The 71,857-nt window shown below is 39.6% G+C and overlaps 1 protein-coding gene across 14 annotated transcripts; it reads left to right on the top strand.

The window, feature by feature from the left end:
- The first annotated feature begins 11,963 nt into the window (after nucleotides 1–11,963).
- PER2 (period circadian regulator 2) lies at nucleotides 11,964–60,855 on the top strand. 14 transcript variants are annotated; one of them, XM_051626091.1, is made up of 27 exons: nucleotides 12,330–12,377; nucleotides 20,644–20,700; nucleotides 21,689–21,742; nucleotides 22,460–22,541; nucleotides 23,823–23,983; nucleotides 31,652–32,119; nucleotides 32,651–32,719; nucleotides 35,800–35,954; nucleotides 36,517–36,638; nucleotides 38,142–38,343; nucleotides 39,825–39,876; nucleotides 41,179–41,321; nucleotides 41,648–41,726; nucleotides 43,731–43,837; nucleotides 44,402–44,555; nucleotides 44,971–45,079; nucleotides 45,487–45,618; nucleotides 47,086–47,182; nucleotides 47,919–48,069; nucleotides 48,152–48,279; nucleotides 50,734–50,907; nucleotides 51,153–51,413; nucleotides 52,483–53,330; nucleotides 54,764–54,950; nucleotides 55,471–55,663; nucleotides 57,286–57,436; nucleotides 58,497–60,855. In XM_051626091.1, exons 6-27 carry the CDS (start codon nucleotides 31,863–31,865, stop codon nucleotides 58,644–58,646), a joined length of 3,921 nt encoding a protein of 1,306 aa, XP_051482051.1. In that variant the 5' UTR covers nucleotides 12,330–12,377; nucleotides 20,644–20,700; nucleotides 21,689–21,742; nucleotides 22,460–22,541; nucleotides 23,823–23,983; nucleotides 31,652–31,862; the 3' UTR covers nucleotides 58,647–60,855. The 14 variants fall into 14 exon arrangements, with proteins under 14 accessions (XP_051482045.1, XP_051482051.1, XP_051482050.1 ...); XM_051626090.1 differs by having other exon boundaries at nucleotides 23,817–23,983; XM_051626084.1 differs by adding an exon at nucleotides 30,317–30,418 and having other exon boundaries at nucleotides 22,460–23,983.
- The last annotated feature ends 11,002 nt before the right edge of the window (nucleotides 60,856–71,857 follow it).

Genomic DNA, 71,857 nt, shown 5'->3' with positions numbered 1-71,857 from the left:
CTGTCTGGATTAGTTTTGCCATCCTACCAATTGTTTATCAGACAACATTTGATAACCACATGCATTCTTAATCTCTTCAGTCCTCAAGAAAGCTTGACCTGAACTTTATTCCTGAACTGGCTAGAAAATTCTTTCTAATGTCCTGGTTACAATCTGGGAGCAATGTATAGCTCTACTCTTTTGTTTGATATTTTTCTTCAGTTTGACTACATGTCCTCCTTAGTCATCCTGACAGTCCACAGATGCCAGTTCCATCACTTATGACCAGAGCAGCAATCTGTGCTCTGGCCCAAGACACACAAAATGCTGTGTGTAGTGGCACAAACATTTATTTGTCTATATTAAAGAAACCTGAAACATCCTATTACCATATTAGTATTTCTCACTACTGCATTCACCCTCCCACCCCCACAGCAGTCATGCTAATCATTCTATGTTACACCTGTTACTTTTAAAAAATCTTTTTTTCTTACCTCTACAGTTTAGAATCAAAATATTGTAATTGGTGAAACAAGAGTAAACACTATCCTTAAGGATTAATTTGATCGAAATTCTCCTACCTCTACCACCAAAACATCCTATTGATACCTCCAATGCCTCTCCAGATGATTACTAGGTGCCCTGAGACATTGCCTATGACAGGCAATCAACGAGTATTTTAATTTCAGTCTTTTGTTTCACTGAAAAGTCTCAAAGTTTGAGTGACTTTTTTTTTTCCAGAGTTTTTACTATACCAAAAGTAAAACTCTTGCACTCACCAGCTTAAGCATTTCTTGACTACTCAGACGTTTCTGGTCTCTTTGAACACAAATGTCTGTTGAAAATGCTGGTATTTTTGAGATGTCTAGCTAGATGGAAAAAATACAGTAGCAGTCTTTGTTGATGAGAAAAGGCATTTATGGGGGGCTTTAGGCAAAAGCAGTATCCTCAAGGCCTGTCTTTAATCTACCCACATGTTCTTCTGCAGCTGAGCCTACAACTTGAAGCCCTGTGGAGTGAGGGAGCCAAGCTGGCCGTGTAAGCAGCATTGCTGGATTTTCATGGTGCTGTACCCATTATGAGCTTCTCTTGGCTTTCACATAGGATATTGAAGTATCTTCTGATGCCATTAAGAAAATGCTGGTTTATAGGTATCCCTGTGTCTGGATTTTATCAAAAAACTGTCTTTTGACAGTTAGATCATTAATGCATGATTAAGTGCAGTGTGAACTCTTCTTCAGCCTTGTACAGCTGTATAACACATCATACTTGCATGATGCGTGTCTGAAAAAGCAACAGCAAAAAGACACATAATCATTAAAAGAGAGCCCTTCAGCATATAACCTTTCTGCTCCTATTTGATTCAGATATGAGGGAGGAATCAAACCTCAGTCCACCCACACTAGCAGCTTCCATTCCTGATTGTTTTCTCTTTGCAGACCACAGAAGAATCTGTGGGAGCTTCAGACAGATTTGCTGAATGGGTCTTTTCCTTAAAATGTGCTGATGAGAGTGGGCACACCTCAGTACCTGCAACACCAGAAAGCACGTTGTCTTCCAAACTTTGTTTTTCTTGAAATAAATATATGACCATTTTAAAAGATATCTTGCTTTTAAAATGGCCCCAATGGAGGTGGCAAAAAGAAAAAAAGAAAAACACCAGGTTTCCAGGTGTTAGCTGGCCAGCAATGCAGCCACCTGCCTGCTGCAGCACCCAGAATCAGGTGGCAGTGGTGACCCCCCATGCTGTACAGACTAGGCTGGCATTCATTTTAACATTTTTTCAGATCTCTTTTTTGTCTCCTGCACATCAGTTACTTCAGGACAGGCTTCAAATTTCTCAAGCATTTTCAAACTTAACATTTTTCTTTGTGGTTTTTGTAGTGTCTCATTCTCCCTCTCTGCTTCATCTGACCTGCTCTCTGTTTTGATGTGCTGAATGAAAGATTATTCTCCCTCTTGTATACAAGAGCTATTTCATTGAACTCTGACGTTCTTTACTTTCTCCATAGAAAAAAATAAATTGGAAGATTTCCGTCAAGCCACAATAGTTGCACAGTTTGACTACGCCATCAAGGTCTTTGTATTCTCCTGATGCTTCCAGGGCCACCTCTTACATGCTGGCATTCCCTGTTTTGGCATTGCTCAGGATGACTGATTAAGTTGTCTCATTTGTCCTTAAGAAACTTTCAATTCTTGTTTAAAAAAAGGCTGTAAGTTTCTCGTGTGTTTAGGTCTTCCCTCTACTCTTGCAAGCATCAGAAAACACCACGTCAATGTGGAGAAGTACCTGTTGATCATGGAACATCTCTTAAGTCAGGAGCCAATATGAAGCATGTTGTCTGCAGCTGTCTGTACAAAGGCTCCCTGTGTCATGCACTGCATGGGAATGACCTCACCAGTTGAACAGAGCTACTGAACCAGTTCTGGATGTAGTCTGATAGTCATAGAACAAACATGACTCATTTAAGAACATTCCATGCCTTCCCTTTTAATAATTGGTTTCACCAAAGTCAGTAAAGTAGAACTGAAGGGAGAACAAAGAGTTCTGCAGTCAGCTCTGCACAGTGCTCTAACATGCCACTTACTCCGCTACAGGAGTATGTTTGAAAAAACTGTCCTTCTGTAATTACATCTCCTCTGATGATGTCTGAGCTCTCACAATGTAGTCATCTCTAGGAACAGACAGTAACATGCCAATACTACCAATACTAATGAATGAACAGTTCTATGTCCTGGATTTAAAACTGAAAAACTTTAAAAATACAAAATATTGGAGTGCTGAGGAGAGATCATTATTCTTCATGATGAATACACATCCAAGAGTGCTCAATTTCACACTCAGTTTTCTTAACAAGGGGCTAAGAAGTAAATTCCTGCTATGCATTTGCTTTTCCACCTTGTGGTACATTAATAATCACTTTGAACATTTTTTTTGAGAAAGTAGATAATAGAAATTATAATATAATTATATATGTTAGGGTAAGCTTTGAAAATTTGACCTTTATTTGTGAAATAGTTTTGGTATTATAAAATCTCAACTCCACTGATAACAACAACAACAACAAAATATTATATAAGTGGAACTGACATTTCATCTCAGACTAAGCTATTACATCATGCAATTAGCAGCATAATTTTCTGAATGTGCAATACACTAGTCCTCATACCAGGTCTTCTGTTGTTTCAATTTGATTGTAGTGGACTGATCCTACATTATTAATTTGCAGTGGCATCTTGGCTTGGAAACAATGGAGCGTTTCACTAGTAATGGCTATGTCTAGGTGGGCACAGTGCAATTTTCAAGTATATTTTGTTAGTGGTCTCCCTACATAATTCATTGTACTGTAATACACCAGGTGGTTGGGAAAAGGGTTTGTTTAAATAGATTTGCCTTCTCTAACTGATATTTGCATTAACTCAGTGTGAATTACAAGATGCTCCATTTCAAATTTTGAGGCATGGTTACTTGTAACGGCTTTATAACATGTTCTGGGGTGTCATGTCTCTTGAGCACTGTTCTGTATTTCTGAGGGATATGAGACCAAGCTCTAAAGATCAAGTTTTCAGTGAGGTAGTGGCTTTTATATAGTGACACAATGCGCTTTTATTCCATTTTAGAGCTTGAGAAGAGGAGATGTTATCTCAGTAGATAGTGTATGACAAAAAAAAGTTGATTTAATTGGTTAGTAGGTTCTAGTAAAGTATAAAATCTGTAATTTAAAAACCTCTCCCTTTTTTAGTTTGCTTTTTGAAGTGCCTTGAGTAGCAAAAGCATCCTCTCTCATTAGGCCAAAACACCTCAAATTCTGCTGGTGTTCAGACCTATCTTGTTCCTTCTAGAGGTAAAGGCAAGGAAAGGCTTAAATTGACCTGATTTCTGCATTCTTTGACTTGCAGATAAGCACAAATTGATGGCTGAGTTTTAAAGTTATTCAATTTTTAGTGTTGGCAAAGTTGCTTAAATGCCACAGTAGGTAACATATATACACTATGGGAGGGAGGTGGGGGCGGAAGGAAGGTAGGGTGGTGTGTGGAATTCTGCTGAAACTAATTTGCCTTCCAGGCTGCAAGAAGAGATGCACATCAGATGACTAAGGTTAGAAGTGCACAGATGATGAAACTTAGCAATTCATTTTGGTTAACAGCTGAAGTGGCTGAGCCTGGTGTTTAAATATAAGCTGTTTAGACAAAACAGATGTCACTTTCTTCACTCTTCTTAACATCAGCTAGGTGACTCTTGCTAGTGAACCGCCAGGCAGGACCATATTCAAACTAATAAAGTACAGGTATAAATTTTTTCTTCAGAGGGACATTATCCTCTTTCTAGTATTCCCACAAGCAGGAGAACACACAAGGAAATATTTTGGCAAACTTATCAGGCACCACCATTCTGGAGGATATCAGCTGCAAGGACTGCAGTAGAGACCAGCCTGCCCAAACCTGCTTTGTAATAACCAGCTGGAGGAACGCTCCAGCAGAACAGGATAAATGCCTCAGCACTGACTGAGCTCCTTGGGTGGGCTTTGCATCTGCACTGAGCTCTGTAACTACCCAGGGAGTTTCCACTATTTTAAAGCTGGCTTGAATATGCCTTCATATGCCATCCCTATGATGTAGATTTACTCTAAGGCTGCTTCAAGTCATGGTTTTCCCTGCACTTTATTAATTTGAAAAAGAAAAATGGTATTACTGCATGAGGGGCATCAGTCTCCCTAACAGCTTTCTTCAGGGTTAAAATAAGCCAGCAAAAGCTACCAGCATTATTAACAATAGGTGGTTAGTAATACACTCTGAAAGAGCAGGGCTGAGGACACAAAATATTCACTGTAAATTACCCAGATGGATGAAAGGCTGAAAGGCAGCTAGATGTATGTTTTAGACCCACTAGAAAAAAAAGAAATCCTGATGTTTACCCAGTTTTCTACCCAGACACCAAGGAAACAATGAGGCCTCCAGCATTTCTGTAATTGCCTACAGGAGGCATATCCTATGGCTCTGGTTTTTTTGGCAAGGTAAGATTTATTTCAATCTTTTTGTTTTGCTCTAACTACCCCTTTTTTCTTAAATGTATGTTCTTAGCCTTCCTTTAGAACAGCACTTTAAGATGCAGTGATTGCTCCTTTAATGAGCAATAATTAGCTAGTATTATTTAGGATTGCTAATTCCTGCTTCCTTTCTCATTTAAGGAAAGAAAGGGTTTTGGTTTTTTTCTCTTTTGACTGGATTAAACTGATTTTTAATTTATTTTATTATGTAGTTACACAACGGAAGCATTACATTCCGAAGTTCTACCACTAACAGAGTATCACATGTTACAAGTGCATAGCGTATGTCTCTTTATGACAAGCACTGTATTTTAGTGGGTTTGTATATAAAGAAGGCTCACATGGTTACATTGATTCTGTCTGCTTGCTTGCATCTCCCCATTCACCTAACAGTTTTAAATGTGTAGGCTGGTGTCTACAATATGATGAAGAAGAAGAAATCCTAATGCTCTTTCAGCTACATCATTTAAAATACATTTTATACCAGGTAAACCAGGTAAATGAGGAAATTCTCCCTAGAACTGCATTAGGGTAAGGGTTGTAGTTAAAATCATACCAATTAAATGCCAGATAATCCACAAAGATGGCTTAGATTTCTGCACTCCGTTTCAGTTACAGTCTTCTTTAGAGCAAGTTCCTGCAGCTATTTAAATCAATGGGAATTATCCTAATAGAATTTGTATCAATCCTTCACTCCTTGGTGCTGTGGATCAATGACAGGGCACAAAGTGAGTTGTCCTTTTTCTTTTAATTTATTAAAATTAGAAGAATTTCTGATTGCCTATCAGAAATGTCTAACTTATTTATGGACACAATCTGTGAAACTTTAAATTACTGAAGTATCTTGAACTGACTTAGCCTACAAGGGACTTCTGCAGTGCCTGAAAGGCTTATTAAAATCCCTACTTTGTTTTCTAGTAGTGTGACCAGGTATGTCAGGCTTATCTTCCTGAAGCAAACTCAGCCAGTCAGTATATACCCTCTGCTGAAAACAAAACCAAGCTTCCACTGACTTCAGTAGCAGCAACACAGTTCAAAACAGCTCATGTGTGAACTGGAAAAAAACTCTACTGGAAACACTGGAAAAATAATTGAGGCAGAACAGTATCAGGAAACTCAATCTGAAAATGAAGTGTTTTTAATTAAGACACTCTTCAGAATTATACAGGAAGAGGCTCTTTCTTATTTAAAATTTGGCTCTTTCTTCCTCACCAACTATAAATCACTGATCTACAATTAGTATTCTTAATAGAAGGAATGTCTGATTGTCTGGCTTAAGTCAATGGCTGCAGTGAGGAGAGCTGTAGGTGTGTTGAAACAGATTCTAGCTAGTCTGATACTCATCATCCAATTTCTTACAAATGTTTCTGTTTTAATCTGTTAATATTATAATCTGTTCCTCAAAAATGAGAACAAATTAAGGAAGAAGTGTGCCTCTAGATTCTGGTAGCTGAGAGCAGCAGCATGGTTCCACAGCACAATGATTGGGAGCTTACCAGGAAACAAGAGTCCAGTCCCAAGTCTTTGCCAAGACCTAGTCCAACATTTTATTTAATGACTATTTAACAAAAGTTGCATAAATGTTTACGGGTGGGGAAGGCAGTACCCAGATCTTGTATCTCTTATCCTCTTTTTAAAGGAAGGTATGTCTCTCCTTCCATTTTTGTGAGAGACTGATAACACTTTAACAAAGTGAGTCCAAAAGGAGATCATCAATTTGATGGCGGTCAGTAAACTGATTCTGGTCAGTAAACACTGAGTTTAAAACAATTTTAAAAATTGGGTTTATGTAGTATTTAAACAAATACTAAAAGTGTGATAGGAATTGGTAGTTATGGGGAATCAAAGGATAGGACACACAGTGTTATAGGCCTAGCTGCTTTGTGTTGAGGAATCCAGGTATCTAAAGAACATTTGCTGTGTGTGGGCATGTTTAATCCAAAAAGTAGCTGGCCTCAGGAATCAAAAGCTGTGGAAATGTTATTCTGCTGTCTCACTGCCTTTAAAAGAGCTATTCCCTGTCCGTGCCATGCTCAGAAGCGTACTTTTTACCAAGGAATCAGATTCAGCAAATTAACTCAGAAAGCTTTCTGGCACATTAACAAATTGAACTGGCTCACTCAAGGGGCTCATTAAGTAGCAGAGTTGGCAAAAGAAAGGGTCAAGGAAGATCATATAACCATGAGGACATGGTAGGAATGTGGTATTCGTGGCAGGGATGGGGTGAAGAGCAGCATTGCCTCCCCTTAATGAAAGCAAAACATTAGATAAGCTCAGAAACCTCCTGTGAGCTGGCATCCAAGTCTGGCATGGCATCTGGAACCTCAGCCTGACACAGTCACTTTCAGAGCATGTTTAAATCCAACACGGCAAGCAAGAATCAGGATGCACTTCCCTGATTGGCATTTCTTACTAGCTCTCTTATGCCAGTCAAATAACAAGCACTTTTTTTTAATTGCCTAACTATAATTCTATGTACAATAGGTCCTAAACCCCCTGCTCCAACCCAAAACACGTTCTTCCATCCTGTTTTTGTTTTGGCTTTTGTGCTTCTGCAGGTGCAATGTGATCTGACCAAAAACTTATTTCATGGGATGTTTTCCTAATCTGGCTGACAGTACAGTTGCATAATCTCTAATTTTTAACTCAGTAGAGGTGGAAGGACTGTTCCTTTTGGTGGGTGTGTAGATCACCTTTGGTGACACTGAAATCGCAAACTAACACGCCGAGTAATACATGAAGCTTAAAAAAACATTTTCAGCACAGTGGATTCAATTTCAGGCTCTCTTCAGAAAATGAGTTGCTAATACACACTAAACGGCAGGATCCTGAAGCCAGAGTGCACAGAGCTGTATTTTGTTTCTGTTAATCATGTTAACGGACTTGGAAATCAGAAGATGTAGCTACAGTGATGAGACACACCCCTTCTGTTTTAACCTTCTGGTAATTTAAAAACAGAACAGTTCAGGGTTCCTTTATATGTCACTTTTCCAGATAACTGAAATTTAATTACACTGAAGTTAACGACAGAAACTTGACTTATAAATATTGCTAGAAAAGAGTAAGAATGGGGACAGAATTAAAAACTACATTCCTCAGAACTATTTAGAAAATATTTTCTGGCTGGGGACAGCCATACACCTCTGCAAAGAACTTCTGAGCTGTTGCACTTACCAGGAACTTGCTGCTTGAGTTGGTGTTCTTTACCATGTTCGTTATGTTCCTTTACATTTTAATCAACACATTTTCAAGACTGTATGGAAATTGCTATCTTTCTGCTTGTTAAGAGATTTTTTCCTACACTTTGTAACGCTTTCAGAATAGCCTGTCCATAAATTCCCCGGTAATGAATAAGGAAAGTGGAGTTTTTTCCTTCCCTCATCTTTTATGTACAGACAGTCCCAGTGACGCCTTTTGCTCATTAGCAAAAAAGCCTTTCCGGATCTTTGCAAGAATCAATGACTGCCAGCGTCACTGTAAATGATGGGTAATTGGACTTAGGAAATAAGGAGTTAGATGTGGGCTCCAGCTGCAAAATGTCTTAATTATTATTATGTTTTTAACAATATACAGTTCTATCAGTGCTGTGGTATAACTTCTAACAGGTAACTTCTGCAAGTGGGCAAAAGGATAAAGAAGCCTAGTTACTTGAAAAAGATGAGCCCTGTTTCCTTAACAGTAAGGAAAACCAAGCAACCAATCCTCAGGTAGCTTTGCAGGTCTCAAATATTCTTTTTCATTTTTTTTTTCACATTGAAAAACCTGATTTTTATTTTTTTTCCCCAAAATGATGATACTGTCAGTATGCTGCTGCTTACCTGAACTGAGTGAAATACTTTTGTTAAGCAAAAAATTCTGTTTTTTAAAATATGCTGGGAAAATGTTCAGCATTTTGTGTGAATGTGCATAAAGCCCTGATAACGCTGGAATGTGCAAGAAGCAGGGGAGGATTCATTAAAAATAGTTTTTCTAAATTACTTTTTTCCCCACGTAAAATCCATGTGGTTAGGGGAAAAAAAAGGCCTAGTTCTACCAATTCATCTTTTGTGATTTCAGAAAGATACTATGCTGGAAAAAAGCTAGGCAAGGAAGAGATTCAATAGCACGTGGAAACTACCTATTAACAGTGCAGTTAGAGAAATGCTAATTGTGCAGTGGAAAGAAAACAGCAAGGTTCAAACCTGCCTGCTTATGGCTGGACCCTGCTTAAGAAGGCCTGTTGTCTTCCATGACGTCTCATACAGACTGGCATTTGCCTTGCAAAAGCAAATTGGGCAGTTGGACAGTGCTCCACCCCGCCGAGCAAAAGCTGCTTTGGGTGAATGTTACTGAGATGTGGTGTGTTCTATGGTGAAAGAGATGTATATAAAGGACTATATATGAATGATTTGTTCTCACCATCCTCCAAGAATTACAAGTCAATTAAAAAAAATTAAAGCTGGGAAAAAACTCACAACCATTTAAATGTTTTTGTTAAGATCTTTGTGTTCCTTACAACTTTTTGTGTACAAACACACAAACGTATTTTATTCACGCTGCTATTAAAACATATATGCTATGGCTACTTGCTAGATAGTGACCTTCAAATCAAAACAATCAATTTTGTCCTGTGGTGTTTTGCAACCATTTCCTTTTGCTTTGTTTCTTAGCAAATGAGCCCTTGTGCTCAGGAGCCATGTGTCTGCCTTCTCACCATTTCTTATTGGCAGTGTCTGGAATAACTTCTATCTACATACAAGACTGCAACTTTAAGAAAATTAGCACAATAGGAAAATTTGGACTGAGCAGGTTCAAGAGACACAACCACATTTTGAGTAACACTTTTACCTGTTTTTTTTTGTAAATTAGAGAGCTACAAACACTAAAAAGTGGCAGGAATAGAACTGAAAAGAGATTCCTGTGAGCTTGATCAAAATAACTGCTTAGTATCCCTTTAAAATAAGCAGAAGCCAAGCAATGCCTCTGGTAGTTACTGGCATGGAAAAGGTACTGGCTTTTTCTGGTAGTGGTGATTACTGTTCGCCTGCTAGAACTGGTATGCACTACAGTGATGAATGTGTCTCCTATTCTGTTTTTTCTGGAAACTCATTCAGCTCTCAGGCAGTGCCACAGTTTGCCTCCAGCTTCTCATGCCTGCGCAGTGACAGGGCAGGCAGGGACCCCTCAGTTTTGCTTTTGTTACTTTGAATCTGTGGTAAGAGGTACGTACAGCCCTCAGCACATAGCCAGAGATGGGTATTTTTGGCACAGGACATGAAAGAGAAAATCACATGGAAGCCAAGAATGTAATTCTGTTTCCTTCCAACCAAACCAAGCCAAACAAACAGAAAAATGATGACATTTTGGAAGTCAAGTCCTAAAAACAACATTAAGTTTACCAAAATACACAGAGCATATCTAATTAGGATTAATATTAAAATTAGACTCCTCAGAGGAGTGCAAACTAAGAATGGGAACCTGGTAAGCTGTCTTGTGCATTGCAACAAATCCACTTGTAGAATCTGGTCCTAATGCTTCCGCTGCCCGCCCCCCTCTCCTCTCCAGGAGTTAAATACTCCACAGGACTACTCAAAGGCCGTTTCTGTAATAGTCATAGCTTAAATATCTATGTACCTAATGGACTTATCCCTAACACCACAGTGAGGCAGGGAAGCAGCATTAACCTCCTTTTGCAGATAAACAGTGGAGCCTTGATGGCTCTCTTATTACATTACATCCTATGGAACAAACGTACATAGGCAGGGAATATAAAAATGCTGTTACACCAGACTGCTGTATTCACACCAAGACTGACACAGCTTTGGCATGTCCTCTATTCCTTTTCTACATAGCTGTGTACAACTATCAAGATAAATGAGGTTTGGAATATGGCTAAGTTACCATTAATTTCTCAGCTACTGATTGCTCTGCACAGCCTTGGAAGATGTGGAGACTAAAACAGTGCCACTCAACATGCTGAACTATTGAACAGCTGGTAATCTTGCTCAAATCTCGAGTTCTCTCACACGATTTAGGATGATGCAGGAGCCTGAGCCAAAACCTGTGTGACCAATGTCACAATAACGTTTAAACTTTTTTTTTTTTTTTAACTGTAGGATGGGAAATGTCAATATTATCTGAATTAATGTTTTGCCTGAACCGATGGAATTAATATTTTGGAATAAACATGAAAAACTGGTTAATACGGTAGAGTATCAGGAACTACTTTTCCACAAGATAATAGCACATACCTTTAATGCCCTGGAAACTCTTTGTTTGTGTAGTTACTCAAACTGACGCTAACTGCATGATGCTGGAGAAAGGTGAAGCACTATGCTCGCCTGTCCTGCACTTTGTGACACGGGGTCAGTTTCGAAACTTCAGGGCGTGCACCCAGCACGGGTGGCAACACCAGGATACCAGCACTTCTCCCTTATGTAAGCGAACCGGGCCGCCGGGAGGCCATCGGCTTCGATCACCGAAGGCTGCAGCTGCTGCCTCCACGCTGCGAGCAGCTCCTCAACATCCTCTCACCGGGAGCGCGAGCTCCTCCCGGCTGGGCTGGCTTCCCCGAGCTCGGGGGCCCGCCAGGCCCTCAGCGGCGGCGCTCACGAGCCTCCTCCCGAGCGGCCTTTCCTCGCCGTCAGGGCGGGAGCGCTTCCCGGCCAGCTTCGGACCTGGCTGGGCGGGCGGCCCGGCCCCCCCGGCCCGGCCCTGTCCCCGCTCCCCTGGGGCGGCCGCTCCCCCGCGCTCGCGCCTCTCCCCTCAGCGCTGCCGAGCGCGCGCCGCGACCGTTGCGGGCCGGCCCGCCAGCCCTGCCCCAGCCGCCGAGCGCGCGGCCCGCCCGCCAACGGTCCCCCCGCGCGCCGTCCCAGCGGGCGGGCGCGCGCTGACGTCACGGGCCGCTCCGCGGGGCGGGGCGGAGCCGCCTCCCCCCGGCGTGATGTAACCTCTGCCCCGGGCCCGGCGCTCTGTGCGGAGCGGGCGCGGGAAGCGGAGCCACCGGCGCTGCGGCGAGAGGCACCGGGGCGCCCCGGCACCGGCGGTGAGCGCTGCAGGGGGCGGCGCGGGGACGCGTCCACAGCGGGGGAGGGCGAGGGGGGAGGGGCGGGCTGGCGGGGCAGGCTCGTAGGCGACGGTGGCTGCCGGTGGAAACATGGTGCCACACGTGAGGCTTATGTAAAGTGAGCGGCGGCCGCCGCGGCCAATGGGGCCGGCGCGCGCCCCGCCTCCGCCCGCGTCCCCCGCCGCCGTCACGCGCCCGCGGCCAATGGCGGGGCGGGCGGGGCGGGCTCTGCGGGCTCAGTCACGTTTCTGCCTGTATGAAGTCGGTGCCGGGCTGCGCCGGGCTGGGTGGGCGCGGAGTGCGAGGTGAGTTGGGCTGCGCCGGGCGCGCTCCCCGCGGCGGGCCGGGTCCGGGGGCCGGCGGGGGCCCGGGGGGGGGGGGGCGGCAGGGGCGGGGGGCGGCAGCGGGGGGGGCAGGGGGCTCTCCCGCCCGCCGGGCGGAGGTTACGTAACCTGCCGCGCGCCGGGGCTCTCCCGTTGCCGGGGAGACGGGACGGGGCCGGGGGTGCGGTGCAGCGGGGCTCCCTCAAACCGGGGAGGGGGCGGCCGTGACGCGCCTCCCTGTCTCCCGCTAGCGGGGGAGGGGGGCTTGGGCTGTGACCCCCTCCTCAGACCGGGCCGCGGGGCGGGGTGCTCCGGGGGTCAGTGTGGAGCGGCCTCGCGTATCCCAGACCCGGGGAGGGCGGCCGAGGTGGGGGCGTGCGCGCACCGCCCCTTCCCGCCCGGCCACCCTAACTCCGGCCGGGGCGAGAGCTGGGGGCTCCGAGGGGCAGCTGTGCCACGCCTCCTCCCGCCTGTGCAGGGCCGGGGCGCAGCGCCGAGGGGCGGCGGTGCCCCCCGTGCAGCGGGAACGGGGTGGCCGTGCCCCGCGCCCGGCCCGGGGCGGCGGCCTGACCGCGGTGCCAGAGGAGCGTGGCGGGGCGGCCGTGCCTTCCCCGCCCTGCGGCCGACTGGGGGGCCGGTCCCTGGGGCGCTGCTGCGGCCGCCTCTGTGCGGAAGGTCAGGGGTTTGGGGGGACCTAAAATAGCCGGGGGGTAGCACCTTTGGGGAACGCATGTGTCCCGGTGCGGTGAGCGTGGACCGCGGCCCCGTCCTCCGCTGCCCCCCCGGTGTCGGGACAGTGCTGCACGCCGCCGGCCGGGTGGCTTTTTTCACGTGCGGCGTTGTGTGGTAGTAGGGAACAGAACCGCAGCGCCGCTGAGGTGCGTGAGCCACAGGTAGAGCAGGCTACAGGTGCCGTGGATTTCCTTTTTGTGTTGTCTGTAGTTGGCAGGACACTTTGTTTCTTGAGACTGTGAGGCTGTGCTGCTGTTGACAGGAGTTGCAAGCTATTACAAAACAATTTATGTAAGTACAGTTTCATGCAAATGAGTGAGCAGTATGGTAACAGTCAAGCTGACACTTTACAACTGACCCTTTGTGATAGGCTTGGGTAGGGTACGGTGTTGCTTTGTCTACTACAGGAGATTAAAAACTCCCAAAGAGATCATTGTGAGGTTTCTGGTACCTGGACATTGAGGCACTTTGAAATGGTATTCCAGTGAAACAGAGACAGTGAAGACTTTGAAGAGCTGTGTTGTTTTATGTTTTGAGGCTGTGAGAAGTCTTCAGTTTTCCAGCTGTAAGACTCTGATGTTTACAGTCTTGTATCTCTGAGATGAATTAGCTACCACTTAATGTGGTAAAGGGGAAAAGGTGGAAATTGTGTAATAATTGTAATGGTAGGATTGTCTGATCAAGTCAAAAGTAGAGTCAAAACCTGATTTGGTATAGTGAGAAACTGTTTCATGTTGCCAATATTGCTTTAACCACAGAGTTTATTTGAAGATGGTTATTAGTGTTAGTTAACACTTGTCAAAACTGCAGCTGTCTTATGCTTATTGTCAAGGTACAATCTGAATTAGTCATCATGATGGCAGTGAGAAATATCTATGTGAATGCAAATGGCTAGTTTTGATAATGTAGGATTGTTGATAAAACTTAAGGATGTCAAGCTGACAGCTAAGGCCTTGATGGTGTGGCCCCATTCCATAAACAGACCCTATTGTATATTAGATGGTTTTATGGCATTATACTTGATGAAACTCAACTTTTCATACCTTCTAGGGTGTCTCAGTGTCTCTTTGTGTCCTTGATTTTCTCAGCTTTGGGCATGTTGCTGTTCACGCACTTTACACAGTGGCTCTTGAATACAAACTGTGGAAGCAGGGCCTAGAATTTGACTCACACTGGGGAGAGTGCCCGCATTGTTGTGCTGTAACAGCTGGTTCCTTCTTGCTTATACTTATGTGTATTTGCATTCTCGTGATATTTCTTTTTGCCCTTTCTTACTGAAACTTGCATTATTTCTGCAAAGTGAGAAAGTTTCACTGGGGAACTGGACCATGTCCTTGCTTCGTCCAAGGCTTGCTGTTAGCTTTGTGATCAGGGCACTGTTCTGAGGTGTGGAATCCTTGTTCTGGACGTTGCTTACCTCGCTGGTAAAACGTAATGGAAAATAGAGGGCCTTTGGCCTAGAATAGAAGAAAAAAGTAATATCTTTTGGTTTTCCTAAGTTTTTGGACACTTCAGTTGTTTATTTCAAGGTAGAACTCAGAATACTGTAGTTGGCATCAGTGTCCAACACTGCACGGTGAAAGAGCAAGGCCTGTCCTGTGCTGTGAAGAAGAAGTTTGGCTTCACGTGGGCCAGAAGGTGAAGGCACAGAAATCAGGATTTTTATTTTACTGTTTTCTTCGGATTCAGCAGTATTTCTGGTTTCATTTATAAACGAATGATTGCATGGTTTGCTGGACCTTTTGCTTATTTGCCCGTTGGTAGGACTTGTAGGCTTCCTATGTTTTAAGACATGAATGCTATTTATGAAAATTTAAGTAATTTTATTTTTGTAGTTTAGTTCCTTTTGGATTTCCACAGAGAGGCATTAAAGAGTCAGTGCATTGTGGCAGCTCTTGGTGTAATACCTTACTTTTCCACTTTTTTTCACCTCTGTCATAAGATTAAAATATATAGTGACAGCTTCTGAAAAAAATGTACTTAATGCTGTCTCTGGACAATACACTTTGATAGTAATAAATTTCTCTTGTGAAGAATTGCCTTTTTTGAATCAACTGAGATTTTTATGGAGTTTAGCCATAGTATAAGAATGGAGTGGAATGGGGAAGTTGGTTGGAAGAAGAGTTCAGGGTTTTTCTTCTACCTCACACTTTACTATGACCAGGAAGTGTTTGGTTACACTGAGACTGATAAACCGTTTTTCTTCTTCCTGGGTTCTTGCCACACCCTTATTTCTCTGACATCCTTACAATATAACAATAAACAATGCTTTACTGCAGAAAAGCTTTTTTTAACCCTTGAAAGTATAAGCACATGAGCAAGTTACTGTGGGATAGGGTATATTTGGTGTGCTTTAAAAGCAAGTTGATGACCACTAACCAGTAGAACAAGTAAATTATCACTAGTCTAGATCAACTGTAGTGTTTTATATAGGGTTGCTAAGGTTGGCTTATGTTAAGAGGGAACATCATGTTCTTACCAAGGTGTTCTGTAATACTTGGCATGAGCATGCTGTAGACAATGTATATACTCATAACATTACCACATCATAATTACTAGATAATCACGTGTTTCTGAAAAGGAATTTTTGTGTTCAGTTTTGGCTGGTTGCATGGCCTAGAATTCCTCTTATGGGTATGGTGGGTTGCAGAGATTTTTAACTGGCTTCTGCTGCGTTCATACTTTCCACATTCAGTTATATCCCTACTGTACAAATTTTAAACTGCTTGAATACTTGTTATGTTAACTTAGGTTATCAAGCACTGAACAGCAAATGGGTAAATTAATATCTGTATTATTATTTGTGATGAGGTTTTATTACTCTGAAGGGCTTTAACTTGCACTTTTTTGGGTAGGGATGAGGTTGGTTGCAGGAAATTGTGGTCTTGAAAGTAATGCCACTGATTATTTTTTTTTTGTACTGTGCAAAAGATGTCTGTCCCTCTCCTGCTTTAGCTGCTGCCTTAACCACTGCTGTTGTTGGGGGCAGGCTGGTAATGTTGCATGTACTGTTGGTAGTAAGACAAACTTTTTCCTTGCTAGTTGATGATTAGTAAAGAATGACTCCACCTGCTGACATATAGAGAGTTTGGGAGTTGTTTCTTTTTAGCTGCAGGTGAGTTCCTTCTGTGAAGTATAAGGACTTGGGAAAAGAGAAGGCAGCAGTCAAAAACACTTCATGGGCTGATGGTTTTGTGATCTTTCGCTGGGATTTCTTGTGGCTCCGGGCCACTTTTGTGAAATAAAATATGGCAGAGAAGACCAAAATGAGGAAAGGTCAGGCCTGAGTATGTCTATAAAGGCTGCGGAGAAGCTCTGAATCTACTCTTCAGAGCACGTTCTGTTCAGGCTGACAGTGAGCCAGCAACCACATGTCGTAGGAGGGCACTCGAACACATGGAAATCCACATGTCTGAGCATATGCAGTGATTTGGTACTCCAGTAAGTGGATTAGTAGCGCACCAGGCATGCTCGTGCAGCCTGCTTGTACTCTGCCTGCCAGCAGTGCTGGAACATATGCAGATGTCGTGGTTTAACCCCAGTCAGCAACTAAGCCCCACAGCTACTTGCTCACCCCTTCCTAGTGGGAAGGGGGAGAGAACCAGAAGAATAAAAGTAAGGAAACTTGTGGATTGAGGTACAGACAGTTTAATAAGTAAGGCAAAAGCTGCCCAAGCAAAGCAAAATGAGGAATTCATTCACTGCTCCCCATCAGCAGGCAGATGTCCAGCCATCCCCAGGACAGCAGGGCTCCATCATGTGTAATGGTCACTTGGAAAGACGAAAAGCATTACCCCAAACGTCCCCCCCTTCCGTAGTCTTCGACCCGCTTTACAGTCTGAGTGTGATGTTGTATGGTGTGGAAAATCCCTTTGGGTCACTTGGGTCAGTTGTCCCAGCTGTGTCCCCTCCCAGCATCTTGTGCGCTCCCAGCCTGCTTGCTGGTGAGGTAGGTAAGAAGCAGAAAGGCACTTGGCTCTGTGTCAGCCCTGCTCTGCAGTAGCTAAAACATCCTTGTGTTACCAACTCTGTGTCCTGCACAAATCCAAAACACAGCCCCTGCCAGCTACAATGGAAAACATTGGTTCTAGCCCAGCCAAAACCAGCACAGCAGGTCAGGCTTCTGTTTTGTATTTCTGAGGTTATCCTTTAAGTGTAGATAGTGTCTTTTATGTCTGAATGCCTGCACTGGACTCACACCGATCCAGTAGATTCCTCTTGTTGGTCCCCTCTCTCTCTTGAAGAGTTCTTCAGATGGACGGCAGTGGTATACTAAGTTTCATGCAAGTTCTGTGGTTCTGATGAGCATGTTTTCTCTATGTATCCACATATGCAAGTGAAGTGATGAGAATTTTGTGTGTGTGACAACTATTTTTAAGTCAAGAAAATTTTTATACAGATGTTTTCAGCTGCTGCTGACCTACTGCTGAAGTAGCATGTGGTAGTCCTAGAGGAGGTTTCTAATTTTTTTTTTCTGACATTTTTGGTAGTCTAATTTAGACAGCTTTGTTTGTAGGACACAATAAGAAGTAAGACTAAATTTACCTTCCTTGAGGTATGTAATAATGGAGTATGAATTTACTTTTTCCTTCATTTTCTCCCATGAGGAAGCCGAACTTGGTTGGAGGTGCTGACAGGGTAGAGATGCAACATGCTGCTTAAATGACAAGTGGACTGAATACACAGAGCATATATCTTGGGCAAGAGTATGAGGTTGTTCTGCAGGTTCTGTGAGTAGGCTGCAGAAGTTCAGTACAAACAGTACTGATGTTCATTCTGAAAAGATGTGATAGTGGGAATAAAGCTCATTGTATGTCGAAATGTCTTGGAAGGACTTTAGGTTTTTGGTTTTTTTTTTTACTGTGCTGTTGTAATTCTTAATGATTGTTTTTTCTTACAGATAAACCAGTTAGAGATTTTCCTGAATAGATGGTTTTCAAAAGTAGAATTGGCATTTTAAAGTAGAGCCAAAACTATGTTGCTTTTCAAACATCCTGTCCTAAAACAGGGGCACTTTTAAGTAACACCTGTAATGTTTTGTATTTGAAGCTTAGGGAGACAAGATGAAATGGTGACTATGTCCAGTACTTTTTTTTTGTTGGTTGTGCTTCCTATCCTCCTTATTAGTTGCAGCTTTTGTATCTTAGTGTGGTTTTTGTGTTTGACCTTATTACATGTACTTTTATATTTCTGCCACTTAATTTCTTTAATTGTACAAAGATCTTCAGTATATTAAGGACCTATTTTATTTAGTTACATCTCTACCATGGGTTCCTCTGTGACTCGACCTCTAATTTCTTGGTCCTCGTAGAGCCAATTCATAGGACAAGTACATCGTGTTTGTTAGGTTGCCATGCTTTGTGAAGTGTATTTCTGCTGCAGTGGGGGCTTTATTAGCAACAGTTAGAGAATTTATTTAGCACAGTCTTCCAGAATGGTACTTCAAGTCTCACTGAAATCTTTAACTGGGAATGAACTGCAGCAATGTCAAAAGAGCAGCATGGGAACTTCTATGATTGTAATTTTGTATTGATGTATTGATTGTATTGATGGTGAACTTCTGCGCCTTTTTTAAGGAAGGGGAGCAGTAGGCAATGCAAATACACTGCTCATTGGAGATGTCAGCAGATGTTGAAGCTGAAATATGGTGGCGTAGATACTTTAGGTCTAGCTTCACCTATAATAAAGGTGAAATACATTACTGCATGGTGGGTTCTGGTAATTTTTCCATGGTGTGACAATGCTAACTCAAATGTATCCGTTTTATTTCACTCATGCATATGTCAAGAGATAACATATGCAAACGTTAGAGTTCTGTCTACTGATACCTTGCTCAGTAATTTCTGTGGTTCCATGCAGGAAGAGAAAAATGTTTTCTGTTTACAAAGAAAATTGTCTTTTAAGATTCATACTTAATGCAGAGAATTTTGGTTGGCCTTTAAGAAGGTACCTATTGTAAGACTAGAATGATGGTTGTCTAGGAATTAGCATGGGGCAGGTGAAGGAGACTGTGTTTAGCTTCTTCACAAGATGTCTTGGCACAGGCTGCATTAATCTTGTCTCTCAGGGATGTATGTCTGTGCATACTTTGTTGCTTTGTTTTGTTTTTTTTTCTTTGTGGCAAATACCCAACCTATTGGCAATTAAACTTAGCTCTGGGCCATGACATATTATTCAAGGGGAAGGAATAAACTTGAGAAAGACAGTTTCTGTTGGCTTTTTGGGGTCATTAGTCCAGATCCACTGTTGGAGACTTGAGCACAGGTGGTGAGGCTTCAGAGGGTAAAATAAGCTTTGCTTCTGGTCAGGCAGGAAAGAGAACAATTCCTGCTAGATGGTGGAGTGGGTCTGGCTGCTTTTTAGAGGGTGAGGAGAAGGGGAGGTTACTGTGGTACTTGGCTTCTTATAGTTAAAGGAAAGTAAATGATCAATCATGAGCTGGCCTAGGTTGATCAGCACATAACAGGTGAGATGGACCCTCCATGAAGTAAACTTGATAAGTTCAACCATGTGTTGGTACGGTGCGATTCACAGTAAAAGTGGATTGATTTCGTTCTGTTACTTCAGGATAATTTTTTCTATTACTTACTCAGCAGTGAGAATAAGCAGCTTTAAAAAAACCCAAACCAATCTGAAACTGGAAGAAAATTAGATAATAGTGGTTCCATGAGGGCTTCAGGAATATAAGTGACTGGTGACATAAGTCCATTTAGCAGCCCTCACTTAAGGGATTTTTCCTCTTTGGCTTTCTGGGAACTAGCTAAGAAAGCTGCTTGTGTTCTTTGCTTGCAGGGTTTTTTTGGGTTTTATTTGTTGTTTTGTTTGTTTGTTTGTTTTGGGTTTTTTGGTTGTTTTTTTTTAACAGATAACAGTAAAAACTGTAGGTTTTAGTAGACTAGAACAGCTTTTGCTTTAAGAATTTGTACTTGTATTTTGGAATATGAAACTACTCTTGGTCATAAGGTCAATCTTTTTGCTCAGTTGAATTATCTCTCTGAAGAGTTTTTCATCTGCTAAGGGTAATTTGGATTTTTTATTTCTTTAGCGAAATGTTTTAAGATTATAATCTGTGGAATTAAAAACATAACTTGAATTCAAATATGTGGTCCCAAACTTTAAAGTAATTCTTTAGCTTGGATGCTCACACACGGGTGAATGATTGACTATGAAATACACTGTGTTGGTATCTGTATTGCCTAAACAAGGTCCTGACAATAAATGTAGATCACAGAGATGAAATTCTGGGGGGTTTAGTATGTTTATAAAGGGAACAGAATTCAGTAAATATTTGTTCTGTGCATTGCTCAACTATTTTAGAAGTTAGTTTACAGAAGTAGTGAATATTTTATCAGTAAAATTTCTTACATTTCCTCATTTTGTATCTGTAGTCTGTATAGCTGTTCTTCATCTGTGAAATATGTGTTTTACATGGCTAGATTTGTATTGCATTATTAAATGGATTTGATTTGTTTCATAAATATTTTTTATCTTATAAAACTTGTTCTTTTTTTAATAGGAGTATATTGATGACATGTTCAGATTTTGAAAGATCAAGATTACTACAGTCATTGAGGTGAGTGTATTATGCTGTCCCCAAGAAAGTAATTTATAATATCAGTTATTTTCTCAGCGAGTCTGAACTTGTTATTGTTGCTGTTTTCAATGCTTTGTTTGAGTTGTAATGTTAGAATGCTGAGAAGTAAAAGACATGCAGGGCATTAAGTTTTTCAAAACCTGTTGTATGAATCACAAAGCATGTAGAAATGGCGTGGCTTCTCTAAGTCTTAAGGAAGCTGAAATTTAGTGTAGAGTCCAGTATCAAGTGCTACAGCTGCATTGCTTGCAGTGTAGAAGTTTATTAATGATGTCCAGTTATTTAGTGCTCTTGCAGGTGTTTTATGAAATTTTAATGATGAGGAGAATTCAGGGGCCAGAAAACAAAATAATTAGTGTTACTCAGATAATCAGATCATTATCAGAGGAGAAAGGAAAATGTTACGCTTTTAAGCTTTGATTTTAGAAAGCAGGCCATAACTTCCAACGGTATATTTTTGTCAGTTGTGCTCTACTTTCTAAGAGGCTGATACTATTCTAATCTCTCTTTGAAAAGTTGAACACATGGCATCAGAGACAAGACTTACACATCTTTATGTTTGATATGTGAGAAGCTGATGACAAAAGCAGCTTATTACAACTCAGGTGGGATGTGTGGTGGATTAAGAATGTAGACTAGATGGTCAGAATTATGGAAATGTTTTGAAAGTAAAGAAAAGTTGATGCCTGTTGGAGGAAAAAAAAGGAAAACAGCTGAGAGGTTTTGTTATATGTAATCTGATGATAGGACAATATTGGGTCCAGATAGGGAAGGGAAGAATAGCAGTTCTAGATAATACTGTAATATTCCAATACAGATGAAATTGTAACTGAGACTTTGAGGATTAATACTACAGTGTCTAATTAGTCTAAATTATTTGGAAAAAAAAAAATTGTTTTCCATGGCTACAAAATGTGACCTGAATGGGTTTTTAAAGCTGACAATGTTCTCTTTTTCAATGCTGCAGGTGTGACTTCACTTCTCTTCAGAAAGTGTACTTGGTTGGGATGCTATAATACAGGTGTGTTCCTTAAAGCAGGTTGTTCATTCCTTTCTAATTTTTGAAGTCTTCTATGCTTAGAATGGGTATATCTCAATATTGAAGGAAATACTGTCATGAGTTCTATATTCTTTCTTGCTAATCTGATTTGGTTCTGTGGAAAAGACCTTCCTGAGATGCCAAACATGGAGGAACTCTTTTAGTTCTTTGGGATTTAGGCCTACTCGGTCATCTCTACATTTCCTGTGATAAAAGAAGACTAGATTAGATCTGACAGCCTCTAATTCTGCTGAAACTGATAAAATGCCTGGTTTGGATGACTTGTATTTAGTTTCACCTAAAAATCCTTTTGGCTTAAATCTGTCTTAGCTTTCAGTTAAATTGTAGAAAGGCTTATAATGAGAATTTGAAGTAGTTTACAAGGACTGTTTGTTTTTAAATGTCTTCCTAAATTCATTAAGTAGATGAAGCCAATATTATACCCCGTTAAAGTGGTACATGCTGCAACTGCGAATGTCATCTTCAAACCTAGACTTTGTTAAAACATCTTTTATTTTTTTTATTGATAAAAATGTCACGATGGAAGTCATTGAACCAGCAAAGTGTTTGTCACTTCATAAATAGACAGAAAAGACCTTGTGGCTAATTTCTTGTAGATCTTGATTAGTGAAGGTAGAAATTAACTCCATTAAGGAAATACAGATTGCAAGGAGATGAGTTCATGTTTTTTTAAACCAGGATTTAACTAGTGCTGAAGGACATTCCACATTTTCAGTGGCCAAGACAAAAATTGCAAAATCTGCAAGTAGCTCCAGATAAGGTAATACCTAACACTTCTCATGGGCAGAGATAAAGTTTATAATTTAAATCCTGTTTTATGAATTTACGATAAAGACAGAAGTAATACATTTAAAGAACCAGTGTACACAATTTTGTATCATAAACCAAGACTTGTAGAACATGTATTGGCCTTGCAACATTTTGCAGAATGGAATGTTGTGAATAAATTCTTCCTTAAGTCTGGCCAACACAAATGTACTTTTAACAGTTGGTAGACGTGCAGCATTTTAAATTAAGGCATGTTAACGTGGGCTGTTTTCCAAAATGGTTATCCTGGGATCTGAGCACTGTTCCAAATTTTTGTTCCAAACATTCCTCCTGCATATTCAAATGAAATACTTAGTGATGTAATTGTTTGCCACACAAATGTTAATCTTCTGAAATTCTGATTTTTATTCTAGTATTTCTTTGTGTTACATGGTCGTGGCATGTACCACGAGACTTAGTTTCCTAGCTTTAATAGAAGAGTTTTCAGATTTTCTTTTTCCTGTTAAAATTCCCAGTGTTTTTCTTAGGAAGAATAATAGCGTGGATGGACTCTGTTAGTACAGACTTCTGAACGTAAGGAAACACTTCTTTTTTCTTGTGAGGGTGAGTTAGTACTGGTATAGGTTTCCCAGAGAGGCTGTGTAATCTCCATCCTTGGAGATACTCAAATACAATCTGGAGGTGGGCCTGGGCAGCCTGCTGTAGGTGACTATGACTGAACAGGGGGTTGGACAAGATGACCTCCAGAGGTCCCTTTTGACTTCAGCCGATCTGTCATTTTGTGAGTTGCAATTTTGTAACTGCCTAGTAAACTCTTTAAAGCTCATACCAAGCCTACAATGATATGAGTTTAGATCAGGTGTTAGAATGGTATTCCAGCCCAATTTCTTAAGCTCTTGGAGCTCCTGTTGACTATATCAGGCATTTTACTCTGGTATCTATTGGAGAGGTTGACTCTTCTTTCTTAGTGGCTATGTCAGCCTATGCACTGTGTACATTCTGTGCACGTACATAGTATGGTTCCATGCTAATGGGAAAGGTTATTTTATCTAGTGTAGAAGATTTTGTAACTTTAAAGCTCTGTAAGACCTTATGTTAAACCAGAAGTGTTTAAAATGCAAATCTGTGTCTGATTCCTCTGCTGGATGAGTTTCATGTTTAACCAACATTTATCTGCATAGGCATGGCATAGCTGTGAGCATCTCTCTGGTATCTGTTTGAAGAGGACACTGTTGGGGGGCCCAGGTATTTCTTTTATATTTTATAGTTGTAGAGGTGTCCGGACTCTGTAATGGTCAAAGATTTCCAGTAGAAGAGGATGAGACAAGAATTAAATGCATGTGGCAGACTCCGGACCTAGGCACTTCATGCTTTTGATGCTAGCTGGAAGGGAGCTTGATAAACACTTTTACCAACTTGTCATAGAAAAAACAGGTAAGAAATATGCCTAATTATTATAATTCATGTTAGTAGAGAGATGCTTTCCTCCTGCCCCCCTAGAGATAATGCAGAGAATATGTTTTCCTGTGTTTGTTTTATCTAAGAACTGTGATTTCAGTCATATATATATGCACACTCATTCAGAAATATTTTTTGGATATAAACTGGGAGCTACCTTATTTGAAGCCAGAACTTTTTACCCTAAAACCATACTTATTCTTAAATTCAGGTTTGAGTTTATTCACTGAGGAAACAGGGTGGTTGGAAGCTTTCTTTCTGTGGATGCAAGGGCCCTGACCTGGTCCTTTTGCTGACTTCTTGCTGTGTAGGTACTGCCATAAATTCAGGGTGGCACTTGGATTGCTCTGTACCAGTCCTATGTCTTGATCGGTTCCTCTGTTTTAAAGTGGCAGCTGCAGGCAATGGTTAATTAGGATCACCTTTATAGAGATATTACTAACTTTTATTTAAACATCAGCCTGTGTTCAGGATTTTCTTGAGCTGAAAGGTGAATTGTTATCAACTAATTGTGAAAGTAGTACTGTGCAATTCAGATTGTTACGGAAGCACCTGATTCTAGATATTGTTCATCATTTTATTGCCATAAATAGAAAATTCTGACTTGCACCTCATTCCTCACGAAAAAGAGCAAAAATTGTTTGTTGGCTTGCAGTGTGATGAGGAATCAATTAAATTAAAGTTTCATTTGTTCAGGAAGTCTTGCAGGAAATTCTTAAGCATCTTTTGTTACTTTTTCTTACAATTAAGTCCAAGGATACTGCCATGTTGGGTTCCCCCCCCGCCCCGCCCCTTCCTAGAAAGCGTCCTAGTGAAGATACTATTTGTTCTGTCTCTTGTTACAAAAAATGAAGCTCTCAGTATTATTGCTGGTGAAGTTCTGCAGTTAGACAAGTCACTTCTTGGATTATTGTTTGTTTTTCACGCTTTTTTTCTTAACATTTTGCTACTGCCAAGCATTTAATTATTGTTTAATTGCACAGAGAGATTGCACATCATTGTAGATGTTAATTTTCAGTTTTCTCTAAAATTGCCTGACATGATTAAATCCTTGCTAGTTATTTGTCTTACAAATGAGAAATTTTACCATTTTGCAAAACAATCATCCAGACGACAAGTGGAAACTCTTCTTGTTGATAACATCTTCAGTAAAACTGAATCCTGACCATTAGGAATGTCTCCTATTGGTGCTAGTACGCGGGTCCCCAGATATTCATGTCTAAAGTATAGTCATAAATTGTGGTGTCTCTTGCTTCATTTGTTCATTGTTAAGTTCATATTATCTGCTAATGTAGACTCAGGTCTTCAGATATTCTCGTCTTACTCAGCTCTTGAGTTAGATAATTTTATCATAGAATCATTAAGGTTGGAAGGAACCTTAAAGATCACCAAGTTCCAACACCCCTGCTGTGAGCAGGGCCCCCTACCACTAGATCAGGTTGCACAAAGCCTCATCCAACCTGGCCTTAAAAACCTCCAGGGATGGGGCATCAGTAACCTCCCTGGGCAACCCATTCCTGTTCCTCACCACCCTTAGAGGGAAGAATCTCTTCCTAATATCTAACCTAAATCTCCCCTCTCTCAGTTAAAAACCATTCCCCCTTGTCCTATCACTATCTTTTCTGATGAAAAGCCCCTCCCCAGCTTTCCTGTAGGCCCCTTTCAAGTACTGGAAGGTGCTAGAAGGTCTCCTGGGAGCCTTCTCCTCTCTATGCTGAACAGCCCCAACTCTCTCAGCCTGTCTCCAGAGCAGAGCTGCTCCAAGCCTTTGATCATCTTGGTGGCCCTTCTCTGGACCCTCTCCAAAAGGTCTATATCTTTCCTGTGCTGAGGGCACCAGAACTGTATGCCGTACTCCAGGTGGGATCTCACCAGAGCAGAGTAGAGGGGCAGAATCACCTCCCTGACCCTACTAGCCACACTTCTTTTGGTGCAGCCCAGGATGCAGTTGCTCTCTGGGCTCCAGCACACACTGGCAGCTCATGTCGAGCTTCTCTTCAACTACCACCCCCAAGTCCTTCTCCTCAGGACTGCTCTCCAGCCATTCTTCTCCCAGCCTGTATTTGTGCCTGGGGTTGCACCGACCCAGGACTTGGGACAACCAGGTTGTACATGACCTTGCACTTGGCCTTGTTGAACTTCATGAGGTTGGCATTGGCCCACCTCTCCAGCCTGTCAAGGTCCCTCTTGGGTGTCAACCACACCACACAGCTTGGTATTGTCAGCAAACTTGCTGAGGATACACTCAATCCCACTGTCCATGTCTCCAGCAAAGACGTTAAACAGCACTTGTACCAATACTGACCCCTGAGGGACACCACTCCTCACCTGCCTCCATTTGGATGTTGAGCCATTGACCACAACTCTCTGGGTGTGGCCATCCAGCCAATCTTTTATCCACCAAGAGGTCCATCTGTCAAACTGGATTTTTCGTTCTTTAAATGCCAGTAGTAGACATGATATTTGTGTGTAAAGAAATCTGGAAAAAAAATCTTCTCTAAATGTAACTAGATCTTTGCTGAAACAAGACTTTTGAGTTTAAATGTCACAGTTTAAGAATAAATTTGCCTCCTTGATGTTCTACAGTAGGAGTTTTTCAGAAGCACAACACCATTATTTGTGGGTGTTGGCCTCTTCCCCCAAGTACCAAGAAACAGAACAAGAGGAAGGGGCCTCAATTTGTGCCAGTGGAGGTTTAGATTGGATATTGGGAAAAATTTCTTCACTGTATGGGTTGTCAGGCACTAGAACAGGCTGCCCAGAGAAGCAGTGGAGTCGCCATCCCTTGAGGTATTTGAGAAACATGTAGATGTAGTGCTTAGGGACATGCTTTAGTGGTGGACCTGGTAATGCTGGATTAATGGTTGGACTTGATGATTTTGCCAGTCTTTTCCAACCAAAATGATTCTATTATTATTCTTCAAGCATTTATCCATACATATTTTGATGTTTTCCTGGGACACTATCAAAGTTCAGGCTCTTTCCATTGTCTTACTGCAGGATAAAGGAGCTTCTGTAACAAATGAATAACCAGAAGACATATCCTGCATATCTAACCCGGTGTATTAATATCTACATTTGTCCTTAGTGCTTGGTGGAAGTCTTTTGCCTATTTCATGGACTGCATTAAGACTTTAAAGAGTTCTAATTTTTGCCAGAGTGACTTTGGGAGTTTTGCTCTGTCCAGAAGAGTAGAATGTTTTTGTGAGGCAGTTGTCTCAAAATCAAGCTTAACTGGTGCCAATTTAAGACTGAAAAGTTTTATTTACAGAATCAAAACAGACAACCTCCCTTAAAAGTTCAGAAAGATATAGCAGAAAATAAAGAACAAACTGGCTTAATGTACATCTCTCAGTCTGAAGAGATCTTACTCTGTTCCCACATAACTGTCTGCACTTGCTTAATTAATTTGGTATGAGATGAAATTACTGTCCTCAAACTATGGTAGCAGCAGGCTGGCAAAGCATGTTAGCTTTTACCTTTTTGTTCTTATTTGGTTATTGATTGGAAATTTATTCAAGCATTTAAGTGGGATGAGGATGTGCAATTTATTACGGCATTTTGACTGAGATTAGTTTCAATGTTAATTATCTCTCTGGGATGACTGACCTTCTGTGCTCCTGAAGCATTTGCATGGTGCTTGCACATGCATACAGATGTTCCACTTAAGGTCTTCCTCTGTTTGAGAGTAAAGTCTAGCTCAATGCATTAGTTCTTATCTAAAATTATAGGCACAGAGAAGGGTAGTTTCCAGACTGCCTTCCCCCCCCCAATTATTCCAGTCTCGTTGTAGAAAAATCTATCCAAACTTGTGGCACAGATTAACATTGCTACCTTCGGGTATCTTGTCTTTATTGTTTGTTACACAAACTCTTGTTACAGAAACACTCCTCTTCCATCTGTGCCCAGAAGCTCGTGGAACTCTATAATGTTTTTCTTGTTCTTCCTATTCTTCCTGTATTCCTCACTCTGGTTATGTGCCTTTGGCTTTTGAGATTTTGAAACAGAAGAAATTTTGTGTAAGACTGATTTTCAGTGACATTAATATTCCAGTTCTACCTAAGAATACTGTTCTACCTCAAGGACTTGAGCCAGTTCTCAAAAGATCTCTTTAAAAAAAAGGTCAAACTGGTATCTCCTCTGTTACTGGGACAATGATTTTTGTTTCTGGCACCATTGTCTTTGGTTTCCAAACTGTAACCACTGTCATGTAGTTATGAGGAACTGTGTAGTTACTTACTGTGGACCAAGCTGCAGAAGCTCTGGCATTTTGCTAGTTAGAGGTGGAAGTAACACAACTTAGAGTTTCCTGACATAAGTTGCTGCCAGGTATCAAGAGGGAGGAAATTCATGTGCTATCTCCTATAGGGCAGTACCTATTTTTTTTTTCTGTTGGTGACTTTCTTAATTTGAACTCATAGCTTAAAAATAATTTAAAAATCCATAAAGTCTTACCTGTCATTGTATTAGTCAACTTTTGTTCAAGGAGGCATAGGAAATTCCTCAAAACTTACTGGACAGCTTATATGTGTATTTTGGGAGTGATTCTCTCCCACCTAAAGAAGCACTGTTGTTTCCTACAGATACCTGGCAGAAGCTAGCCTAGGTGTCAGGGAAATAAGAGAGGAGATGAAAAAATAGATGATATTTAGAGGTGGAAAAAAAAACTCATTAGTGGTTTAACAGCTCATAATTTCCAACTGTAAGACTCTACCTGCTAGCTGTGACACAATTTCATTGACTCTTGAAACTTTCAGAGATTACAGAAAAGGTTTTGGGGAAATAGTTTTCCAAGGAAGGGTTTTCCCAAAAAAAATACTTGTGGACATCTCTTAGGGCTGAAAATCCTGGGATGTATGTAATAAGTCTTTGGCTTCAGAATTCAGAAGAGGTTTCTCAGGCTTACAGACTGAAATACAAAATATTTGCATTCAGGGTAGGAAAGGTGTGGTACAATCGTTGCCCTTCCCATAAATAACACAATTTTCCTGATACGTGTTACTGTAACATTGGACTAATGACATTTAGTCAATGTAGGGCTATGTTAAGACTCTTCTGGTGGTTAATGCTTATGAACCTATCAATAGTGATTTTCATAGTTTTTCTAAGGGGATTTAAGTATGGCAGCCCACAGTTGCTTTTCTTTTCTCAGAGTTTTTTTCCTCTATCTCTAGAGAAATCATGTAACATAGTTTGCTGGCAGATAGTGTTGTTTTGATTACAGCAGTATGTTTTTATCTTGTATCTGAAGCTTTTTCTACATAGCATTTGGTCAGAAAAATAGGAGGAAAACCCTACCTTGGGCACAGAATATCGTATGAATCGTGTTCAGTCTTGCCTTAAATTCCTACATGTCAGATCTCCAGCTGAGTAGTTTGCTGGAGTACCTTTACTCACTGAAACCTCTATGGAACTTCACAGCCTCAGTGCCCTCTGAGAAACAATAGCACAGATGACACAAGAAAACTAGCTTCTTGAGACTGGGTCCACTAAGCCAGACAGATGCTCTTACTTGTGCAATACTTGAAATAGTGGTAAGAACATTTCCTGGGTGATAATGGATTAACATGTATAAAATGCTGCTCAGCTTTACCATAACAGTTTGTCTTGTGAGCTGTCCAAATCACTATTTTCAGTGCCATCTTCTATATTCACTCTCTTGAGCCCTTTGTTTCCAGTCACTCAGCCAAAATGAGTCCTGGCCAGCCCTGCTTTAAGCCCTGGCCATCATAGTGCAGGTAGTGGCATGGGTACCACTAAGCACTCATTAGGAGCATGTGTGGTGAGAGTGGACTATATTCAGGGACATAACTTCATTTAAGTGTCTATCTAAGAGAGGCAAGTGTGAGCTCTGTCTACCAGAGAGATTAAATCAGAGAGAAATGGTATGATCTAACTAATCACTGGCCACCAGAGTATGTGTCATTGTGAAATAATAGTAGAGTTTCATCTAAGAGTAAATAGTCTTTTATTGCATGTTCCAGTTACGTAGTTTTAAAAGACAGAAGTGGCTTACCTTGCCCAGAAGACAGAGCTACTGAAGTGTAATTTCCTGCCTGTATACTACTGTTCAATACAGTGGCATAACAGGTTCTCTGTTTAGTCTAGAGTACCTGAAGTAAATACCTGCAGAAGTGAAGTGTCAAGTCTATTTTACTCTACCCAAAAAGGTTTTTATGTCATTGCTTATAGCGAAGTACTAGTGAATAATCTTGTAAAGCCAAAAAAATTTAATTTATTCTTGTATACCATTGCTGATAGCTTAAATGAATGTCCTTAAACTACACTTCTTCTTTCAAATGAAAACAGATATCTTGCATATTACTTTGGCCAATCAAGGAGACAAGTAGTATTTTCTTCTGAAAAACTCAAAGTAAATGTAAAATGTCTGGAAAAACAGCAATTAGGAGGGTAAGAAAACAGTTTCAATGTTTTCTGGGGGGAGAGGGGAGTTAAATCATAGTGTGTTTTAAATTAATATTAAGTTCATGTTTTCTGCTGCAGGCTTTCTAAATATATATATAATTATGTGTAAAAGGAAGCTGCTGGTGTTAATAGCAAAACTGAGTTGCTGATATTGTTCACTGGCTTTATTCCAGTCAGAGATTTATTAGTAAAAAATAGTAATATTGAATATATTAAAGGAACAAACAGTTATTTTGTTTTGAAAATTAACTTTTTTTCCCCCTGATGATGAATTACATTGTTCAGAGAATTTTAGTTCATGGTTTTGCAGTATTGTTGTCTCTGTGGGTTGCTGAAATAGACAAGGAAACGAGTCAGATTAAGTATCTTCGATTATTTGATTGAACTGCTCTCTAGTACTTCTCCTTTGATGGCTTTTCAGCAATAGTGTGTTCTTAATTCATTTCTGCATACACTCTGATTTTGAGCCTGGTGCGTTAGAAACAAGGGTTTGTTTTGTTTTAGGCTTGCTGCTCTAAACAATGCAGAATTCTCCTCCTCTTTCCCCCTCTCGAATTAGTGGTAATCAGTAGATAAAATTATCCTTAGGCTTATTTGTGTCTTAGAATTTTTGTTGTTGATAAATAGGTGAGTTTGTTTACTTAGTTTCCCAGTTCCTACTATATGTTTGTTCTACCTATCTATGTGGCTTTTATATTAAAATAAATAAATAAAAAATTGGTCAAAATGGCAGAACTGATCTTAAAAGAAAAAAAAAAAAGACTATGTATATTAAAAAAATAACTCATCCACAATCAACCTCCAAACAAAGTAAGGAATCCTCTGATGTCTGAATGTGGTATTTTTGTTTTTCAAGGGAAACTGGAAGCCAAGGGAATGGTTTCACTGAAAATAGTAATAGCTATTGCCCAATCTAGGCAGTAAAAGTTGTCAAGTATTAAGTAGGAGAGTAGAAAATAAGTGCAAAGTAGAAAATAATTTTTAGGAGTTTTTAATGTTTTTTCCATTTTTTTTTTTGGTGTGGGTTTTCACTAAAAAAATACCTTTTCCCACAATAAAATGTTGTGTTTGCAATTATATTTAACTTAAACTTTTCACTGTTCAAATGCTGCGTGTATTAACCCTGAATATCACTTTTATTTTCATCTGTGAGAATTCCAGATTTTCGGCAAAGACAAACAAGAAAATAATGTTTTTCTTCCTTCCCTTCCTCCTCAGATTTGTGGGTGTGTACTTTCAAACAGAATTTGTACAGAGAGAGAATTCTGAATATGGCTTGATTTGCTCTTGATCTTGGCAGTGTTTCTAATGACTGTCCCATGGACTCTATCGAGGGTTCTACTCTAGCACTGAGAAGCAGAACCCTGAGCAGCAGCCTAGTACCTGTGAAAACATTTCTTCATCATTCTGTTTAAAAGAGGAAAAGAAAATGAGTGATTATTCAGGACTTGCAAATAACCATAGCCAGATGATTGCTGAAGATTCAGAAATTCAGACAAAGCCTGAACACTCTCATGAAGTTCTTCAGGAAGACATTGAAATGAGCAGTGGATCCAGTGGAAATGACTTCAGTGGAAATGACACAAATGAAAACTACTCAAGTGGGCAGGATTCTCATGGCCATGAATCTGATGAAAATGGCAAAGATTCAGCAATGCTCATGGAATCTTCAGACTGTCAGAAAAGGTAATAGTGAATATTAAATATATTTCATTTCTATTTTTGTCACTAAAGGGTCTTTCCATCTGAATAAAATTTCTGAATAATAACTACAGTATAAAGTGTCACTTCACAGTGAAGCTGAGTGTTTTGTCCACTCGTTAAATTATAATATAAATTGTGTAATATAACTCATAAAGATGTTTCTTGTGTTTCATGGGACCATCTTAATTTGATTATTTGTTCTCATCATTGTGTGTTTAATTTGCCTTAGTATTTTCTTGTAAACCCACTTCTATAATTATACATCAAAAAGAATCAGTCTGTTTTTATGCAACTGTGCTATTTTAATCTTGTAAATAATAGCTCAGTGTACAGAGCAAAGGTACAGTACAAATAACCTTCTTAGACAAATGTGTAACATCTATATACAAGATAGAGCTTTTACAGGTCTCTTTCCTAGAGATCTAGTCATTAATAAGAAAATATAGAGCTAGAATGAACTAGAAGTTGTTTAAGTTTCTAATACTAACCTCTTTCTATCTTTCCTTATTCTAGTTCAAGCTCAAATGCATTTAGTCTGATAATTGCAAACTCTGAACACAATCAATCTAGCAGTGGATGCAGGTAAATTAATGTACATATATCTTGAGTTATTTGCATGTATGTGATGCTAAGTGCTGAAAACTAAGTAGTGTTGTGTTTTGGTTTCTGTTTTGTTTTGCCTTAACCTGGAGGAGGATACAAGAAATGCTGTCATTGATTTTCTCCCTGTCCATAATCAGCAGCATGTACTATTAACTGCTTGCCTAAATTACAGCTTTTTGCTGCTGTTTCATGCAAGTTGTGCCATAACCTGTAATCTTACTTTGTTTTGATTTGGTAGCTTAATTCTGTCATTTTTGTGGTTCAGCTCTAGTGGGTTTTTTGCAGCTTTTCTTTAAGTTTCCTGCTCTTTCAGAATTTAGTCTGAAGCCCTTGCCTCGGGACAACCCAGTAGTATTTTAACATCAGAATTCACCCATTGAGTTGAGTGTGTTTTGATGTCCATCTGCCTCTCCTGTGTTCCATTCACCAGGATTGAAGCCTCCAACATCAGCTGCAGGAATTCTTCTGTATGAACTTTGCTTCTGACTCTTGATAGCCTTGAGAAACCTGGTAGCATTGAGGGCTTAGATCTGGACACTTCAGAGTGCTCTAGCATACTTGTTAGGCTTTTTTAAGTCAGTTTCTGATCAGGAGACCAAAACCTGATACTGAGCAGACCAAGGATACCTAGCTACAGCATACTGATGTTAAGACCCAATCTGTAAATATCCACCTGAAATTGTTTACACCTGATGCGGTTACTAAAGAAGTGGTAAAATAAAATTACTCCTTTGCACCATTTGGTGCTTAATGATCTTACTGTCTGTGTCTGTCTTGCAGGCACCTGGAGATCTTGTTCCATGCTGTATTTTCAAGTGAAAATAGTGTTTGTGTAGTTCATGTTGCTTGGTATCAAAGACAGAGTAAACCAAAGGCATTTCTTAATCTTCCTTTCCCATTGATTCTATTTTCTTCATTGCAAGATTTGCAGGGGTTACTTGCTATACTTTTTCTCATAACACTTGATTTTAAATGTCATTAATAACTCTGCTGAGAAGTAAATAGGAATGCAATGGGACAATGTTTTCCCCAGCTGTTAGGCACAGTGCTAGAAGGTTCAAGATCAGAATCTGATTGTTTTCTGGGAATGGGAGACTGAGGATATCTAGAGGATATTAAAGAGAAGGATTAAAGAGAAGGGTAAAATAGGCTGATAAACTGTACATTTTATATTCTATTCAAAGACTACAGAGCTTTGGATTCGATGTTGGCACTAACCACATACTTAGTGTAGTATCTGTAGGTACACTTCCAGCACTGTCCACATAAAGTACAATTCAAAGCTCCTGTCTTTATAGAAGTTGCTTGTTCTGTCATCTGAAGGCCAAGCCTTCCCTGTGGCTGGCTACTGTGCCTGATGGCACTGATCTTTGGAAAAACATTTTCAAGTTGTATAACTTACTTTCTGTGGAGTCCCGTCTTCTGTATTTGCTGCTGCTTTAGGCTAATTTGGAAAGGTTAATTGTCTTGCAAGAGTCTGGACACTCTCATGAAGAATACTTAAGAGTACAAAACCAGCAGTATGCTCAGTTGTTTCATAATCTTATCCCCCTCTTCTTCCCTTTTGCCAGTGTAGAGAGTTCTTCTATTAACAAGGTCCTGTTTGATTGCATCAGTCCAAACTGTCAAGCCATGTTGTAGATGTGATTTTAGTATACAGCATGAACATAATGTTTTCCAAGGGAGTACTGTACTCTTTTGTTTTATCCCTTGCTATTATTTCTCAGCACAAAATGACCACTGATTAAGTGAATGCTGTGTTTCTTATAATACGTTGTGCTATAAGCAAGAACAATGTGTATTCTCCAGTACAAGCCAGCTTTGTAATTTCTCAGACATTTTTGCTGAAATAAATCCAACACCTGTCAGATGACTGATCTACTTGATGAACTTTTCAGACTTCACGGAAAAATCATCTTGACAATTACCTGAAAGCTGAAGCCACTTCACTGGACACTTCAGGCAGGGCAGTGCCATTGCCAAGGCCATTGTTTCTACAGTGGTTCTTAGGATAACTTTTTAGAAACTACCAGCCATGACAACTAGGTTGTAAGAGAAGACTTTCCTTTTGATAGGAAAGAGTTTATTTTCAGGAAGGTTTAAGAAAAGCTGTAGAATCTTCTTGATTGTTGTGAGTGATTAGCTTTCAAAATCTACTCCAATGAGAGAGATGAGGTGATACTGGATGTGGTGTTGGTGTATATGGTTTAGGGGAGAACTTTGGCCTCAATGATCCCAAGGGTCTTTTCCAACCAGAATACTCCTATGGTTCTATGAATTCATTTTAACAGTTTCCTACCCACCTGACACCCATCTTTGTCATCCTCCCCTCCCTTCCCTTACCTCTGTTTCTCTTCCTTTTTGATTTTGTCAGCACCTTTTAATAGTGGGGAGAGACATCAGGAACTGCAAAGGAAAGTGATAATTTTGATGTTGGCACTAATAATGTAGTTTGAACTTTTACACTGAAACAGCGCTTCTGAACATGCGCCTTAGAAGTGTGAATGCAGCTTCTTTCTCCAGCCTCCTCTGATTCTTTACACATTTAGTCAAGTCTTCTTATCTTATGTATTGCCATGTTTAACAGGGATATGTTGTTCCAAGGATTTCTTAATTTGTTTTGTTAACTTGATGCTCTCCCACTGCCATTCCCTTTTCAGGGACCTTTCTTATGAGAACCTGCTCGAACAGGAGGTGAAGAGCTGAATGGACCTCCTGCTTCTCTCCTTTGAAGTCCATGAACATTTCTAGGAGTTTGAATATGAAAGGAACTAAGGAAAATACCACTAAAAAGGGAGAAGGGAGACTGTGGCAAAAAAATTAAAACATTATCTGGTGCTTGGGTATATGTACTGTTGCACATACAAAGTACATTTTATAATAAGACTTCAGCTGGTGGTAGATTATTCATTTTGAAGGATTCTAGCTAATTTAAGAATTGCTTTAAGTTCTCAATGTTGATAATAAGTACTGGAAGAGTTATAGTTGGGCTTCTATGAGGATGCTGTGTCACTTCAAGTATTCAAGTGACATTATATTTTTTGTCTTTAATCTTGCAGTAGTGAGCAGTCCACTAAAGCCAAAACACAAAAGGAATTGCTGAAAACGTTACAAGAGCTGAAAGCTCACCTTCCTTCTGAAAAGAGAATTAAAGGCAAATCTAGTGTCCTAACAACGTTGAAATATGCCCTTAAAAGCATTAAGCAAGTTAAAGGTAATCAAGTATGATACTGCCTAGGTAATGCCAACCTGGGTAAAATTAAACATTTAAAATAGAAATGTAAATGTGGTTGTCTGTTTGTTTTTTTTTTTATATTGTTATTATGTTTATTATGTTGTTATTATGCTTGAAAATCTTTCTAAACAAATGTTTTCATGGTGTTCCCATTTATTGGCTGTGCTAACTTGTGTTGCTTTGGAAGCTAAAGCAGCTCCCTAAATGCTTGATATTTTACAGTTCTGTTTTTGTGGTTTTTTTAGTTAGAAAATTAACTTGAAAATAACTTAAGATTTCGTATTATTTGAACTGTTAAGTGGACCAAAAGGTATGATCACTCGCATATGGCTGTATTAAGATGGGTGAATTTGTTAGGTTTATATTGGGTTACTGATGAGGAGGCTCTACTGAGGAAAAACTAATTTGGACTAGTACCTAGAGTTCCCAGCTGCCTAGCCTGTGCTTATGCCAAGAAAGATTTTGGCCACTGCTTCTAGGCTGGATGCTCATTGATGAGATTTTGAATTCTGAATATAAATCGTTTCATGTTCCTGTGTAGCTAATGAAGAATATTACCAATTGTTGATGATTAATGAATCCCAGCCTGCTGGACTCAATGTGTCATCTTACACGGTGGAAGAAGTTGAGACTATAACCTCAGAACACATCATGAAAAATGCAGTGAGTATGGTGACCAAGTCTACCGTGTGTATTGGACATGTTTTTTAGAACTGGAATCTTCAGGCATACTTCCCTTTTTTATAAATTAAGAGTTGGTAGCTAGGGCAATCCACTGAAACCAGCTGGTTTTTCCTTTCCAGGGGATGTTGAGTAGAAACTCTGAGCCTTTTCAGACTTTGCCAACAGCACCTTGATCTAAGTTGGTTTTGTTTTCTGTCAGGGGAGAAATAAGTAATCTAGACTTGTGGTCCTCTGAACTGTACCTTATGCTTAAAAATGATTCTGTAACATAAATCAACATCTCTGTGATATTATGCACTGAGACATAATTAGTTTCCATTTTAGGACACCAGCTGAAGTTGGAGAGTAACTCGTTACAAAAATTTAGTCAAGTTCTTTGTCTTAGTGTGACTTAAAAAGTGATAGAAGTGTTAGAATCACTGTGTGTTGTGTCCTGTTCTGTGGTATTTGTCTAGTCCTCGCAGCTGGTACAGATTCAGTGTGTGATCCAGTGATACTGTGTGTTCTCATCTAGATAAAAACAGCTATGACCAACAATGTAGTTTTTAGCAGGAAAATTATTGTCAGAGTTATTTTTTTATTACTGTTTTCCACATTTCCAGTGTTTTAGGGATATATTATGGAGTCTTCAAAAAAAGAATTACATGTAAACTTATTAGACTACCTTCCACTATTTTTTTCCTGAAGCCACTGCTTGAATATATGGTGTTCTGAAATCAATAAAATAATGGCATGATGGGGGATGTTCCCTAGCTTGAAGTAGGTGGGTTTTGTTGTATCTATGAAAGGGTTGTCCACAAGGTAAATAAATAGGAATATAAATACAACGGAAAACAAGAGCCAGATATCATAAACATTGTTCAATTGATCTGAAGCTCCTGAGCTTGTGTTCTGACGACAGCTCTTAAGTTTGTGTATAGTTTTAGTGGATAGAGCAGCACTGGCTATGACGCAGGAAGCTTTTCCATGCTAAGAAGAAAACCAACATAAAATGATACAAATGAAGTGCATGCATGGTTGTGGTGGACTTTTTCTTTTCTTCTGTCTGTCATTATTTTAACGAGCGGTTTAGAGCACTTTTTTTCATTTTGCAGTGGGTGAACAAGCTAACATAAGCAGCCTTTCGCAAAATGGTTGAATTTCATAAATGTAAAACATGCCTGTAAAAAGCATGAGGAAAATGTGAGGTTTTATAGCTGGAATCTCTTCTTATTTTATAAATTCATTCTGCATCGTAAAATTTTAGGCAATGATATTTAGGGCTTGTAGCTGATTGCATCATTCAAAAAGTGTACTGGCTGTGTCTACTTCATAAGCAGATTAATTTTATTGTTCCCTAAACAGAAGCGATTTAAAGCTATTTCCTTACTTTTTATTTTGAATTTATCAATGCTTTTATATCTGAAGTGTTTTTCCAATAAATACATACTAGATTGAAGAATGTTTTAAACTGTCTAAATAATTGGAAATTTTTTGTTTTAGGATATGTTTGCTGTTGCTGTTTCCTTGATTACTGGGAAAATTTTGTACATCTCTGATCAAGCTGCTTCTATTCTCCGCTGTAAGAGGGGTTGTTTTAAAAATGCCAAATTTGTGGAATTCTTGGCACCTCAGGATGTCAGTGTGTTCTACACTTCTACTACCCCGTACAGATTACCCTCATGGAATATTTGCAACAGAGCTGGTGAGTGGTCTCAACAGCAGATACTTCTCTGACCCTCTTGCAGTCATGCAAATACTTAAACTGATTTTTAAAGTCTTTTTATCCTTCTCCACCGATTTTTGAGGTTATAACACAGATGTATTATTAGAACATCTCTGGATAATACTAGATGTATATCACACTTGTATAAATCAGCAAGGCTTATCCGTGGGCTCAAAGTCTTCTGAATGTCATTGTTTATTGGCCCCTTTCATCCAAATGATGAATGAAAACAAAGTAGGTGTTAATGCTGAATAGCAGGTTTGCCTTCCACTTTCACTAGCAATCAAATAGCTACGTATTTTCTTTACCCTCCTTGTATCTGAATAAAAGATTAATATTTTGTCTCCTTCCTTTTAAAGTAGTTAGGATTTGAATATTGAACACCTTGATTACAGTGTTGAAAGGTGTATTTCAGCTACCATCACTGTGCATTCACCGAGTGTAATCATATCTGTTCTTTCAGCCTTGGAAAAATGTTGTTAGGCATGCTAATGGTGTTAGGTGAAGGATCAGATGTCCTGCAGCACTAGATATTTGCTTGTGGGTGGGTTGTTTTACTAGTGTAGCTACAGCTGTTAGGAACTGAGAAATCGCTGCCAAATACTTTAACCAAACAGTTGAAATTCAAGGTCTACTCTAAATATTTGAAATTCCAATTCATTTGTATGTTATGTCTATTAAGTAAAGTCAGATTGTGAATCATATTCCATCTAAAAAAGCAATTAATGATAAATATGTACTAAGTAATACATACATAAAGCAGGTCAGAAGGGACTTTGTGAGGTCTCTAGGCCAACCTCTGGCTCAAAACAGGGTCACCAGTGAATTCTGATCATGTGATCCTAATTACTGGTATTATTCAGTTATACATATTTTTCCTGAAGCATTTTATATATATAGATATTTCTTTTTTATGCTTGTGTATACCTTCAAATTTGAAAAATAGAATAAGTGGAACTAGGCATACTAGCCCATGTATCAGCTGCCATAGAATATAATATCCAAAACTACCACACACTGAGGCCTTTGAAAGACCACATCTTGCCTTGAAAATTACTTTGGGGCTACTTTATAAAAGGAGGGCAATAGGCTTAATAGGTGAGAGGAAGCCATAATGAAAAACAATTTTTTTTTTTGAGAGGGAGGAGGAGTTGAGGGCAGTTGGTAAAGAGGTACTAGGACGGCTAGATCATCTAACCTTTCTAAGAAAAAGGTCCAATTTTAGGGTCCCAGATAATAAAACATAAGCAAACAGCTGTGATTCACATGCCAGGCTCAGAATCTGAATGGTATTCCGATGTAGTTGCTTATGAAGTACATTGTTTAGCAAATACATACTTCAAGGAACATCAATTTTTTAAATAATTTGACTTCTATCACATAAGGAAAAAGTCTTGTTTTAAATATCATAATCTTGTAGTAATTTTTAACTTGGTATGAAATTTGTTTAACATTTCTAGAGTCTTCCACCCAGGATTGCATGGAAGAGAAGTCTTTTTTCTGTCGCATCAGGTAAGACAACAAATACTACAAAGCTCAGTGTTATATTATGAAACCATGCGTTAGAAAAGTATTTGACTTTTATGTGAACCACATGGTATGTAAGTTTCTTGCTTTTCCATAATGTGAACATAAGGCAAAACGTATGCAAGTTGTCTGGTTGATTAACTTGTAGAAACTACAGAGAAAACTGCTAAGTGAGTTCAGGAACCTGAATCTTAGAAGTTAATCAGTATGACTATTGACCTTTGCACCCTAAGGGAAGCTAATCTGGTATCTCCTACTGCTATGGCAAGTCTTCAGGAAAACTGAAGTTCTATTCAGCACCTGCTACAGAGTCTGTCATTTTAGAAGACTAGCATCTGATGTTAAATTTAGCTCAGGTGTCCTGTAGAGCAAGATACATGAGAGTAACTCAACTTGTTTGTTTTGCGGTTACTAGATGACAGTTCCTTTGACTTTTATTTCTTCCTTTCCTGCCCCCACTCCCTTTAGTTGCTTTTATTTATGAAATGCTGGCAAATTACTCCATGTTCTTTCTTATGTATTTTGATTTCTTGCTGCTGGTTGCCTCTATGGGAGTTTTTTGGAAAAGAACAACTGTAGTTCCTATTACTTAGTTACTTCTGGAGTAAATAAATACCCTTAAGTAAACTTTACAAAATTTAGAGACAATGCACTGCTCTAGAGTGTCAGATTGGATGTACTGTAAAGGTACTGCTGATGTTATTGTAGACTTTTTTGTCCAAATAGCATTGGTTGCAGAAGTTACAGTATTAAGAAGCTATGCCATTTGTAAACTTATTGCAGCTGAAAATTTTTTTGGTCACTGTGTAAATGGTTGTTGTCTTTATTACTATGCTATGAATTGTTTTAAGTAAACACCTGTTATAGGTAAGAACTGAGTCTTCATTCTTTTAAAATCTGGATAAACGTTAAGTAAAAGAAGGTCTTAACTGGGGGGATATAGCAATTTTAAAATACAACTGTACATTCCTTTGAAAGGTATGATGTCACAGATTAAGATTATTGGATCAACACAATAACTTTATCATAAGAGGTGCATCTTTTTCCATCAAATTTCCATTTAAAGCAGTTTTTTTCAGGCAGTAGAGAGAACCATGCCTTCTTTATTGCAGGTGGTAGGCAAAGGATGCCATCAGAATTAGGTTCTCTTCTACCAAAGAAAAGAATTCAGAAAGTTAAATTCTTGGGTGCAGTCCTTGCATCATGAGGAAATGGCAATAGAGAAATTAGAATGTTGTTTAGCATAAGGTGAATCTGTTGAAACAATTTACTCTGCTTCATTATTAGTGCGGGGAAGGAACGTGAAAATGAGATTTGCTATCTCCCATTTCGGATGACTCCTTACCTGATCAAAGTGCAAGACCCGGAAATAGCAGAGGACCAGCTGTGCTGTGTGTTGCTCGCAGAAAAAGTACATTCTGGTTATGAAGGTAATTCTTTGAATGCACAAAGTCTAGTTTGGTTTCCCCAAAGTATGAACTGTTCTATGTTCTGCTACAGAAATTCCTGTGCAAGTGTAGCCCAACTGAATTTCAGCCAAAGAAAGCCCATTGTATGACTTACTGTCATCATCTCGGGCTTTATTAAAGTGAAAGATAATTGGTTCTGTTCTCTGCCCTTGCCCTAGCAAGCTGCCTTCCTACATCCTCTTAGACTTCTAGGTTTTACTCGGTATTTAAATAGAAATGTGTATCTTTAAGTATTTTATGTATGAAAAAAAACCCATGTGTTAATCTGTTCTTATTTTTCCTCTCAGCACCCAGAATTCCTCCTGACAAAAGAATTTTTACAACTACTCACACACCAACCTGTTTGTTTCAGGATGTAGATGAAAGGTACATTTTAAAAAATGATGTTTTTCAATGTGCTGATAAAAAAGTTATCCAGTATCTTTATGGGTGTGCTTAGGATTTAATTGTCTGTGGAGTTAAAAAATTATGTGACTACTGAAGAGTGTTTAGCTAAAGAAAAGTACATCCCTCAATTTTTGTTAAGCATGAAGGCACATTACACTGTGGTATTTAAATGGAAAGTTATTTGCCTGCTAGCAGCTTGTTCTTTCATTTTCCTTCTGTCTGGGGCAAATCCAGACAAAAATTCAATGGAAGAAAGCCATACTCGGGAAAATTCCTGTGCTAGCTGTCATTACCTGTGTGAAACTTATACAAAATCACGCAATGGTAGAGATTGGAAGGGACCTCTGGAGATCATATAGTCTGATGCCACCGCCCTAAAGCAGGTTCACCTACAGGAGGTGGCATTGGATCATGTCCTGGTGAGTTTTGAATGACTCCAGAGAAGGAAAGTCCACAACCTCTGGGCAGCCTGTTCCAGTGCTCTGTCACACTCAACGTCAGGATGATTTTCCTCATGTTTAAGTAGAACCTCTTTTGTTCCAGTTTGTGTCCATTGCTCCTTATCCTGTCTGGACTCCACTGAAAAGGTTGGCTCCATCCTCCTGTCACCCACCCTGCAGATTATTATAAGCATTAATAAAATTCCCCCTCAGTCTTCTCCAGGCTAAGCAGACCCAGATGTCTTAGCCTTTCTTCATAAAAGAGGTGTTCCAGTCCCCCACTCATCTTTGTAGCCCTCCACTGGACTATCTCCAGTAGGTTTTTTGTCTGTCTTGTACTGGGGAGCCCAGAACTGCATACAGCACTCCAGATGAAGCCTTACCAGGGCAGAGTAGAGGGAAAGGATAACCTTGACCTGCTGGGCATACTCTTCTTGATGCACCCCTGGATGCCATTGGCCTTCTTGGCCACAAGGGCAAATTGCTGGCTCATGGTTAACTTGTCCACTAGGACTCAAAGGTCCTTCTCCCCAGAGCTGCTTTTCAGCAGGTCAATCCCTAACCCGTTCTGGTGTGTGTCCCATAATGCATTTCAATTCCAGGGCATCACAAATCCTGTGTCTTTGGCATCTTACAGCCAGGTTCTTCATTAAAGCTTCTCAGATACCTGATTATCTTTCTACCCCTGAGCCTTTGTTAGTGAGTGGGGCTGGGGGGAAGGTACATGGTGCTTTGAGTTTACAAGATGACTTGTTGGCATCTGGCAGCTTCTAAAACATTACTGAGTAGTATTGAATTAATGCTGCTTTTTTTTTTTCCCAAACCATACTTTTGGCAGTTAGTTTTCAGGGTAAGGTACAAGCTGACATTTGTGAACTCTCGCTCTGTTTCCTTAATAGGAATGCTTTTAGTGATCAGTGAAAATTATTTCCTCAATAAATTAGTGAGTCATTGTCAGGAGTGCTCATTGACAATGTGCAGGAATTTGGTAACTTTACTTTTACTTTTCTCTTCAAATCAAGAAACTTGCTTGCTTCCTTGCAGCTCCTGTATGAGTTGAACTCTTGACCTGCCTGGGAGAAAGTTTCCTTGAGTCCTAGTCAACTACCCTGTTGCTAGTTTAGCTGTAGTAATCCTGTGATCCTTAGCCTTGGCTTGCAGCCCACAGATTTAGGTACTATTTACCTTCATGAGAGTTTTACAAGATTAAACTTTATTAATACTCTTTTAAAATTAGGGTAAGTATTTATCCTCTAGAGCAAGGCAGCATAGAAAAGACAGAACTGCTGCAGCAGACTTCTCAGTTTGGTCTGATCAGGTTGTTTTACTTAGAGTTACCAAAGTACCCCACAAACAAAACCCCTGTGTTCAAAGACTATTACACCTTTTAAGTTTGCACTGCTATTTCCACAAGTTTAAACTTAAAATAATTTATTTTCTTTATGGGAAAAAGAGCAAATGAAACTTAAAATTGAAGCATTTTGAAGATGAAATATACATTTATTTCACTTAACACTTTTTTTCTTTGTTTTTCTCTTCCCAGAGCAGTACCTCTGTTGGGATACCTACCTCAGGACTTAATAGGAACACCAGTCTTGGTGCATCTTCACCCAAATGACAGACCCTTAATGCTAGCAATTCACAAAAAAAGTATGTAATCTCTCACTGTGGCAGAATTTTTTTTATTTTTTTTTTCTAAAATTGATTAATGATGACTACAAAGATCTCAAAGTAGTGAATTTTTCTGCAGGTAAATACTGGATCCTTTACAACTTGATCCTTAATGCAAATAGATGAAAATTAGAATACAATTTCATGTTTTATATGAAGCACATGTCTGCTGTAAACAAACTGTAAATTAATATTTCATACATAGAGAAAACGTGTGATAATGCAATTATTTAAGTCATGCTTTAAACTGAAGTCTTTCTTATTTAATAGAGAAATTACAGTAATCTTTAATTTATAAAATTGCAAAGCATAAAGCTGATACCATATTTAGCTTATGTTTTAAAACTTATTTTCTTGACATGGTCCAGTAAATGATGGTCTGCTTCTTCTGGCAGCCCAGCATTTCTAAATATATAGACATGTCTGGTATTTTTTCCTTCAAATATCATCTCCGTCTTTTGCAGTTCATTGTAAAATCCTGAATCATTAAGCAAAATCGTGCCAATATTAATCTGAAATTTCTTTCTGAATCACTCATTACAGTACTCCAGTACGGAGGGCAGCCTTTTGACTATTCACCAATCAGGTTTTGCACTAGGAATGGAGATTATATCACCATGGACACTAGCTGGTCCAGTTTCATCAACCCCTGGAGTCGGAAAGTTTCATTTATTATAGGACGACACAAAGTTAGGACGTAAGTCAATAAACTGTTGTGGCTTTAAAATATATATAGTTGTTGGTTTTTTTTAATTCCACTCCCATGGTGTTTACACAGTGATCCTTAAGAAAGATGTAAGGGATTTTCAGGATGGGGGCGAAAAAAATCTCACATACAAATTGCTTCCTTTTTAAATTTAGATTTTGTGATGTATTAACTGCTTAAAAATAAATTTGAAGTTTTTTTGATTTCTGCCAGTACTTGTTTCAGAAGAGGGAAGTCATGCTCAAAGTGAGTAAGGGAATGTATTTCATCAGACTCAGAGGTTGTAGATTTAAGAGAATAAACATCAGATTCTGTTGACTACCTATAGATGGTAAATCGAAGTTATGGTCTCTTTAATTGAAAAACTTGCATTTGTGATGAGCTGAGATATGTTTTGTTTATGTAGGGGTCCCTTAAATGAAGATGTCTTTGCTGCTCCCAGCTATACAGAGGATAGAATCCTTCATCCCAGTGTTCAGGAAATCACTGAGCAAATATACCGGCTATTATTGCAGGTACAGCATGTGCTTCCATGTTACCTCTTTCATTTCCCACTGACAAAAGGGCATTTTATTTTTTTTGTGATGTTGTGTTTAGCTGTCTACTACTGTACTGGAATTTTTGGCTACAGTTGTGGAAATTATTTACACTGATAATTACCAGACAAGATTTAATAAATTATGTTAAAGCTCCAGTTGATATTTTAAGGACTTCAGGCAGCTATGGAGTCCTCACAAAAAAATGAAACAAAACACAACCAACCAACCAAAAAAACAAACAGCAAACCAAAACACAACCCCAAACCTAAAATAAATCCTTTTTTCCCTCACATGCAATTACTGGTAATAATTTCAGTTTTGTTTGAAGCTGCTGTGCTGAGAAATGTGTGTGTGTGTACATATATATATTTTATTATTAACAGCCTGTACACAACAGTGGATCCAGTGGCTATGGAAGTCTTGGCAGCAATGGTTCCCATGAGCACTTAATGAGTGTGGCATCTTCCAGTGACAGCACAGGAAATAATAATGAAGACACTCATAAGGACAAACCAGTAGGTTTGGTTTTTCATACTCAAGGATGGGGCACAAAACAAACTAGTAAAAATGGGTTAGTTTTTTTTACTTAACTCTTTCAGATTACAGGTGGAAGAAAGTATTAAGGAAAAAAGTAATATCTTTGTTTAACATGGAAAAAACCTTTCTGTCTAAGGGGAATAAACATTTCTGGTGTATATCAAGTCTCATAGTACTGAAGAACAGTTATAGGCCTGAAAGTCAACACATATAAATAATTTAAACTTGCACAGTGTGTTAATTTAGTCTAGTATCTGTTATATATTATATGCTGTGTTTCTGGGAAAAGCAGCTGAGTGTATAAAAGCTGTTTCTCTTGGGAGGGGAAAGTCTGTAATCCTTGTTTTCCCAAATGAAACTAAGAAACTAAAAATGCAGTAATACCTGCATAACCGAGTGATAGCTTGACGTTGATCAATTTTTCTGTTGCAAAATATACTATATAATATCAAATGAAACAAATGGAATGGAATAAAATACACATTTTTTTTAATCTTAAGATGTAACTGTACTGTAGGTTGGGCCATTGTTGCATCCACTTGATAGGGAGGTGGAACTTTTGAAGTTTCATCAGTCTGAACAAAACAGGTGTCAAATTTGTGCCTGTGTTTAAGACAACTATTCCATAGGTAAAGTAGATCAGACAGACAGCAATGTACTGCAAAGTGGATGCAGTTGAAGGAACTGCACTTTTTAACACCTCTAGTAATTTTGGCTTTCCTGCTGTTCTTCCCAAATTTGTTTTAGCTTACTGAGTTGTGTTTCAATCTGAAAGCCAAAGTATTCCTTTCTTTAGTTACATTGCTCCCAAATCTGATTTCTGTTTCTGGGATGAGGCATGGCAGGCTGCTGCTCTTGCCAAGGTAGTCACTTTCCTGGCCTTCAGTCCTTAAACTGCTGGCATAAGCAGATCAAATCTCTGGATTTTTATGTTTATCAGATAACTTACTACACTTCAGAGGTATACAAAAGAGTACTGTTTAAGGGGATCTTGTTTGTGAGGAAAATGGATACCTGTCTTTCCATCACTATTTCCCCAGATGATGCAGACTGTTATAGTATATTTCTATAGTATCCTGTCAGTTAAGCTGCTGGCACAAAAAGAGCTGTCTTAGCATCAGTATTTTGTTTACCAAGTGATACTGTTTTTATCCCCTGAAGTTTTCTTTGTAATGCATCATTATATATTCCTATCCAAGTCATTCAGCTATATGAAACAAAATACAGTAATTGTGTACAAAAAACACACTTCAAATTTCTCCTTTCTAATTTGCAAAATTCTGCTGCTGAACAATAAAACTCTATACATCAGGATTTCTCCCATGATCACACTAATTGTAAGACAAGAGATTAACTAAGGTTAGATTTAGTTTACTGAGGAATCACTGTGCATGATGCTTTGTCAAAATTTTGTAATAACTCTTTTTAAAATGACCTGCTTTCAGGAGGTTAGACAAGATGCCCGTAAGGTCAAAAATAAAGGACAGCGTATTTTCACTGACAATAAAGCAAAACTGGAATGCAAGAGAGAGTCTTTTGCAGGTAAGACATTAACAAGTTAATTAAGTATTAGTCTATTGTGTCTGCCTTGTATAATAATGACGGTAGGATTTTTTTTCTATTTGAGTTTTAATCAACATATAAAGACAGCGTTTTTATCAATTAAAATTATATTGCCCTGTGTCTCCCCACTGTGTTCAGGAAGATGTTGTGTTCAGTTTTGACTGAATTTATAATGGTGTAATACACAGATAAGGCATGCCCTAAAACTGTTGTTTTGAAGTACCTTAACTGTAGCTCATGTTTTCATGCAAGTCAAACATTTTCTGTTAGGTGGAGGAAAGTGTTACAGATGTTGTCTTTCCTGTTTGTGTTGTAACCTCAGGAATTTTTAAGTTGATAAATTAAAATCTTATGGATGAGTTTTAATTTCTGCATATATTAATAGGTTATTCTTGTAATAATTTGCTGTAACTTACGGGTGTGAGAGTTGTCCTCATACTGAGTGTGTTTCACTTCTAATAGTATGTATTTTCATGCAGGTATAATATCTGTTACCTTTGGATTCATATGCATCAACCTACCTAAACTTCACACCTCCAAGAATCCATAAGGACAGGAAAATATTTACAAAATTTTTAATCTGTTAGTGTGCAAACCTCTTACTTGCTTTACAGTGGTTCATTTGTGACGTGCGTGAATGAAAACTTTTGCTTTTAGGGGAATTTGTGAGGATTTAAGGCCATAATTACATAACAGCATTATCTCCTTTTCATAGGAAAACAAAATGGTGGTCAGATGAAAGATGCAGTTGGAAAGGATACTGCACTAACAGCTGCTCCTAAAAATGTGACTACAGAAGAGTTAGCTTGGAAAGAACAAACTGTATATTCATATCAACAGATTAGCTGTTTGGATAGTGTCATCAGGTAAGCAAACACTGTGTAAATTACTCTTGATCTCTAGACTTTAGACTTGCCTATCTCATATTGTTAAATCATTATATTTTAGGTACTTGGAGAGTTGTAATGTGCCTGGTACAGCAAAAAGGAAATGTGAACCTTCATCAAGTGTTGCATCACTGACTTCTGGAGTTCATGAACAAAAAACAGCTGATAATGCTATACAGCCCTTGGGAGGTATGTCTACATCACAGCTTTTTCTTGATTGGTTTTTACTAGCATCTAGTTACATGTTACTCCTGTGTACAATGAGTGTAGCTTAGGCATGACCTCATAGTTTTTTCTCCACTGTTAGATACTTGGTAATCCAACTTTTATCACTAAAATCTTTCCTACAAAGAAAATACTGAGTAGTTGGTTGAATACCTGGGTTGTATTTATACTGTACACAATACACCAGATTTTGAGTTTTAGGACTTGAATCATTGTAAAATATAGTTTGTTTCACAGTTGAAACTTGTAGCAACAACCAGCTGAAGAACCGGTCAGTTAATTAATTGCAACAAAAAAATATGCCTATTACACTTCTGTTTCTTCTTTGTGGACATAAAAAAAGGGGGGGGAACAAGAGGGCAAAATGCAGCATCAGACTGCTCCCAGTGTTGTGTGAGGCACAGGAACCCAAATGAAAGCAATGTCCAGCCATGAAAATAAGAGATGAAGATTACTGAGGACAGTTACCTAAAAAGTCTGCTGTAGGCAAAAATCATGAACTTAGTTTGTTAATACGTAGGTATAGAGTTTGATATGGTCCCTGTCTGGGCAGGCAGCTGAAGTGAAGAACCTAACTGGCTGGTACAGGAATTGTGAGACTGGTAAAAAAATATACATAAATGAGATACTTGCTGATTTGACCTTGCCGTTATGAAGCGAAAGGGTCTAGTAAAGTTTCTCAGAAATTGGTCTTGGGAGTGATCTTGCCTGTATTTACTTTTGATGAATGTCAAAAACAAGTTCTAATGCAGCTTTTAGAATCAAGGTGTAAGGTATCTGTATCCATAGGAACACAGTGTCCTGTAGAATGAGTGGGAACGTCTTGAGAACTAGAGCGGAAGAAATGGTGGGACTAGTATCATGCAGTTAGAAACACAGTTTCTGCTGTCCTTTGGAGTCTGTGCAGTTCGAGTTGACAAGGGAAGATGTGGGTTCACTAGTGCTTTGGTGCAGTGATGACAGAAGGATGAAGCCACCAGCATGCTCTGGTCAGGGAAAAGGCAAATGTTAGGTCTTAAATGTGTTACGCTATGTATTCCTGCTGGAGGAGGAGGGCCTCAGTGCTGTTTTCTGAAGCGCTGGTATGACCTCTTCTGGATTATTGTGTATAGCTTTTAGGTGAGAGAACTTAAATAAGTGGATGCTCAGAAAAGCTGGATAACCAGCTGATGACAGAGATTAATGTACAGTATGCGAGCTAGGCAGGGCTTAATCTTAGGCTGGAAGAGGCTAGAAACTTTCTTGCAAAATTGTGCTGTGAAAGAAGAATTAAGACCAGTGAAGAACAAAAACTTCTTCATTGGAAACATTTGGTTTGTCTGTATGTGAAAGTAAAGGATTAGATTTGGTTGCTCAGCTGTTACTCTGTTCCTAAAACAGTCTTGGTGGAATGCATTAAGTAAAATGTTCATTTTGTGTCTTGTCAAGCATAGTTTAGCCTCCTGTAGCAGCCCTGGCAACATAAAACTTGCATTTGCTATGATTAATCATGATGAATCATATTCTATGATTCATAGAATCATAGAATCGTTAAGGTTGGAAGGGACCTTGAGATCATCAGGTTCCAACCTCCCTGATATGAGAAGGGACACCTCCCACTAGACCAGGCTGCACAAAGCCTCATCCAACCTGACCTTGAACACCTCCAGAGGGGGGGCATCCACAGCCTCCCTAGGCAACCTATTCCAGTGTCTTACTATTTTTATGGTGAAGAATTTCTTCCTGATGTCTAATGTAAATCTTACCCTTTTCAGCTTAAAACCATTACCCTTTGTCCTACCACTACTCTCTTTGGTGAAAAGTTTCTCCACATCTTTCATGTAGGCTCCCTTTAGGTATTGGAAGGTGCTCTAAGGTCTCCCTGGAGCCTTCTTTTCTCCAGGCTGAACAGCCCAAACTCTCTCAGCCTGTCTTCATAGCAGAGGTGCTCCAGCCCTTTGGTCATCTTCGTGGCCTCCTCTGGATCCTTTCCAACAGCTCCATGTCTTTCTTGTGGTGGGGGCTTCAGAGCTGTACACAGTATTCCAGGTGAGGTCTCACCAGAGCGGAGGAGGAGAATCACCTCTTGACCTGCTGTCTCTTTTGATGCAGGCCAGAACACAATTGGCTTTCTGGGCTACGAGCACACACTGGTAGCTCATGCATCTACTACCACCCCCAGGTCCTTCTCTTCAGGACTGCTCTCTATTTCATTCTCGCCCCAGCCTGTACTTGTGCCTGGGATTGCACCAAGCCAGGTGCAGGACCTTGCACTTTTCCTTGTTGAACCTTCATGGGGCTGACATTGGCCCACCTTTTGAGGTTGTTAAGGTCCCTCTGGATGGCATCCCTTCCCTCTGGGGTGTCAACTACTCCACACAGTTTGGTCTTGTCAGAAAACTTATTGAGGATAAACTACAACTTTATTTCTTTTAATAGATACCGCTGTGTTGAAGGCATCTGGTAAACCAAATGGTCCTCCAGTGGTTGGTGCCCACTTAACATCTTTGGCTCTACCTGGCAAGCCTGAAAGTGTTGTTTCTCTCACGAGTCAGTGCAGCTACAGTAGCACCATTGTTCATGTTGGAGACAAAAAAACACAACCTGAACTAGGTATGGTTTTAGGGAATGAATTTTCTCAAAAAAGGCAATTGTTTGTGACTTAAGTTTTCTTACAGATAAACTGGTCATATAGAATAAATAGGTCCTATTTAAATAGAATAAACAAGTCCTATGGGAATAAAATAAATAGTAACAGAGTTTGTATCTTACACTTACAGAAAAATTATTAAAGAATTGTAATAGCTTAAAAATGCATTTAGTTAATCTTGATTTATTTTTTCCTCTTATTTCTGTAGAAATGATAGAAGATGGTCCAAGTGGAGCAGAACTCTTAGATGGCCAAATTCTCACCCCTCCATCCAGCTCTTCGCATGTAAATCAAGAAAAGGAGCCATTTAAAAAACTGGGACTTACGAAGGAAGTCCTTGCAGTGCATACACAAAAAGAGGAGCAGAGCTTTTTGAATAAGTTTAAAGAAATCAAGAGATTTAATATTTTTCAGTCTCACTGCAATTACTACTTACAAGATAAACCAAAAGGACGGCCTGCTGAACGTGGTATGGCAATAGTTTTCACACAAAAACCTGTATTTTGCTATAAAGTAAATCCTGTTGAAAAGTCTTTTCCCTCTTTAGCTCTACTGTGGGGCCACTATCAATAGTGACAGTTACATGCTATTTTTAAAGACCACCAAAAAATTCTGATAAGTCTTGCTTATAGATGGAGAGTGGAATATAGCTTTTAATATAATAACTGACATTTTAATAACTGATGTTTCAGTTTTTATCTGTTCATTATACTGTCATGCATCTACTTTCAAGGGACAGAATCATGCTTCAGTGTATCTATGCTTGTATTCCCTTGCTTTTCTTTTCCTTCTGTCTTTCCATCTGCCTTTTTCCACGTGTGTGGCTTTGTTTTGTTTTCAGCCCCTCTCTTCTTAATCCAGAGTCTCCTATTCTACTATTGTGTAATTGCTGAAATAATCTGATCATTGTTTGGTTGCCTTTAAGCTAATAATGTGATAAAATTTCAGCCTATCTAAGTAAGTTTTAGGCAAACTAAAAGTTTGAGCAGCTTTTAGTGCCAGAAGATATTTTAAGAATTTCCTTATGTCTGTAATTGGACAAACTGACAGTCTTTGCCTAGAGAATAGTTGCTTGGTGCATACTTCTAAAATGAACTTGTAAAGGTAGTGTGCTTTTTTCCTCTCAGGAATTTTTTTCTTCACCTTTACAAACCTGCATGACCTCAACTCTCTAGAAATGGTTTCAGTCATGTCCTATACTGCTTTCATTGTAATTGCTGGAGTAATTAGAAGTTTGCCCCTCTAGGAGCCACTGTTCTGCAGCTTTGTGCTGCTTGGGTGACACATTTGATCCTGAATCGATCCACTGTTGCTCTCTCCTCTTCCATGGTGTGTCAGTATGGTTATCATTGCCCAGTTAGCTCAGTTTTTGTGCTAGAGGTAAAAGTGAACCGCACCACTTCCCAAATGTTTCCTTTTGGGTAGGCTAGCTCCAGAGCTGCTGTTCTGAGCAACTTACAAGGGTGAGAAGGTGAAAGTGATCCATCAGCTTGCAAGGAGGATTCTTCCTGATTTTTTTTATTTATTTTTTTTTTCAGGTGGTCGTGGACAAAGAAATAGCACTTCTGGAGTGGATCAGCCTTGGAAGAAAAGTGGAAAGAACAGGAAGTCAAAGCGCATTAAACCACAGGAGTCTTCGGACAGTACAACTTCTGGAACTAAATTCCCTCACCGAGTCCCCCTTCAAGGTTTAAACACTACTGCTTGGTCACCCTCAGAGACTTCACAAGCAAGTTATTCAGCAATGTCTTTTCCCACTGTTATGCCTGCATATCCACTTCCTGTTTTTCCAGCAGCAGGGACTGTGCCACCAGCTCCTGAGACTTCACTCTCTGGTTTTAATCAGTTGCCAGACTCTGGAAATACTTGCCCTGTGCAACCATCACAGTTCCCTGCACCCCTCATGACACCTGTCGTAGCTCTTGTGCTCCCCAACTATGTCTACCCAGAGATGAACAATAACTTACCTCAAACGCTTTACCACAGCCAACCCAACTTCCCAGCCCATTCTACTTTCCCTTCACAGACAATATTTCCGACACAGCCACCCTTTGCTACACCCAGCCCTTTCCCACAACAGGCGTTTTTTCCAACGCAGCCATTCCATTATAATCCACCAGCAGAGAGTGAGAAGATTCCTGTCACAGAGCCACGAAATGAGCCGTCCCGTTCCTGCACTCCGCAGTCAGTGGGTCCTCAAGACCAGGCTTCACCGCCTCTGTTCCAGTCAAGGTGCAGTTCTCCTCTGAATCTTCTGCAGTTAGAAGAAACCACAAAAACTGCTGAGAGTGGAGCTCCTGCTGGTTTACATGGAGCTTTAAGTGAGGAAGGAGCCATAGGCAAAATCATGACAACTGGTAACTGTACTGGAAAAGGATCCTTACCAGTAAGTATGCTGATGGGTTCTGGGTTTTTTTAAAGTCTTCACATTCTTGAACATAACTGAAATTGTTAATATGTAGAGATGTCTAAAACAGATTGGGTTTTTTTCCCCCCTCCTCCCTGTTTTCCTGTCCCTGCTATGTAGTTTTCAATCCTTTCACTGTGGGACCAGTTTTTTAATGGTGGACAGTAATCAGTATAATGCCAGGAGATGGACTTTGTTCTTGTTCTTCTAGAGTTAACACTAGGAAGCTTGGAAATATATCCTGCATCAGTTGTTTCTACTTGTTGTGAAAAATATGAAAATGGAAAAGCCCAGAGAGAAACTTCCAAACTTGATTGACACAATGTGAAAACTTGACACATTCTGTTATTACATGCCTGTTATTTCATGATCATGAGAAAAATACTTGGTTTACATAAAAAAACCTTATCATACTCATTGGGCAAATCCCACTTATGGAGAAATTTTCAGGGATATATGCATCCAGTGCCTTATTTGGACTATTGTGTTCTGTTCACTATGTAAGAGCACTGAAATCTTACTTCTTTAAGGACTTCTGAGTTGTGCTGTGGTGTAACTGTGCATCTGTGACAGTCTATAACTTAATCCAGCCCCTGCTGGATTAAAAGAAGCTTGATAACAAAACTTAAGAGTAACAATTTTGCTGGAAAAATCTCTTGCATTTCCTTGGACTGAATAGGAACTATCAGTTTCTGTTCTTTAGAAACATGCAAAATGTAAAATTCTGTCACTTCCTCATCATGTGCTGGAAAATGAGAATAATATGGCCATTTGTTCAGGAATGTGTTAAGGATAAAGCTAGTTCTTCCCATTATTATGTATTTTGCTTACTTCTGTCAGCCTCAGTCTTCAAACTGTCTTTTAGTGAGGTTTTGCTTATGTTAGAAGTCACTTTAGTTAATGCTCTTTCCCTCAAAAATGTACAAATTTTGTCCAGGAAGCTAGCATCTGGCAGTACCTTCTTCCTTCTCATCATGTGTGTAGAGCAGTGACAGTGATGGCTGTTGATGCAAATCTTTTTGAGGTGGATTATAGTAGGAGCAACTGCTATTATGCCTTAGGTAACTTGGGTAAATTCTGACTAGTCCAGCACAGTAGAGTCGGTCAAAACTGAAGAGCAGTTGGCCTCCTTGCTTCCTCACTAAACTGTGTATATATTTTTAAAGAAAAGCTGAATTGAGATCTCAGTCTTACTGAAGGACTTATTTGATAGGCACTTGTCTGCCTATCAGTCCACTTCATGGTTCTTCACTTGCTGTTGGCATGTTATTGGTGGTTGTCTGAATAACTGTGTGAACATACTAACATATAAAAATGAAATTGATTAATACTAAACGTAAACGATGAGTGACGAAATAGCCTTGGGGTTTGGGTTTGCTTTTTAATAGTTGTCCTCCTCTTCTTATCACTAGGCTGAATCTCCAATGGACGCTCAGAACAGCGACGCTCTCTCCATGTCTAGTGTCCTGCTGGACATTTTACTTCAAGAGGACGCGTGTTCAGGCACGGGCTCAGCCTCCTCCGGGAGCGGTGTGTCCGCTGCCGCCGAGTCCCTGGGCTCGGGATCCAACGGCTGTGGCATGTCAGGGAGCAGAACAGGTAACACTGCAGGGACTCCTCTCTCAGTATTTCAGAAGAGTTGGAGCGTGGGGTATTGCCAGCACCACTTGAACATCAAGTGCTTTATGTAAAAATCTTTCTTCTCTTGAATCCTCATTGCGTAGTTTATTCTTGATTTCTTTTTTAATTACATAACATGAAAGTTTTTCTGTTGTGCTTGATTTACAGTATAGAACCTTATGTATGTATAAAATAGCCATTAAGATATTACTCAGGTAGGACAGAATACTGAAGAGAAAATACCATACTCCTTTGTTTCATTTTAGAGTGTTTAATTTAAGTAAGCTAATTATTCTGTTGAAATTTAATGGAGACTTAGCTTCAGAATTTGAGTTTTAAAAATATTGCAGTTCTTTAGGGGAAGTTCCCTCTGCTTAAAAAATTAAATAGTGGTTGTATTTATACTTTCAGTTCGCTTTAATCTTTGCTGGTTTTGAAAGCAGTCAGATAATTTATGTATTGGACAACATATAATGAACTCTGACATTTCTTTTTACAGGTAGTAGCGAAACTAGTCATACCAGCAAATACTTTGGAAGTATTGATTCCTCAGAAAATCATCATAAAACTAAAATGAAGGCAGAAATGGAAGAAAGTGAGCACTTCATTAAATACGTCCTTCAGGATCCTATATGGCTTTTGATGGCAAACACAGATGACACTGTTATGATGACTTACCAGATACCTTCACGGTAATTCCACTGTTGTAGTCCTTCATGAACTGTATATATTGGGGTTGGGGACAGGATGCAAAGAAAGGAAGATATATATGAAACTGTCTCAATAGATGTAAATTGATTTCAGTGTTTATCTGTGACAAGAATTCTTGCTGCTTTTTGTATCTTTTGCATACTACACAAGAAGTTCCCAAAAAGTAAAAATTATTTGATTAGGCTTACCTGTGTTTTAGATAAATTATCTCAGTCTAAATTAACTGTGTATATTTTTGGAAGCTATTTTGTACTTAGTGATTTGTAACTACTTGCCTACAAATCCTTGTAGTCTGAGTAGTAGGTCTTAGCAAGTGTGCTTAGATCTAATGATGGTCAGTAGATGGAAAATCTGCGCTCCCTGGCTGTTGTCCTTGAGATGGTATGTTCAGTGGCATGCTGCTTTCTCTGCATGTGGGTTTTTTCATTGGGATGTTAACTTCTACATGTTCATTCTTCTCCATAAATTCTCATTCAAATAGGTAAAAATTGTATGGTTTCTATTAGAAAAAAACTTGATTAAAATAAATAATAAAAAAAATTCTCTGCTTCTATAGCAAAGAGCAGATATTGGGAGAGAGACTTGAGATTTTTTGCAGATTTGTTTTTTAATCTTCATGTTTAAGTTTTTTGTAGCAGTGGATGATACTTGGAGAGGAATAGGAAGTTTCAGTGAAGACAAGTCTCTGAAGGGGAAGGAAAGTAAGCTTTCAGAATACAGAAGTGCAGGGATGATGGGCAAAGATGACTTCTGAATTTTTCCTTAGCTTTAGAAATACCTTGGCATTTCTCAGTTTTTGTAGCCTGAAGGGTTAACAACTATAGGTGGGAATTCCAGTAGACTGTAAAAATAGCAAAGCCTGCCAAAGAGAAAATATTAGTATTAAACAGGATGTTGTGATAAAAAGAGTTACGCTCACTGACAGAGGGTGATGCCTGAGAAGGGTAAAGCCAGCCTATTCTTAGGTATACTTTAAGGAACAGAAATAGCACTGAGTTTCTTGGAACTTGCTTTCTATTGTCATCTTTTATAGAGGTATACAGCTTGTAAATGTTTGGCATGGTGCAGGTGTTTTTAAGTTTCTGAGTCCAAGTGGGTACTGGGGGTGAGGGGGAAGAAACTTTGCTGAAATAGAGCAGTGTTTTCTGAATCTCTCCCTCAGTCCTGAAGTTTAATCCATTCTTGATGACCTTCTTAAACATATATGTCATCTTCTTTAGTGTATCTCATGTGCATCTAGTGTTTGTTTTGGGTTGTCCTTCTAGTGAAGGGGAACTTGGAACTCACTGCAGCAGCAGCAGAAGGAAACTGGAGCTCTCAGTGGTTTCACTGGTGATGCTGCCTGAATGGCTTTAAGAAACCTATTTTCATTGATGGGATTTGGAAAGACAGTGAGCCCATAGAGATGCATTAAAGCTGTCTGCAAATGCAGAAAGCTGCTAAAATAACCACACTTAATTGTCCTCCAGTATAAGACTTGTAAGCTTAACATTCCATAACAAAAATAGTGTTTAGAAAAATTAATATTTGACTGTGTAACCTTATATAGGCATGAAGCCCAGAAACTGTTGAGTCTCAATATCTAAATACATTTTATTTTTAGTGATTTGGAAACAGTTTTAAAAGAAGATAAGCAGAAATTAAAGCAAATGCAGAAACTACAGCCAAAATTTACAGAAGAACAAAAGAGAGAGCTTATTGAAGTTCATCCATGGATCCAGCAAGGTGGACTGCCAAAAACTGTTGCTACTTCTGTAAGTTTAAATTAGTTTGTTACTTTTCCACGTATAACAGTACTTAGATTATTATTTGCCTATGTTAAATATTTCCATTCCCATTGCTCTTAAAGCTTGGTAAAGTATGCAGAAAAAAAAATATATTCAAACTTTAATGCAGTGGCTTCTGGCCTGATGTAATTTGCTATAGGTTGTCTTTCCAATGGGAATGTCAAATCAGTGGTGAATAGAGGATAACAAATTTCTTTCCTCTTTCTACATTTCAGTGTATCTGTTTAAAATCCTTTAGCAACACAGCCAGAAATATCACTACATAAAAATCCCTATTTTGTGTGCAGAAATTCATGCCTGTTGATTTCTGTAAAGTACAAACTTAACGGGAGTACACTGTTCCTTATTTCTATCAGACTTCTCATGTAGGATTCTCTCTTGCCTTAATTCTAGAAGTGGATTAATGGCTTGGAAAGCAAAAAAGAAAACTGAAACAAGATTCCTTGTAGTTGTATTTGTTGTCTTTGTATTTCACTTGCACACAAATACCTGATTTTGTTGTCTTTTCCCTAAGCTTTCTATCATTTGTAGCATTTTTGAACATAAGTTACCAAATGCAGAGGCTTTTTTTGCACAGAGTATTTAAAAAGTAAGAGAATTGCAGTGGAATCCTAATCCTGATACTAATGCTACAGCAACGTTGATACTACAGCATCCCACTTGTGTAAATGTGCAGTTGCTTCAGCCTGTGAAGCACAGCAGCTGACACCAACATATTCCTGCAGGGTTAGCAATCAAATGGAGGAAAAGGTGATTGGAAGAGCATGTAAAATGTCACTATAATAAGTGATCTATGACATAACTCCTTCCACTAGGGTTCTCAAGTACTTGCATTGATTTTACTACATGTTATAAAAAGTTGAGTGGACAGAAGTTGGAGAGAGGAGTATCTCTGGTAGTTGCAGCAGAGATGTAATGGTTCCCTTGGAATCAAGGATCACATGCAAATGGACTGTTGTTTGAAAAAGGCTGTGGGTTGTGTTTTTTTTTCTTTGACTTACCAGTGTTTCTATCATTTTCTTTTTAGGAATGTATTTTTTGTGAGGACAATATACAGAGCAATTTTTATACATCGTATGATGAAGAAATCCATGAAATGGACCTTAATGAAATGATTGAAGACAGTGGGGAAAACAACTTGGTTTCCTTGAGTCAAGTCAGTGAAGAACAAACATAGCCTTTGAGCCTGGTGTTTTCAAAGCTGCTTCAAAACTGCAGTGATGATCCATAAAGTTTTTAATCTTGTATCCAGCAAGATTAATCTGGTTCATAAAAACAAATGTGTTTTTCTTGCTCTAGGAGAGTCATTTCTGAATGAATCTCTTTTTAAATGGTGGCACTCTTCCCAGTAAGGACATTGTTGAAGATGGTATAGCTTTTCCTTGAAAAAGAGACTTGTATTTTGCACTTATATGCCTCAAATATTTCTTTATGAACTAAAGACACTCTTATTGATGCCTACTGTTTTTTGTAGAGTGGGTTAATGAGTACTGAAAATCCCTTTACATACATACGGTTCTTCAAATCTTTTGGTAATGATTCAGCATTATAAATTGTTCTGGCAACTTTGCTTAGTGGCTTCTCAGCATTGTTCTTAATATTTGAAGTGGTCCAGCAGTAGAAGAAATAACCTTCAAGCAAATAATTTCACACTTGCCCTTCTCATATACCAGTTGATTCCATCCTCTTTGTTTTCTATAGTTTTGAATGTTGGAGCCATTTTTGTCTCAAGAAATGTTGAACCAGTTTTATAAGATGGTCCTGGGTTAAAATACTTACATGAATGTGTAAGGAAGTATAGACAAGTGCTAACAACTTCGTAGCCTTTTAATTAAATGGATGCTAAATACTATGAACTGTTACCTTGAAGCATCATTTTTAAAACCAAGACCACAGAGGATGACTGTGTGTGCTCCAGTGACTGTTAGACAAAGTTTGGTATAACTTCAACCTTTATTTCCAATATATTTTGTCTGGAGGTTGGCTGTCAGCTTTTCCTGTGTGGCTAAGGAAATATCACACTTGCATGTGGCAAGAGAGAATTGGACATTTCTTGTCATTTGAAGGTAGTTCTAAAAAAGAAGTGATTTTGAGAATAGTGCTGACTTTCTCTCTGTTTGAATTGCATAGCCTAAAACCTAGTGTGGCTGGAGTCTTTGCTGTCAATGATTCAATTTCAATGCCTCTGAGATTCTATTGACTTGAATATGTGTACTTTATGTTCTTGTGCTGTTTATACCTTTTGGATGTGGGAAGAAAACACAAAAGAGCAACTTTTATATCTTGGTTAGTTAAAAGACATTTGCAGGATTGCTAGATGTCAGCTCTAAGTCTTGGGGTGAAAAACATGGAGAAATGCAATTAACTTTGTCTTAAAATACTTTTCATGGAAAGCATTTCCTTTTTTATTAGGATATCTTTTCTATTCAGTGAAATTCAAGGTTATTTTCATTCTATAAAAATATTTCTCTTTGCATACAAAGAGGATGCAAAGTTATATCTGACATCACCAAAAATGCCAAAGTGACTGGTACTTAGTGGGAGATAATTTGTGTGAAATAACTTATTAATTGACAGTGTCAGGAGGAAATCTGATTTAGAGACAGAATCTGCAGATAGCAGAGTGTGAACTTGTGAAACAAGTAGAATCACAGTTTGAAAAATTAGTAACTCAAATGCAAAGCACTATTCTGCAAGATCTGGTTCCTAACTTTAATAGTTTAGCAAGGTCAAACTTAAATATATGTAAATATAAACAAAATGAGAAATTATAAAATTTGGTCTTCAGGTCCGGTATTACTAAATGTTTTCATCATAAATGGAGCAGTGCAGCTATACCAACATAGTACATATGTTCTATTTTTACATGTAAACACAGTTTTAATTGGACCAGGGTTTGGAAAAAAGCTTTATATAAAGGAGTGCATCATAATTATACAAATTATTTTCAGGGACTTCTCAACCACTTTGAACTTCTTTGCTTTAGCACGCATTTTTTTCCTGTTTTTTTATTCTCATTTTTTCTTTTTTTTTTCATTACCATCTTGTAACCATAACTTAGTGAAAGGAAGAGAAAAGTATATTTAGAGCATTTTGTGGATGTGCTTAATTATGGACTTAATCTTGCATCCTTAAAGTGTTTGCTTTTACAGGGTGGTATTAAAATATTTTCCTGTAACTTTAAATCTACATGCCTCCATTTATAGATAAGATTCTGAAGCTGTAATTTTTCCAAACTGTTGTAAGATGACTTATTTGTGATGACAATTTGTCAACATGTCAACGTTTTCTGTACACTGTGCAATATATTTTGGTTTTGCCACTTGTGACTAATTTTTATGACTTTGCTTTTTAGAAAACTGGTAAATAAAACAGATATATTTTTAGTTGCCTTTTTGTTCCTTGAGCCTTCTACTCCATGTAAGAAGCAAAAATGCATGGATTACTGGTAATATGTGACCTGCTATCTCAAACTGAAGAACTCACAAGATACCAAGTTAGTGGTGTCTTACTGTCCTGAGGTAAAATTGTTGCCAGCTTGTCTGACCTGTAAGGCTAGTGGTCAAATGGAAGATTGAATCTTAATATTGACTAGTGGCTCTGAAAATATTTTCAAATTTAATACCTGGAAGAACACAGGCAGCTGAGTTCTGTGTTTGTTGTTCAGAACCACCAGAAGGTGGTCAGCTGTGGAACCTTTTCTCCTGCAGCTTTCTGTGGCTTTATACGGCAACTTACAGGTGGAGAATTCTGGTTATACCTATTGAGTTTGCACTGTACAGTGGTGATGAGTCTGCTGCTGTGGTGTGAAGTGTCAAGTCTTCTGAAGGTTGCTGAAACTTGTCAAGCTAGTGTACTTCCCTGTGAATGTTTTTGGGGTTTATTCTCTTGAGTAAAGGAGGTGGGGAGGCTGAAAGACGTCTGTTTTATCACTTTGAGCAGTGATGTAGCTTAGTGGATGCATGCTGCTACTTTGGACTGCCCCTCACATTTAGGAGGTACTCTGGTTATGAGGCCCTCATCAGGTTTCTTTTTTCCACAAATTTGTTGAGAGGTTTGTGGTTTTTTGAAACAGAACAAGCTGGTGCAAACCCTGGTTTGGTCACGAGGGACCCAGATACTTCTGAGCGCTACAAAATCAAGGTGTTTCTGTACCACAAGACAGTTCACCACGCAGGTGAATTGCCTTCCCACCAAGAGTAGAATTGTAGTGCTGTGCACTCTGTTGCTGAGACATGCATTTTAAAGGATGTGTGTTCAATGCGGTATCCAGGTCCCTTTGAAGTCTTCTGAATTGAGCCTAAATACGTGAGCAGTGTATGTGATGCCTGAAACACTTTTGTCCTAATAGCACCTTGGTTCCTTCCTTAGCTAAACATGCAGAGGAGAGATGTATTGATGAAGCAGTTTACAGACCTACAGATCCAAGTGTCATGCACGTGTACAGGATGTCTCTGCAGCTCAGTAGATCAGGTACTGTACTAGCATTTGGATTAATTATTTTGGTAAATGAAGCTGGTGCGATAAATGACCATGTAACACTTCACAGTTAGTTTTGTTTCTGGTAATTTTTGGCAATGATAAATATAGTAAAAGTATAAGGTAAATGTGACATCACGTGTTCACATGCTCCTCCTTGATGATGTGCCTTATGTCAGCACTGGACATAGTGGCTTGCTTCGTACTGCAGGACTGTTGGGAACAGCCTGTCAAGAGTTCCTCCCACCTCCATAGCCCCTAGGCGTCACTGGTGTCCTGTAATTATATTTGGCAGCTTTGCCACCTCTGTTTTTCCTCTATTCAGCTTGTATTTTGGGGCTGTTGTATTTTAGGGCTGTTGAGTTTGCTATAACTCAAATATTGTTTCATGCAAAGGGAAGGACCTGTGACTTGAACTTCAAATAAAATGATGAGAAAATACTTAATGAAGAGCTGTTGGCCCAGTTATAGTGACTAAAAGTACAAATTTTCTGCTTGGAAAAGGGAAACAGACTACTGAAAAGCATCAGATTTTAGTCCACCTAACCACTGTCCTGAATTTAGAGGGGAAAAGAACAGACTCCTTACTGAGAATTAAGATCCTTGTTTGTTCTTTTGAGTCTCTAGCAAGGGTGGAAAGAACCTAATGAGTTGATAAGCCTCTGACTCTAAGAACGTGGTGATAGGAAGTTACATGCTTCTGACAAAATGACAGATGATGACTTAAAGGAGAATAACATTAGCAGGTGTGATTTCCAGAAATTCCAGCATTTACTTTGCAAGTGGTTAGGAGCTTGAGAAATATATTCAGTCTATTGAACAAGATAATGAACGGCTCACCAGCTCCTTTTTCTTGGGGGCTGTGGAAGAGGACAGTATTTTTAGGAGTGGTACACAAGATGCATATTAACTTTGTCAGTGTGCTTCACTGGTGTATCTTAAAAAACCCAAAAGCACCAGAAAACCAGCACTAAACAGCTTCTGCCAGGCTTCCTAAGTGGAAAAGTGTAAGACTGGGTAGGAACTGAGACAACTGAACTCTTAATCATGGGTATTTCTCTTGGCATCTGCTGAAAAAAATCTGAGGTACATCAGGCTGCACCTGCAATAGGAGTGTGTGTGATGGGGTTTCATCCCACAGTATTTCTCGCTCTGGATTATATCTAGTAGTTGCAAACAAAAAGAAGCTGCTGTGGCAGCACATGAATGCTGTTTAATCGTAGCAGACAATATAGAAGTAGCAAAACACTTGGCATTAACTAATAATGAAAAAGCTTTTTAGCTGAAAAATGCTGTGAAGGAGGTTCAATGTTCTGAGGCACTATAAAAGGGCAAGTTAGGTGGCAGGTCCTTTGCTTCTGCTGTTACTCACAAAACAGAGGTTTACACTTGTAAAAAAACCTAAACAAACCAAACCTCAACACCCCAAGAAAACAACCCAGAACAGTTTTCAGCACTTCTTTAACCAAAAGGAGCAGGTGCTGTGGCATCACTGATGAGACTCCAGTGGTGGGTGCAACAATTTCTGTGGGTACAGAGTAAGGAGATGAGCAGGGAGTCAGGTCTTGAGCCCCTGTGGAGCTGGGGTAGGTGCCTTGGTGGGAGAGCTGGTACAGCCTCAGAGGGCCATGCTACTTTGCACCTAATTTGTTGTAACTAGACGAAGACAAATCTGAGGAGGGATTAGAATTTCTTGATATTCCAGGATTTGTCAAGGTGTTTCTCTTTGTAAACTGTCTGTTAATATAATAAGACAAAATGTAGTGAATTTATTACCCTTTTTAAATTGTTATAATGGTCGGAAAGATTGCTTGTGTTTCTGTTGCAGTGTCAACTTATAAAATTCTTCTTTTGTCCAGGAAAGTATTGGCTGTTTTTAAATGTATTTGGCCATTGCTTGTTTAAGGTAAGGTCTTCTGCTTTCCCTCCTCTTGTCACCCTTTGAAATTTCCTGTGCCTTTTTGCATAAGGGAAACAAAAGGAAACTAAACCTGGGAACCCAGGAACCCAGTCATATGAGTGGGGAATAAATTTAGCAAATGCATTTCTCCAGTTTGCTTTAATCTTAAATTTTCTTAGCTGCAGGAAGCAGAAGGCTTGGGTGTCCTATGCTTACCTCTGCTCGGACTGGCCTGACTTGGTTGTGGTCTCCAGAGTGCTGTAGGAGGCTCAGTAACGGCCCCAGCCCTCACCCAGAGCTCCACCTGGAGCCTTCAGAGGCTCCTAAAGAGCCTCCGTTACCAGCCTGGGTCAAAAAGCAGCATCTTAAGTATTGCAATTTGTGCTTTTAAGAAAGCATATGATGTGACACAAAACAGAAGGAAGTGACAATATGGAGCATGTAGTGATGGGGAGTTATTACCAGTGTCTACATACAGTTGTTGCAAGCCCTGGCTTTTTTGTTTTCTGGAGAGCTGCTGCCTGCTTGTGAATAGTGAAGACTTTGTCCCAGCTGCTCTGTGCAGGGCCGGGAGGGAAAGGGGAGGGTGAGGAGGAGGGCAGATCTCCTCAGATCTGGTTTCTAGGAAGACAGATACCTCTTCTGAAACGCCACCTCCCAGCAAGCAGCTGAAGGCTGTAGGACTTTTGTTCACTGTTAGTTGCCTTGAAGTTCTCTTTTGTCACCCTTCCTTTCAGACACAAATCCAAATATAAATAGATGTATTTTAGAATTGTGTGTGTGTGTGTGTATATATATATATATATATATATATATAATTGAAATTTGTAACTGTTGAAATTGCATGACAACAAGGGGGGATTCCCATCAAGTGAATAACCAGGAAATTCTTCTATTATCTTTAGCTATGTGTGCACAAAAAGATGGTTGTCCAGCTACCTCAAATGGAGGCTCCTAAAGCTTTGGATGTAGTCAGGCAATGTATTTAATATTCTTTTAATAATAATTACCTTGTGTTATGTGAGCAATGAATACAATGAGATCAACTGTAAAGACTAGATTATGAAAGCGCTTTTGTACAACATTGTTTATAACATTATTAGTCCTACCAGTTCACTTAAAATCCCTTCCCTCTCTGTGTCCTGCCATTCTGAGGTGATGCTCAAACCTACAGTTAAATAATAGAATTTTCAAGGATTTCTGGTTTGGATTTTTGTGGAAAATGTTTGGGTTTTGTTCAAGAAAAAAAAAAAAAGGTTTGTCTGCTAGTCTGTTGGCTAACAGATGAACAAAATAAAGGTGTCTGTAATCAGAGTAAGCTGCTTATCATCTTGAATCAGTTTCACAGCAGAACGATACAAATTGAACCAGACTGCATGCTGTAAACGGTTTTACAGATTCCACTTACTGACAGTTTGATGAAGTGATATATGACTGCCTTTGTCACCTAATTTAGTGTTCATAGGCCTGTGAAGTTTATGGTGTTAACTTTTACTCATTATGCTGACAACAGGGGCTTTACAGGTAGAGACTTCTTCGATGTGTTTGCCAGGATCAAAGGGTCCAAACGCTCAGGAAGCTGTTGAGCAGTGATGCTGCCCGTAGTGCCTGCCGAGGGGCCAAACTGAAGTAATGCAGAGGCAGGTCAGGATATCTTGGCCACCCTAATGTAAATCCTCTGTGTCTGAATGAGCCAGCAGTGAATTAGGCACAGGAAGTCTAGCTTGCTTATTTAAGCGTTTCCAAAGAAGGCTTTTAAAGCTTTGAGATATAAAATTTGCTTTTTCATTTAGAGAAGGGTGTGGGAGAGAGAATCTTGTTTGTTCTGCAGGAGTGTTCCTGAGATCATGGATGTTAACAGCCTGCCCCAAACTTGGCAGGATTTATCAACACACGGAACGGTGGCTTGAAGCTGATTGCCAAAACTTACTGTGAGTGTAATGCGACTTACTGTGCTGTAATGAAAGGTATCCAGAGCCTCCCAAGCATTGTGTGTTCCATACCTCTAAGCCTCCTAGATAAGACTGGGGTTGAACTGTGACACCTGAGCTATATATAGAAGGCGACAGCTTGCTGCTCTGGAAACATTTGGGTTGTTGCACTCTGGTTTGTGACTTTCATGAAAGAATTGGAGGAAGAGGATAATAACACAGTTCCAAGGGGCACTGCCTCCACTTTGAAATTGCTTAACACTGCAGTTTAAAAATAGTTTTATTAACAACAAAACACAAATTTTCTTTGGGCAAGATGTAACAGTTCCTTGTCAGAGAGAGAATTGGAGAAAGGGATGAAGATAAATGTCTATTGAGTCATGTGGATATTTGGAGCTTTAGGAACAGTTTAGTTGAATGGAGACAGGGAGCTGTTAAAATAGAGACAAAAAAGAAGCACAGGGTTATATCTGTGGGCTGCAACCATAGTAAATGAGAAGAAGGTTGTCAAAACAGGGAAGATTGGAATTGCCCCATGTCTAGATAAAAAGAAGGGGAAAAAAAATTAGAGGTAGAAAGAAAAACTGGTGTTTAGAGCTTTTGGCAAAACAAGATACAGCTGCAGAATCCAGCCCTACAAAAGGCTCTATGCACCTGAATGCTCTGCTAAGCTTCATTCCCAGATTGTCAGAGTCTCAGTACAGATCTAAACTCTCAGGTAATGTTTAGAAACAGGGTAAAATCCAAATGATGTGTCCAGGTACTTCAGATTTCAGTATATTTTAAAACAAAAACCCAAATAAGTAGTTGGGCCATTTTAATCCACCTATGGTTTTATTCAGAGCAATGTATAAAATAACTTTATCTAAGCAGTTTCTTAATATAAAATGCTCTCTGAAAACAACCAGTAAGTACAAAACAAGCAAAAAATTGTGTTCTTTTGTTTCAGGGGAAGGACGGGGGAAGTGGAAGCCCTTCCGCTTTTAAAGGTGTGTTTTATTTCTTGCTGCTCAGATGCCATGGTTACAAGCACAACAGAAAACAAATCGGTGGCACCAGGTAGGCTGCTCTGCTATTTTCCAGCAGTCCTGATTTCTCTGCTCACTGGTGGGATTCTAACAGGAAAAAGAGTGAGGCTGGATGCTGGTGAATTTCAGCAGTGGAAAGGACCAGATGTCAGAATCTTGCAGTTTGCATCAGAGAGCTGAATCCTCCCCACTACTTTGTGGGATTTTGCTGTGTTTCTAGGGAGAATGTATTATGAACAGTGGTTTGTTTTGTGGTTTCTCACTAAGAAGAAATGATGAAGGCAACACTCTTAGCTGGAGTCTCACCTCAAACTGGTCAGTTTTCCCAGAAGTGGTGGTATGAACTGTGATCCCCAGGTACATCTCTTGCTTGTAGTTTGGCCAAACATTGCTGTTTTCTTGTGGCAGGGACCTGTTTGCTGCAGGTGACTCCTTGTGTTGAGTGACTGTGCAGTGACTATGTGCTGTGCTGTAAAAGTAACTAGCAGGAGGAGCACCAGGCTAGAGAGTCCATCTCTTTACTTATACAGGGTTTAAAAGTACTTGGTGTGACTTCTAATGTATTCAAGGTAATAGTTGAGAATTCCCTTGGTATTGCTGTACCACGGGTACCCATTTTCCTAAAACTGGCAGGCAATATTCTTGGAAACATGCTATTTGGGAGCAAAAAGGGAAGAACAAAAAATCCACAAGCAAGCAATGCTTGACTGCGTGCAAGTCTCTTCTTTCCTGATGTACTTATTTTACATGACACTGATTATGTTTGTTTGCATACTTCATTTCCCATCTGACCTATGTTATTTACATCTCTTAATTTTACATGCATGTCTGTGGCTGAGTCACAGTGGTCTTGGCTCAGCTGGGCAAGGAGTACCTGTCTCTGAAGTGTTCAGGTCTGGATGGGACTTAGAAAACCTGTTTCGGTGACCAAATAAAGCAAGAAGTTAGGTCATATGTATCTGTTGTTCACCCTAGATACATCAACAATTACTATTTATGCAAAACCTTAGTGTTTTACCCAATACTTGAGTCTCATAATATTTTAGTCATAGGAGTGTTCAGAAAATCAATTTAGAGGAGGGCTTTTTCAGTTGAATTCGCCAGTTAGGCAATAAAAACCCTACCTTGAGAGATGTGTGGCCAGGTCTTTGTTCATGTAATTCTGGAGTTAAGTCCAAACCGTACGAACATAGAATGGAGAGAGGAGTATTTGACCACAGACTCCATCTTAGGAAACAGAGGAGCCTTTGCTTGCTTTGAGTGTACTTAATTGAATTTTAGGTATAATAGAAATTAAAGTGCAAGAAACCATTGGCTCAATTCAACAGCTGTCATTCCTGTGACTGGCAGCAAGAGCCTTGATTTCAGGCAAGACTTAACTGTTTTGAGAGATGAGGAGATGCTCTGGGTCTTACAGATTTATTCTCCCTTTTAGTCTAAGTGTTCTTCACTGTGGTCCCTTTACCTTTTTCATCTGACAACATAACTTTTTCATCACCTCCTTCATAGCATTTCTCCCCTTGTATCTGTGCTATAAAATGATTGATTATAACACCTGTAAACTGGAGTGTAACTGCATAAACCCACAGAAGACACAGGCAAGTTGTTGTGAAATTCTCAGATTCTCTTTTTATCTCCTCTTTCCCCTTACCTTCAAAAAACCTTGATGATACTTCTCCCTTCTTTTCGATGCCTTGCTAAAACTATACAAGATCTAAATGTTGGTTGTCATTATAAGAACTGGCACATCAGCATAATAGCATTTTTGTTGCATCTTTTAAACTTAAAAAAAATCCTAAGGTGTTAAAGCAAACAGACAGGTATTACTGCTTGTCCTCCCTCAAAATGCAGCCAACACACCTTCTAGCAAAAAGCTGAGAGGTAAGAATCTGCCTGTGTCTTTTTGTTGGGTTTTTTTTTATTGTGGGTTGGTTTTTTTTAAGGAGTTCAAGGAGTAACCACCACCTTCACAGGAGTGGTGCTTCTGAGAAGAAACAGGGGTGGGAATAGACTCCTTAGCACTGAGCACCAGGATCTTGGGTTTTTATATTGTATTTTGAAGACCTTCTTTGTTGCTGGAGTTGTCAAGCTTGGGAGGCTCTGGTTCAGCATTGGCTTAAAGGATGTGAATAATTTTTCCTGCTTCCTGCAGCAATTGGAAGTGCAGTCTGTCCTGCTGCTACTGACCCTCCTGGCTGGTTGTGCTCTGGCCAAGTGCTGCTGGTAGCTCCCTGCAGCAGGAGAGCAGCTGCATAGACCTGTTGGTTGCCTTGGTTGTCCTGTTGGTTGCACGACCATGCTGCTCTGAGCAGCTGCTTCTGAGCCTCTGAACATGAGGTATGAGGTGGGAGTAATTGTGCCCTTTGGGTCTTATAAAGCTCTTTTTGAGACCAAGTGCCTTCAGGAGCTTTACAAATGATGCATCATCCCATATAAAGCTTTCTGGGAACTCCAGGAAACAGGGCCTCTATACAGGCATCCCAAAGCTGCTGAGGTCGGAGGTTGCTTGCTTGTAGGTTGCTGTCATGGACTTCACTGAGAACCTGTGTTGGCTATTTAAGAATCTGCTGGTTGAATTGAAGGTTTAGTGAGTGGGAAGCTTACAGCTGCTGTGAGAGTAGCAGCTACTCTCTAGATTTGCTCTAGAATCCTAGGTTTTTGGGAAGAAGCTGTCCACTCTCCTCTGCCTGGAGGAAGAGATTCAATGACACTTGATTTCTGACCAGTTAATCTGCTCCTGTGAAGGACAGAAAGAATGTGAACAAGGCTGGTAATGGAGTCAATGTGTCTGTTCTGGGCTTCGCCCCCACTTCTCAATCTGTGGAACAGCAATTGCAAAGGCTGTTGCAAGGTGACAGTAGAAGTGGTCTTATGGTGGCTTTGTTTGGCACAGGTTGGTTCTGGTGAACTCAGGTTAGGGTAGGGAGGATGAAATTCTGAAGTTTTACTACTGTGCCTCTGACATGGACTGTCCAAACCCCAAACACAGCTGTTTCCCCAGGGGGCCACTAGCAGCTGAAACCCATTTTGAAGAGCTTATCTGAGTGGAAAGGCAGGCTCTGGGTGATGCCAAGCTATTTCCCTTCTCTCTCAGTGGGCACATCATTTCAAGGACAGTTTAAAGTGTGCCTCTTTGGTGCTGATTTTATGTTATGCTGCTTTGCTTTGTGCTTAAATGGTCTAGGAGCTTTGCAGAGTTCAGCTGAGGGTGAGTGAATCTGGGCAATTCCTGAAGCTATCTGCAAACATGTGTCTGAAGATGCTCTAGGTCTGCACTTTCCCAGATGCAAATAAAAACTACTCAGCATGCTTTCAACCTATGTTTTAGCCTGAGATCAATGTAAAAACTAAAAAACCCACACATTAAGGTAATTTTATACTTAACAAATGAAAAGTCAGAAGGGATCAGCTAATATAATTGCTTGTTTATGTTTGGTTTACTAAGTATTTTTTGTTTGTAACAAAAGCAACTGTATTTGCTTCTGGAAAGATTCTCATTTGACCTGATAACATTAAGAGAAAGGAAATTAATGGCTTCTCCCAGTGTCTAATTTCGGTATTTTTCCTTATTTCAAACAGCTTGGACTGACGTAATTCTTGGAATTTACAGCTCTACTTTATTGGATTAAAAGGCTTCTTGAACCTGTGACTTCTTCACCTAGCAAGTGAGCAATATAACACATGTATAATAAAACATATGCAGTGTAACTAATCAAATAATCCTCAGCCATCATCTTGTTTAACTAAATTAAGCTTAAAGTATCTTGCTGTAAGGTGTATTTTCATGTTTTAAAGTTTTCTGCAGCAGCTTTGATTTTTTTATATATATTTTTTAAAAAATCTGTTTCACCTTCTTAACATGCAGTGCAAAGAGTTGCACTTGCTGAAAACAAAAGAAAAGAAAGAGCTTCTTTGGCAAAAGTCCCAGTGTGTTTCAAAAGCTGAACATCAGACTTGTAAAGCCCATGTGTCTGCACCCGTGTCCCTGCAGGGTGAAGCAGCAGTTAGAGCTGTAGACCTGCCTCTGTGTGTGTGTGTGTGTGTGTGTGCGCGTGTAGCTGTGCTTGAAGATGAGCACATAGGTTGGAGAATCCTGAAACTGGGCTGCAACAACTGGAGATGTCAGAGCCTGTATGGCCCCTTGGGGGTGTTGTCTCTGTAGAGGGGTTACCATAATGTGTCAAGGCTCTGGATGCCAGGATTAACCAACATTCATCCAAGCACTCTTCTCATTTTCTGTGACTTGTTCAATAACATTCTGCTAGTGACAGCATCTTGGATGGTAAGAAATGCTAGTTTTCTGTGTTACAGAAAGGGATGAACTGTCTGCTTAGCAGATATTCCCCTGATGATATCTTTATGCATCCCCTAACCCTACTCCTGATGGCTGGTCTCCTTTTTTATTATTCTATTTTTTGCAGAGGAGAGCTCTGTCAAGGGCTATGTGATACCTCCATGAGGGAGACAAACGAAGACAAAAGTTGGTGTGGACAATCTGAAAGCTCCATCTTGCCTCCTGGCCAGAGGACTCTGACAAAAGACCTGGTATGTGTTGCCAAAGGGTGAGGAGGAAGTTTGGACCCTAAGTCCTCTCAGCTGACCTGGTCTAACAAGGAGCAGTTTCCCCTGCAACAGGTGTGAGTGACTGACATGCAAAGAGAGGGGAAAGTGAGCCCTTTTTTCTATTATTCTTCACCTGCATATCAAACGAGTGTCCTCCTGTTAGTGTGCTGCTCCTCTCTCCTTTTACAAGGCAGTGCACTGTCAGATCAGATAGTCTGTTTGTATTACTTTGGAGTGGAAAAGAATAAAGGCAGTTTCTATACAGGACTTGAAAAGGCTTCACTGGTTTTTCATCAGAGCTGCTGGAAGCCTTCCTTTGCCCCAGTTCCCCTTCCCCAGTTCCACCCCTGAAATGCTCACCTCTTCCTGCCTTTGTCAGGGAAGTGTCAGATCTGACACCTTTGCAGTAAGGTACAGAAATGCAAATGGAGAAATCCAGCAACACCTAATCAGAGGATGTAAACTTTCTGTGAACCTAATTTGTTGA

Source organism: Apus apus, chromosome 8 (genome assembly GCF_020740795.1).
Source record: "Apus apus isolate bApuApu2 chromosome 8, bApuApu2.pri.cur, whole genome shotgun sequence".
Lineage (NCBI taxonomy): Eukaryota > Metazoa > Chordata > Aves > Apodiformes > Apodidae > Apus > Apus apus.
Note: the sequence above shows the minus strand (reverse complement) of the source record. Positions and strands in the feature narration are given on the sequence as shown.

Excerpts from the sequence above, each read along its gene's own strand:
- PER2 (XM_051626085.1), top strand. The coding sequence starts at position 31,863 with ATGAGTGATTATTCAGGACTTGCAAATAACCATAGCCAGATGATTGCT. Across the intron at positions 32,720-35,799 it reads CAATCTAGCAGTGGATGCAG|TAGTGAGCAGTCCACTAAAG; the intron begins GTAAATTAATGT and ends TTAATCTTGCAG. Across the intron at positions 47,183-47,918 it reads CAAGAGAGAGTCTTTTGCAG|GAAAACAAAATGGTGGTCAG; the intron begins GTAAGACATTAA and ends TCCTTTTCATAG.